Source organism: Leptopilina boulardi, unplaced genomic scaffold (genome assembly GCF_019393585.1).
Source record: "Leptopilina boulardi isolate dan_hultmark-lab unplaced genomic scaffold, ZJU_Lbou_2.1 LbouV2_144, whole genome shotgun sequence".
In the NCBI taxonomy this organism is placed as follows: Eukaryota; Metazoa; Arthropoda; class Insecta; order Hymenoptera; family Figitidae; genus Leptopilina; species Leptopilina boulardi.
In genome coordinates, this window is record NW_026137690.1 from 59,578 (window position 1) to 129,106 (window position 69,529).

Here is a 69,529-nt window from a genome sequence, read left to right on the forward strand (position 1 = left end):
AAATAAAAGTCCTGAAAAGGACTGATTGAAATTAGTTTTAATGTTATTTGGCAAAAGTAAAGTCCTGAAAAGGACAGATTAAAATTGGTTTTAATGCTATTTATCAAAATAAAAGTCCTGAAAAGGACTGATTGAAATTAGTTTTAATGGTATTTGGCAAAAGTAAAGTCCTGAAAAAGACTGATTAAAATTGGTTTTAATGCTATTTATCAAAATAAAAGTCCTAAAAAGGACTGATTGAAATTAATTTAAAAATTTTAGACTCTGCAAAAGTTTTTAAAATTCTTTAGAATATAGAAAAAAATGTATTAAAAGAGAAGACGAAAATGAAATAAAGATATAAGGAAAAATAAATGAATGAAAAGGAATTAAGTAGATTCTACTGTAAGTATATCGGATCTAGACTGTATTTATTAACGTTGAGAAAAAGTATTTTCTAGTATGGTGATAACTGCACAACCGTAGTCGTAGTGAGATAGTAATCGTAAATAGTTTGATATTCTGTCCGTCCTCTGTAGCTCCGTGTGGAGGGGGCAACTGCATGATGGCGTCGATTAGGGGGGTGATTGGCTCAAGCTATCACGTGAGAATCGCGCAGGCGCACAGTGGTAAGAAATGCAAAGTTTTGTACAAAATTCTGCTGACAATAGAAATCTTGACCATTTTCAATTTTTTTCGAAATACTGAAGAAGGATTTTGCTACAAGCATTTTGCAACATAGCCTCATAAAATTAATTTAATATCTTTTTTTCTAGGTCAGAAATTAAAGAGGGCTTAATGCTCTTTAAGATTTTACCATTGTGAATTTTTATTATAAATTTTTAATAACCAGCGTATATACCCGACCGCATCAGAAAACCATATTTTTAAGAAAGTCCGTTAAAATTCCAAATTGGCGATCCCCAACCTACAAGAAAAAATGTTCATTTTTTTAGTCATTTTTTGAAAAAAGTTTCCGCCATATTGGATACACCATTTTGAATTTTTTATTTCTGACCTTTGATTCATATTCAGCGACCCCAAAAACCATTGAGTAGCAATATTCAGTTTATTTAATCGATTTAAAAAAAATCTTCTGCCATATTGGATCCGCCATTTTGAATTCTGACCTTTGATTCGTATTCAGCGACTTTTTTTATTAATATTTTTCTTCTTTTATCTCTGCTGACAAAATCATGATCTACAACTTAAAAAACTCCAGAATAACAAGTTTTAAACATTTCTAATGGTTTTTTTAATTAATCTTACGCCCTATTAGGTCCGCCATTTTGAATTTTTTTAATTCTGACTTCAGATTCGTAATCAGCGATCCCGAAAACCCCCGAGTAACGAATTTCATTTCAATTTAAGTGATTTTTAATTTTTTCGTACGCCATTTTGGATCCGCCATTTTGAATTTTCAAAAATGGATTTCAGATTCGTAATCAGCGACCCCGAAAACCCCCGAGTAACACCATTCAACTGAATTCAGTTGAATTTATTGAATTTTCAAAAATTAATCCGCCATCTTGATTCCGCCATTTTGGATTTTTTAGTTCTCACCATATGTTTGTGTTCTGTCAACTCACAAATATGAAAAGTAGTTGTTTTGAATAATTTTGGTCTTAAAATGTAAAAGTTTCCACATTCCAGCCTGTGGTGGCCGCCATTTTGAAAATTTTAAAATCAGCCACTCGGTATTCGATTCTACATAAAAAATGCTAAATTTTAAGCCCTAAGACTTTGCGATTGCTTTAAACCACGAGTGGACAAATCCATTTGCCTTTTCACGTGGAATGACCCATATATATAATACATTTTTTTTTAAATAATAAATAAAATTTTCAATCGAAATGTTTTCACATATATCATTGTATATATGTGTGTGTTTATTATTATTATTCTTACCATATATCTATATTTCTAGGCATACATATATATATATATATATATAATATGTTTTCCTTTCTTGACATCTTTTTGATGTCTTCCTTTTTTTCTTTTCTTTCATAGACAAGTTTGGATGACCATGGAGATACAACGATATTTATAAATATTTAAGGTTTTAAGTAAAATTCAGGTGGAAAGGGAAAACCAGGTAATTGAGGTACCTGAGTGCAATTCCGGGTTGAAGGATTTTGTCAGTCGTGCTATTATAGTACTGCGGATACGTTAAACTTTGTACGGCTCACTTAAAGAATTCAGTAAAGAATCTATACATTAAAGTCAATTCTATGTTTGTCAAATTAACATTATAATTGTTCAACAAAGTCTTAATTTATCTGTTACAATTTCTTATCTTTCATCTTATACGTGTTTTACTTCCAAATAATCTATCCAATTTCAACACTTTTTTCCAATGTTATTAAAAATTCATAAAAAAATTGAATAAAAAATTTGTAAAATAGCTCTATCTGTGCAAAAATCATACACGAAATATCACTTGTTAAATCTTTTATTTTCTTGTCATTTATTTTTGGATATATTACATTGATTAATTCATCGCAGAAATATCTTCAAAATTAAAATATTCTACCCCTTCTTCTCTCTTTCATTGCCTAAAAAAGAAGAAATTTAAATTACAAATATAATAAATTGTATACAAAACATTAAATATCAACCATATTAAAAATAAAAAAGATTGTGAACAGAAAAAAAATGAAGATTGATTAATTCAGTATGAATGAAAATTGAAACTGGTGACTCACAAGAGGCAAAAATACTTTTTTGTTTCAAAATCATAAAACGCTTGATAGAATTGATCAATTTTAATAAATTTAAAAGGAAGTAGAAGCTTATTTTGTAAAAAAAAATAGAGGAAAAATAAAATTATTAAAAAAAACATTTTTCCTCTACTGTATAGAATAGAGGAAAATGAAAGGGAAGAGAAGATTGAGAAAATGATTAGAATAAGATATAAATTTAAAAATTGGGTAAATGTTAAGGAGGAGAAAGCAAGATGAGAACTGGAAAGGAAATTCTTTGGCGCTGTGGAATAAATATTTTTAAAGTTAGGTTAACAATTACGCATTGTAATTAGAATAGAATATCTAAGAAAACAGATTTGTTAGTTATAATTTTTCACTACGTAATATTTATGTGTGAATAATATTAAAAGTTAATAGAAAATTAATTTCAATTAAAACCAACAAACTATTATTTCATGCACGTTAAAAATAATAATTAATTTTTATCATCTTTTCTGAAGACGTATCCCACATAACAAAAGGATATCCATAGGATATCCATATCAATGGTCGATATCCTAGAATGGTCCCCAGGATATCTTGGGATATCCGGTCTGTGGGACATCAACAGGACATCCATAGGATATCCCTAAGACATCCACAAAATATCTATTGGATATTATATCGCAGGATATCCATGGAATATCCTCAGGATGTCCGTGGGATATTCTTAGGATATTCACAGGATATTTAATATCTCAACATATATATTTAAAGGTTAAAATTGTTAAGCTAATATAATTAATATTAATAATATAATAACAACAAAAATCTTATGAGCTTCCCCTCACAACAAAAGGATATTCAGGATATCCTTGGGACGTCCTGGGGATATCGATTTGTTTTCGGCGGTTTGGATATCCCTGGGATATCTTAGAGATGTCCATGGATATCCAGAGGATATCTTAGGGATATCCGAATCGCCAAAAGCAAATGGATATCCCCAGGACGTCCCAGGGATATCCTGAATATCCTTGTGTTGTGAGGGTCTAATTTATTTTAAATGAAGAATTGAAACGCATTTTTCAAAGTTTTTGAATAAACTCATGCACTTAATGTATAATTAATATTAATAGTTCTCGAAAAATAAGTTGCATTTTATTTTATTTATATAAAATTTAATTAACAAAATATTCTCACTCGTACTCTTATAATGACATTAAAAACAGTATCCTGAGAATATCTTCTTGACATCCAGAAGATATACTGAGAAAATCCTGAAAATATCTGTGGGATATCCTAATGATATCTGTGGGATATCCTGACGATATCTATGGGATATCTGGAGGACATTTATGAAAGTCTATAGAGATATCCAAAGGATAACCAAACCGCCGATTTTTTGGATATCCTTAAGAGATCCTTTTGATATCCATATGACATCCCTAGGATATCTGCGGGATATTATCAATATATCCCAAGATATCTTGTGTTATTAGGGATCACATAAAGCACCCTACGTAGAGTTATTAATTAATTAATTTTAATTAAATTAACAAACTATTATTTTATGTTCATTAAAAATAATAAATAATTTTACCATCTGTTCTGAAGACGCACTTTCTGAAGACGCACTACCTGAAGCACTCTCCATAGAGGACTCTACATCATTTTTTTTCCGTAAAAACGGTTTATAGGCAGTCTGTTTTTTATATAAAAAAATATAAATATATATTAATAATAATTGAAATGATTTATTTATTGAAAAAATTATATATTTCGACATAAGAAACAATAATCCGCGTGCAAGAATATAAGAAATAAAAGGTAATTTCAAAAAAGAAAAAGAATTTATACTCAGTTTTTGGAATTGACCATTTTTTGCATTTAAATCTCTTATATACTTACAACGGTTTCATAATCGACAATGGAATTCCAGTACTTGAATGGAAGATCTAAAAATCCCGAAATAATCTGCAAAAATAAATAATAATTAAAAATAACAATTTTCATTATGCAAAAATGTTATTAAAAAAACATTTATATGTACTTTGTGCAAAGAATCATTATAGCTTTTCAAATGCTCTTTGCCTGGTATTCTATTATCATTGATTTGAATCAAAGTTGGTCCAAATATCGTTCCAATATTTCTCACTACTGTCAGATCGTAATTACTTTTTTTTGCAATTTGTTTTAAATGAATAATTATCAATGCAAGTGTATTTCGTCGTATTTCTGGAAGGTTGTCAATGAAAATTTTAAGTTTTTTTTCTTTATCTAATGCTTTTGAGTGTTCTACAGCAGCTGACAATACATACATCGAATTCGGAGGAATAATAGACTCTTCCAGATTACTGAAATTAAATAATACATTTAAAAGAAAATTCTGAAAAATGTAATAAGAGTTTAGGCTTAAAAGGTGCTCTAGGATTACAAGAATATATACACTAAGAAAAATATTTAGTCAGAGCAACCAAAATTTAGTTGGGCCAACAAAACATTTTTATTGGTATTTAAGCAACCAAACTATTTGTTTGAATCAACCAAATTTTGGTTGGTTTTGTTGAAAACACTAAATTTTTTTTTCAGTGATAAGAAACAATCCAGTGGGAAATTACCAATGCTAACCATTGGGCCATTATACCCTCACAACAAAAGGATATTCAGGATATCCTTGGGACGTCCTGGGGATATCGATTTGTTTTCGGCGGTTTGGATATCCCTGGGATATCTTAGAGATGTCCATGGATATCCAGAGGATATCTTAGGGATATCCGAATCGCCAAAAGCAAATGGATATCCCCAGGACGTCCCAGGGATATCCTGAATATCCTTGTGTTGTGAGGGTAGGACCAATGATTGTCCAATATTGAGCCAATGCTGCCAATATTGAGCTACTCTTTTGCCAATGGTAAATTTCCCACTGGGAATAATCGATTTAGGGGAATCATTTTTCTGGTAATTCCAACAATTCCCTGGAATCTTGCAAAAATACAATATAAACTTCTACGTCTTTCTTTTTTTTCTTCTATCCCAGGAAGTAATAAAGCTTTCATTACGATCACATATTTTTACATTAAAAATTAATTTTTTAACATTATTTATACTTCAAGTAAAAATAATAAATACCCCCACAGCACCGAAATTTTCCTAAAGATTTCCTGAAGATTAAATTTGAAATGTTCGGAATATTTATAATTTCAATATTTAGTGAAAATTGTGTAAAGATTTCAATGTCCCACTTCAATAAATGTTCAGGAATTTTTTAACAAAGTTTCACACTATAAACATTTATTTAATCGGGACATTTAAATCTTTACACAATTTTCACTAAACATTACAATTAAATATTCCGAACATTTCATATATAAATTTTTAGAAAATCTAAAGGAAAAGGAAAGTTTCGGTGCTGTGGTGGTGTATATTCGTAATTTCTATTTAATTCATTATTTTCTCTTATAAATAAAATCTGAATTATGCTTTACGGTAGGAGCGCGTGATTATAATAAAAATCATTGTTTACAATTTTTATTTTAAAGACGTATATTTATTATCATTTTGACAAATTTTTATTTTTCTAATTAGCATTTGACAAAAATTCATTTCGAAACAAATTTTTAATTTACAGAAGTTTTATGTGCTAAATTTTATTTGGTAAAATTTTTCATTACACAACTTTATAATTTAATAGAATTTTAAGTACTTCAAATTTTTACATGCTAGAATTTCTAATTTAACTAATCTTTATTTGTTCAAATTTTTATATGGACAAATTGTTTCTAAATTAATTAGAAATTCGGTTAAATTAGAATTTGTTTTAAATAAAAAGAATTCTGTGAAATAAAATTTCGTTATCTAAAAATTTTTTGTTCAGTAAAAATTCATTTAAAAAGAAATTCTGTTAAAGGTAAAAAATGAAAATTTGTCAAAAAAAAATAATTATGTCATATAAAATTCTTTAAAAAATTAAAATTTCTTTCTAATTATAGGAAAAATTCATGCGCCCCTTACAGTGTCAGCTAATCTTCTTTCTAAGATGTTTTAAAATACATTAATGAAATTAACCTTAGAAAGTATAGGACAGTTTTGGCAATAACTTGTACTGAATATAACGATAGATCCACATTAGTATTTTCATCAAGCAATTTTTCCATCAATTCTTTAGCAGATTCTATACCACCGCCTACTAAATACAGTTGTTCAGTCTGTTCCTTGGATTGTACTCTACTATCTAATTCTCGGAAGCATTCTACCAATATTGAAGGTACATATGGTGGATTTTCAGATTTATATTTTTCGATTGGCCCCTAAATAAACAGTTTTACATAAGTTTTATAATTTTTATACGAACTGTACAAAAATATTTTTATATTTTTCATTTATAATATTATTTTATAAATATAAGTATTTTAAAATATTTGTTTTATTTGAAAATGCAAAAAATTATTAACTTCCTAATAACTTCAACAAATCAAAGTTGAAAAACACTACTACAATATATTTTAATTATTTATTTTAAAAAATTACCAAGTTATCGTCATCTAAATCAACATGGATAACTGATGTTTTTTTTTGTGCCTAAAAAATAATTTTTTATTATATAATCTAATAAACAAATTTCACTTCTTAAGAGTAATTTGTAAATTACTTTCAAATTTGAAATTATTATATATAATAAATCTTACTGGTAACACACACAAACTATCCTTTATCAGGGCAATGATAAATAAAGACAGAAGTAGAACATTTTTTGTAGAGGTCATTTTTTCAAAATCTGAAGACTTGTGAAAATCACAATAATATTTGAACTGATTTTATTTTTATTTATATAATGCTGCAATAATATAATAAAAATATCACTTATTAGTATTTTTCTATTTTTAACCCTTACGTGCCTGAGTTCATGTTTGGACGTGAGTGTCTGAGCTGCGGGTCCAACGTACCCAGCTGCTTAAATTTCATTTAAAAAAAAGATTTAATATCAGGATACTTAATATTTTTTTTCTAAATTATAATTGTAATATTTTACAAATATAATTGCAAAAAATATTTAATCTTTTGATACTCTAGGGTACATAAATAGCCCACAAAAAGTCATGTCGTCGCACACCTTCTTCGACAGGGCGAACTTAAGTGTACAGTACAAAAGAAATATAATTAAATTAATTTGATTATTACTGGGTATTCGCTAAGTTTTTGGGGTCGCTGATTATGAATCCGACGTCAAATTTAGAAAATTCAAAATGGCGGATCCAATATGGTGGACGAATTTTAAAAAAACGTTCGGATTCTCTTGAAAATCGTTACTCGGGGGTTTTTGTGGTCGCTGATTACGAATCCGGTGTTAGTTTTCAAAAATTCAAAATGGCAGATCCAATATGGCGAACAGTAAAATTGAAAATCAATACAATTTACTAATATCAGGTTCGTAATCAGCGACCTTGAAAACCCCTGAATGACCAGTTTCAAGCAAAACCGTCAAATTGAAAAAATATATCTGCCATATTGGTTCCGACATTTTAAATTTTGAAAAACGGACACCGGATTCGTAATCAGCGAACTTGAAAACCCCCCCGAGTAACGATTTTCAAACGAATATGTTGAAGTACATGAAAACAAAGTTGCCTGGGTCAGATGGACCCAGCTTAGGCACGCAAGGTTTAATAAAAAAATATTTCATTGAAAAATAGGAATTTTAACAATTCGAAAAAATAAATTAATATTACCTGATATATGATTTCAACTGTAATTGTAAAACACAAAATTCAACTGTAGGCAGTGGGTTGCAGATTAAGTCTATTTAAAGGCTAGGCGCTTTGCATGAAAAAAATATAAAATACTTATCAGAGCTATAATTTTTTACTATTTTTTTTTACTTTTTTTATTTTTTTATTAAAAAATAATCAATATTTTATCTTTTTAACATTAAAATATCCAAAGAGCTTAAACCAACACATCTCAAAATTTGCCCTGCATTAATAATATTAATTCTAATATTATAAATTGTCCATATATTGGTGGTCGTTGTTATAAAAATGAAATAATAATAATAATAATATTAAGATTCAGTAATACATTTTATCGAAAACTTAAATTAAAAAAAAAATTTCCAATATCATTATAGATTTCTAAGTCACCAAAAAATCACTTATTATAAACGGGTATAATTATAACCGTAACAATGGTGGTAATTACAACTGTAAATTCGACTTAAAATTTACAGGCGTATTTAGTACCGGAATTACAGTCCTCATTAGGGTCTTTATAACGGTCATAATTTTTCCAATAGGGTGATAATTCTGTAAAAAAAAAATTAGTTTGAATAAAAATATTATTTGACAAAAGTTTTGTTAAATAGAAATTTTGTTAAATGGTAATTCAGTTAATGAAAATACTTTTAAGTGAATATTCGGATAAATACAAAAATTTGATAAAAGAACAATTCTGCTAAATAAATCTGCTATATAAGTTCTTATATGTGGGAAATATTCATACGTCCCCCTATTTGCGACGTTGTTTACAAAGTTAAAATTTTAAAGCAGTAAAATTCTATTCAATAAACATAAAAAATGTGTATACTTTAACTTTTGCCCGCGACTTTTTTTGCTTATCTTGATTGTTTACTGCTTTTAATATTTGACCATAAAAAGATGATAAAAATAATAATAACTTTTAGAACATTAAAATCCGAGTTAAAATCTATTTTTTTTATAAGTGAAATTTTGAAAGCAGAAATCCATACCAAATAAAATTTTCTAAATAAAGTTTAGATACCTTAATATTTCATATCTTTTTTTATTACATATTTTTTAACATTGATTATAAAACTTTAATCAAATCTTTTGAAAACATTATTCTATAAAGTTAGATCAGTAATAAATTTCCTAATTTCAAATTTATATTATTATTTTTTTCTTTTTTGGATAAAGATGTGGATAGTTTATTTTATTTTATTATTATTGTTAAAAACAATAATAAACATATACCCTCCCAACAAAGGGATATCCTCAGTATATCCTAAACTAATGTAGGATATCCTGACGATATTCTCAGAATATCCAAACCGCCGTTACGTAGGATATTTTAGGGATATCCTGAGAATATTCTAGGGATATCTCCCTAGTATATCATTATGATTCAAATTTTTACTATTTGAGATAGCGATTTTTTTATACAAATAGTTAGCGCTTAAGGTATCACATCGGTAAAACCGTTTTCTATAAATTTTCTTGAAAATTTTACCATATGTTCTTATTATCATTCTTGACAAATTTGCAAAATATGAAGAATTTTCGCCGTACGAAACCAGAGATATTAGCAATCAAAGTTGCTTATTTTGCATGGGAGACGGGACTAATGTATGGGGGAGAAGTACATTTTCATAAATATCATCAGAAGTTTTCTATAAATTTTTTTAAAAAACTAATGTTGAATTCACGAATAAATTTGGAACTAAAATATACAAAGAAATTTATAATTTACCGTGCCGTTTATTTGTAATTATAAATTAAAAATTCTATTTCATAACGTCATTTGCAATATATAGCACACCCGCCACTTTGATGTGGCAACATCGCAGGATGGTAACATTAGTTAGAGAGAGACAGTAGTCCACAGTAGTCAAAGCGAGACTTATAGCGACGTTGTCAAACCTCCTACTCCTTCCAATCGCTGCTAGTGTTGGGTATACGTGTACGAGTGTATTTGTAGAAGTAGGTACAGTATGGGCTGAGAGTATAGGGAGTTGAGGGCGAAAGTATAGTGCGGGAAGTAGTAATGCGAGCTACAAACTTTTGACTCCGATTAGTGCCGATGTGATACCTTAAGTTGGTTTCAAGAGATTTTTTAAAGAAAAAGTAGAAAAAAGAATTCTTGTAGATAAGGTAAATCATTTTAGATATCTTGGAAATACATTATAAATACATCCAAAAAATATGTTTTCCATTTTTATTTAATTAATTTGTATGTTAGGGTCGTTTTATGGATACCTTAGGGACATTTTTAGAACGACTCAAGGATATTCTAACCCTTAAGATAATATAGACATACTGTGGATATCCTTAGGACGTCCTATAAGGACATCCCTAATTATTCCAGGGATATTCTTAGGACGTCCTGAGGATATCCTAATAATATCCGGGGAAATGATTAGAATATCCTTGGGACGTTCTAGGGACATCCTCAGATATCTCTGGGATATCCCTAAGATATCCTAACCGACGCTACTTTGGATATCCTTAAAGTATCCTTAGGATATCCCTGGGGTGTCCCTAGGATATCCAAGGGATGTTTTTGGAATATCCAAGGATATCTGGTGCTGTGAGGGTAAAGAAGACATTTTTTTCCGTAAAATACAGTATAATTAATAACAAAATATAATATATATGCATTTATTTGATAGTTCTGAAATTTTGTATTTGAAAAGTTTTTTCAAAGTTAAAATTTTAAAATAGTAAAATTGTCTTCGATAATCACAAAAAAATTTACAATTTAATTTGAAGAAGCGACTTTTTTTCCTATCTTTTCGTGTTTACAATAACTTGATAATTGCACAAAAAGAAATAATATAAATTTTAGAATATTAAAATATTTTTTTTTCCTTTAAGTTGAAACCTTAAAAAAATTATTGTCATATAATATTTTAATTAAAATTTTTATTTGCGGACGGATGAATATTCCATAGGAATTTTGGTGGTGACAGATTAAAAATTATTCAATTATCGTTTTAAAATCCACCAATCACAATTTTCTTGATAATATTTGATTGGTGGATTTTAAAACTCCCGATGAAATGTTTCGGCTATAGGTGTATGATCCGATATGTAAAAGTTCTATCAAATATCATTTCAGACAAGTAAAAGTTCAGTCAAATGGAGTTTCGCAGAAATAATAATTCTTTCAGTTAAAAATTTAAATATGATAATTTCTTTTTAAAATGATAATTGTGTTAAACAAAAATTAGTTTAAATAAAAATATTCTTTAATAGGTAAATGTTTTGTAAAATAAGAATTTTTTTAAATAGAAATTTAAAAAATAATTTAATTATTAAATAAATTTCAATAGTTCTTTTGTAAGAGATATTCATTCGTCTCCGTATTTGAGTTATTTTTACAAAGTAAAAATTTTAAAGCAGTTGAATTCTCTTCAATAAATATGAAAAATTTATATTTTAACTTTTGCCAATGACTTCTTTTTAGTTTAATGATTGTTTACTGCTTTTAATATTTGTCTATAAAAAAATGATAAAAATAATAACTTTTAGAACATTAAAATCTACAGTTTTTGTAATTGAAATTTTTAAAGTAGAAATCCATATCAAATAAAATTTTTTAGAAATACTTGGATACATTAATAATTCATATCTCTTTTTAATATATATTTTTTAACATTGATTATATGAATAGAATATTTTATTTTATTATCATTGTTAAAAATAATAATAAGTATTGTAAATAGAACAAAAATGTTTCTTTATTTAATTAATAATTAATAATAAAATATGCATTTATTTGTCAGTTTTGAAATATTGTATTTGGGATGTTTTTTTCAAAGTTAAAATTTTGAAACAGTAAAATTGTCTTGGATAATCACAAAAAAATTTACAATTTAGTTTGTAGAAGCGACTTTTTTTTATTACTATCTTTTCGTGTTTACTGTAATTTGATATTTGCACAAAAGGAAATAATAACTTTTAGAATATTAAAATATTTTTTTTTAACTTTAAGTTGTAAGCTTAAAAATTTATTATTATTATTAAATATAATATAAATTAAAATCAAAAATAGGTTACATTAGAAGACTTGAGAAAAGAAATTTTTTTTGGGCGTCAGTCCTTATTAAAAATTTTCACGTGGGATGCCATATAGGTTTAGGAACATAATTATTTAAAAATGAAATTATTTATGTTAATAATTATTGTTCAAATTTTTGTCGCAGAAACAATAAATGATCGATTAATTCATTTTGCTGTAATTTAATATTATTATGTAATAAAATGTTGAAATTTTAAAGCACTGATAATGTAAAGAACGAAAATTTTTTAAAAAATGTTTGCTATGTAAGTAAATTAATGGAAATAAATGGATATTTTTAACTTTATTAAAATAAAGCAAAAGATATAATTTTATTTTATAACAGTTTTTCATACTTTATTTTTATAATAAACAATAAGAATCTAAAAGCAGCTATATTATACAATACAATATCTACAAGGTTTTTTTTAGATCTGATAGCGGTTTCCAATGTATTTTTGTGCCCTGAACCAGGTCCTTATTTATTTCTAGTTGATAATTTTAAAGGTCAATATTTTTGAAAACAAAATTTTAAAGCAGTAAAAATTCTAATCTCATGTTTTATACATGTACTCAACTTCCTTTTGCCTTACTTAATTATGTATTTTAAATTAGAAGCACATTAATTAAAATATAAATATAATAATTCCAGGTCCACCCCTAATAACACAAGATATCTTGGGATATATTGATAATATCCCGCAGATATCCTGGGGATATCCTATGGATATAAAAAGGATCTGTTAAGGATATCCAAAAAATCGGCGGTTTGGATATACTTTAGATATCCCATGGATATCTGAGGATATCCACAGGATATCTTCTGGATATCTCTATAGACTTTCATAAATGTCCTCCAGATATCCCATAGATATCGTCAGGATATCCCACAGATATTTTCAGGATATTCTCAGTACATCTTCTGGATGTCAAAAAGATATTCTCTGGATACTGTTTTTAAAGTTATTATGAGACTAAGTATGAGAATATTCTGTGAATTAAATTTTATATAAATAAAATAAAATCAAATTTTCATTTAAAATAAATTAGAAGCTCATAAGATTTTTGTTTTTATTATATTATTATTCATTATATTAGCTTAACAATTTTAACCTTTAAAAATATATGTTGAGATATTAAATATCCCGTGAATATCCTAAGAATATCCCATGGATATCCTGCGATATAATATCCAATAGATATTTTGTGGATGTCTTAGGGATATCCTGTTGATATCCTATGGATGTCCTATTGATGTCCCACAGACCGGCGGTTTGGATATCCCAAGATATCCTGGGGCCATTCTGGGATATCGACCATTGATATGGATATCTTAGGGATATCCTTTTGTTATGAGGGTTGAATTAATTAATTTTTATTTTAATCAATTGAAAGATATTTGCTTCGAATATTAATTAATTATTATTTTTATTTGTTAAAGGATTTATAATCCATACAAAGGAGTTTGATTTTACTTTTTTTTTCTTCATAGTGTATGTATAATATATTCCATTAAATGACAGTTTTTATCTTAAAAATATATGTACAATTTAATATTTCTTTGATAAAATTTACTACTTTCCTAATTGATGACGGGCTTCTATCATTCAATGATTTCCACCAAGTATTTCTCATCAATTCTTCATCGTCGACACAATTAAAATATTTTTTCCTAATATCGCTTAAAGATTTACAATTTATAATTAAATGATATTCATCGAAAATTGGTCTCCGTTCCTCACAGTTACATTTGCTTTCTTTCGAGAACTTAAAACATTTGTTTTTAGATATTATTTGGGTTTGGAAAATATTCAACATTCTCATCTGAGCAAAAATCTTGATAATCGGAAGTGGCAATCTCGTATTCAGATACGGTTGGAGACCATCATATAAGGACAAATGCGAATAAAATTTCAGAGAAGAGGAGTTCTGGAGTCTCTCCAAGTCCTGACTGACTAAAAAATTTCCAAATTTTTTCAACAATTTATTTTTATTCATTTTTAAAACGTCACCAGACAAGGAACTCCAGATCTCCTCCGCTCCCATGCTATTAAAAAATATGGTTTTAATTTGGTGAGCCCAATTATATCTCGCATCGACTTTCTTATTACTATCAGCCAAAATTTTAATTCTCTCGAAACATATTCTTGGGTAACGCTTATCGTCCATGTTAAGTAGAGGAAGACAAAAATTACCACCCATTAGTCAACCACAATCACAAAAAAATAGACAAAAAAATTCAATTTTTCTTAGGCAGACTATTGTATTGCAATTTCTTGCACAAAATACACCTAAAAGTGTAGAAAATATTGACAGCCCAATACAAGTAGAGGAAGACAAAAATTACAACAGATTAGTCAACCACAATCAGAAAAAAATTCAATAAAATAGTCTGCCTAAGAAAAATTGAATTTTTTTGTGATTGTGGTTGACTTAGGGGTGATAATTTTTTTCTTCCTCTACATGTATTGGGCTGTCAATTTTTTTCTACACTTTTAGGTGTATTTTGTGCAAGAAATTGCAATAAAATAGTCTGTCAACCACATTCACAAAAAAATTCAATTTTTTTTAGGCAGACTATTTTATTGCAATTTCTTGCACAAAATAAACCTAAAAGTGTAGAATGACTCTACATTTAATATTATATTATAATATTTTCATATAAAAATTATATATAATAATTATATTATTATATAGGATTAATTTTCTTAAAGTTCTTCGACTTTAAGGACAACATTCTCATCATGGAACTCGCGTTTCACGCTCGAATGTATGACGCGAAATTATTAGTGTTTTTGAGTATTTGGATTTTTTAAATATATGAAACATTTGAGCGAACGAATACATTTAAGGGAATAGTATCACATCTCCATTATTTTTTTAAAATAGTTTTTTTAATTAAACAATTTTTAAACAATCTTGTACAAGAGCAGAAAACGAACCTGTAAAAAGAATTGGAACAAAGTACATGAACATGTACAGGTACATGCAAGTGTACTTGTTTGCGACATTGTGTGTGCAAAATTGCAAATCGATTCGTTTCGATTTACAAAAGTTATTGTGTCTATATAAAGACAGACACTTTCGCCTGACCATGATTTTTCGACTCAGGGCACTTCAAAACGTAAAGATTTCATGGAAATAGAAACAGTCAATTTTCGACCAATTATAATACCTTCTCATGTGATGAGAATGTAAAAATTGAATTTCCTTAAAGTTATAATTGAAATTGTTAAATTTTAAAAAATTTTCGATGGAAAATTTTATAAATAATTGAATTATAATTGAAATTTTGGATAATAATTCAATTTTAGTTGAGTTTTGATTGAAAATTTGATAATAATTAATTTTGCATTAAAATTTTTGAGAATAATTGAATTTTAGTTAATTTTGAATTGAAAATTTTGAAAATAATTCAATTTTAGTTGATTTTAAATTGAAAATTTAGAAAATAATTGAATTTTCTTTGATTTTAAATTGAAACTGAATTTTTTTAAAATTATAAACAATTGTTAAATTTCATAAAAATTTTAATTGAAAAATAATTTGAAATAATTTAATTTGTGATGAATTTCATTAAAATTATTAAAAGTAATTAATTTAGTGAAGAATTTTCGTTAAAAATTTGTTATATAATTGAAATAAAGAAGATCTGTATTTTATACTAAAAAAATATATTTTATTTTTTAAAATTTGTTTAAAAAATGTTAAAAAAAAAAAGTCGAAATAGTCGCATTTTATTAAAATAATTCGAAAAAAGTCGTATTTTTGAAAAAAAAAAAAAAAAGTCGGAAATAGTCGAAAAAGTCGTATAATCCGAGGCCTGCGATTCTGAAATATTGGAAATAAATTTTTTTGAATTATTCTTATTGAGGAATTAATAAAATGAATTTAATATCCAATAACAATAGTTATTTGAAATAAAATATTTATTCAAAATAAAAAATTGATTTTTTCGACTTTTCTTGTAATTCTTGTAATTTTAATTCATTTAAAAAAAGGAACTTTGAAAAAGAAAAATACCAAAGAATTAAAACTTCCAAAATTTTTCTTTTCCTTTTTTATTTATAATTATTATACATCCTTCGTTAAATTAAAAGTTTTTCGCGAGGATTCCGTCTGTTTTGCTTAGTCTGCCAATACAGTCATCGGATTCACCCTGAAAATTAAAAAAACAAGTTTTTAATTTTATTTTCTTAAGAAGATTCTTTTTATTCTTTTTATTACTTAAGATTTTTTAATTATTACATTTATTTTTATTTTATTTATTTATTTTAAATTTAAATTACAATAAAAAGCCAATGAAAAAAGATTTCTATATTCAGAAAGAAAATTTCATATCTTTTACGTAAAAATAAATGATTTTTACAAAAAAATTTTGATTTTTCTTTTAATTTGTAGGAAAAATAGATTCTAAGAAAAAAAAATGTAGTTTTCATATTTTATAACATAATTAAGAATTTTTTAATTCTTAATTTTAATTAAAATTTCTATTTAACAAAAATTGTTTAGAATTTTTCAAGATTTTTTTTTTAATTTTGAAAAGAAATTCTAAACAAAATTTTGTCTTAATTTAAAAAAATTTTTCTTTTTTTAAAAAAAACGTACCATTCGCCTGATTTGTCCGCAAATGGCATACATTTTAAAAGTATCGCTCATGCGACCAGTTTCTGGATCAACATCAGCCAAAGTGAGTTGAATTGAAGCATGATCCTTGGCGTGAATGATGCTGTTACTCGCTGAGCTACAAATAAAGAAAAAGAAATTTAATCCTTGAGGAGAAAAGTAAAAATCGTTATTTTAATTTAAAAAATTTTTTTTTTAATTATTTAATTAAATAAAAAAGAAAGTAAATTTTTTTTTTTTACAAAATGATTAATTTTCCTTCCATTTTTTGCATAACTTTAAAAATTTATTTATTTCAATTAAATAAAAAAATTAAAATATTCATTTATTAAAAATATAACAAAATTAAATAAATATTAATATAACAATTAAATTACATTAAAAATTTTAATTTCAATCAATTTGAAAACAAAAAATTTAATAAAATTTCTTGGACAATTCAATTCAAAAAAAAAAAAAATTAATCAAAAATTTTATTTTCAATCAATTAAAAACAATGTAATTAAATTTCTCTGAAAATTCAATTATCAGTTAAATAAATATTAATTAACATTTAATTTTCAATTAATTTTGAAAAAAAAAAGTTTAATTATATTTTTTTAAAAATTCAATTTTTCGCTTAAGAAAAATTAATTAAAATCTAATTTTCCATTAAAATTAAATTAAACAATTATATATTTTAAAATATAAGTCTTATTTTAACGATAATTTATACATTTGTTTTACAGATAAATAATTGCCAATTATTCTTTAGCGGTTACATTTCCAAAAGTATTACGATTATATTTTTGCGGCATATTTAGTCGCAAATCATTAAATTCGTCAAATTTTGTAAAAAAAAAAAACAATAGTAAAAAATTTGAAAATAAAACTTCAAAACTTCACGTTTATTAATAACTAAAGAAAATAATTTACAAATTCAAAATCAAATTAATAATTGTCAAAAATAAAAATAACAATCTGCCAAATGAAATCGAAACATAACCTACAAAAATTCATTGTGAAAATCGCGAATCGTAATTTCCTTTCGTACTCTCTAGTTTCATATTATTTTTTCACAGAAAACAAATTAAAACACTTATTTTTAATATAATTGAATTAATTAATAAAAAAAACATTAATAGAGAAAACATATAGTACAAAACAAAAAAGAAAACCACGTGTGACTTACCATTTTCGTGGACAGTACAAGTCAACAAGTTCACCTGCGTCGTTTTCCATTGTTTAGAGATTAATAAAAATTTGCCGACAAAAATAGCAAAAAAAAAAATCAAACCTTCTCGGTTAATTAATGAAAATTTAATTAAAGAATCTTATTTCCTTTTGACAAACGATGTTACTCGCAGAACTCACAAACGGAGAAAAGAAAGATGGCGACAGAGTTGCCAATGACCCTAACTAAACGCTACTGCGCTTGCGCTACGACAACTCTCTTATAGGTCGATAAAAGCGCGCTTATACAAAATGCTTAATAATAAGAAAACTTTAATAAAGCAATAAAAAAATATTTTTATATTGAATTTTTTTTGTTAATTATATTGCTTCCTAATAAAAAAAATACTAATCTCCTTAATATACTTAAGTATATAATAATAATAATAATTTTATTATATTTATATCATTATTATAATTATTTTTTAAATAAAATATTCATAATCTATTATTATTATTATCAATTTAATATTTATTAATTAATTATGTAATATATTATTTATTTTTCTTATTAACATTAAATTGTTATTTATTAATTGTCTATGATATATGACATATATATTTTTTTAAAACTTTAGCGAAATTTTTTTTTACTTTTTTATGAGAAAAATTTGAATTGGGAAAAAAGTACAAAAAAAAATTCGATTCATTTTTTTTTTTGAAATATATACATGTAATACAGTCATTATAATAATGATATAAATATAATAAAATTATTATTATTATTATTATATACTTAAGTATATTAAGGAAATTAGTATTTTTTTATTAGGAAGCAATATAATTAACAAAAAACAATTCAATAGTAAAAATATTTTTATATTGCTTTATTATTATTTCTTATTATTAAGCATTTTGTATAAGCGCGCTTTTATCGACCTATAAGAGAGTTGTCGTAACGCAAGCGCAGTAGCGTTTAGGTAGGGTCATTGGCAATTCTGAATGGCGACAATTTTTCTCACTTTGCCGTCAAATTGGTACGCATGCGCGAATAATATTTGGACAAATTTTCTAGAGGAAATCTAGTGACATGAAAAAATTTAAGAAAAAGCAATTATACAAAAAAAACACCAAGTAAATTTAAAAGAATTTTTTTTTTTTTTGTAATATATAATCATTTTACAAGATAATTAGTATTTATTTTGGGAAAATATTCGAAAATCCTTCAGTTCACTTGAGATTTTTGTGGCAATAGGGAATATTATGAAAATCAAAAAGTGAAATATTCCTAGAATATATATAGGGAAATACGAGAAAAGTGAAATTTACTATACTTCTGTACGCTAAATTGTTTTTTTTTCGAGAGCTGCAGCTCATTCAGGAAAAGGTGAAAATACTTTTAACTGAAAATTTGCTAAAATATGGCATCGAATTTGGGTCGAGTTGTCGCTCGACGATTTTCGGCTTTACCTGCAGGTGCAAAACCTGGTGATTATGGCGAGAGTGCCGGTAAGTAAAACATTTTTTAAACATATTTAATTACGTTAATTTTAACATTCCATAATATTGTGAGGTTATTTGTCTTCCACAAGAATAATTTTCTTATCTATTTTTTTTTCATTCTATTTTTGTTACGAAATCTCGTATGAATTTTTAGTATTTTTCGTCTTGAATTTTTTTTAAAAACCACTTTTTTTTTCTTTTCTTTTTTGCAATAAAGAAGAAAGGGGTTTTTCTTTTTTTGTTTCTGGTATATAGTTGAGAACATTATATAACATATATTATTAAAATTCGACAATTTTATATTGTGTCTTGTATTTTTTTTTTTATTTCATTTGAAAATAGAAATGAAAATTCTAGAGAAAAATATATTTACGAAAATAATTTTTTTTTTGGAAAAATAAAATATTTGAAAATAATCCCAAATAGTACTTAAACTTGCAGTAATATTTTGCAATATTCTAATATTTACAGCAACATTGCAGAAATAATGGCAAATTTTAGATTTTTTTTCGGAAAATTAGATAATTTATCGAAAAAAAAAAATTTTTAATTTGTTTAAAATAATTTAAAAATAGTAGGTATAAATTAAAATTTTTAAATTAAAAAAAAAATTTAACGTAAATTTTTTTTTGATAATTTTTTAATTAAATACAGTTTTTGTATAAAAAAAATATTTTTTTTAATTATAATTTTAAAAGAAAATTTATTTATTTATTGAAAATGATAAATTTTATAATTTAGTAAATGTGGCATTCTCTGAGAAAAAAAAACCACTTAAAATTTAAAATTATTTAATTTATTTATTACTTTGGTAAATATTGGTTTTATGTGAGAGTAACAAATCACTAAAATATTAGCTCATTTAAAAAAAATATATATTAAAAAATAGGGGTTGAAATTTTGGTATTTTTATTTATACCAAAAAATTAAAATAATTTAATTTAAAAAAAAGTTAATTAACAAAATTAAATAAAAGATAAAAATTTCTAGATGAAAAGAATTTTTTTTTTCTTGCAAAAAGTTATATTTAACAAAAAGATAAAATATTTATTTCTTAATTTGATAAAAATTAAAAATTTTAATATAATTTTTTATTTATTTATTTATATAATTGCGTATTTTTATTTTTTAATGTAAAAAATTTAATTTTCCTTTTAATTTTTTTAATTGTATAATAATAATTCTCAAATGTTAAATTAACTATAAATAATAATTAACAATTTTTTCAGCTAAAGGAGAAAAATTGTGGAAAATGATTTCACTTTTTGTCGCTGTACCTGCAGTTATAGTAACTGGTGCTATTAATTATTATGAGCATGTGAACCATGAGCACCACAGGCCCGAGTTCATTCCCTATGAACATTTGCGAATTCGCAACAAGGTATAAATTTTTAATTTTAATTTTTTTAGTTAATTCATTTTTTATAATATATGTATAAATAATTTTCTTAAAAAAAAAAGAAAAAAATGTTTTGAAATTTGATAGAAAGAATAAGGAAATATAAGAAGAAAAGGGAAAGAGTTAAAATAAGGGAAGAATTGAAAAAACTGTTTAGATTAGGGAGAGGGAATTATCAAAAGGGATGTCCTCTAAGTCCAATGTTGTTTAACTTGTTGATAACAGACCTGGAGGAGAGATTGTAGAAATAGGGGATTGGTATTAAGGAAGGGAAAAGTCTATACGTTGGCATATGTCGATGATGTGGTTTTGATGGCTAATGACGACTTTTATGCAAGTCGCATAATCGCATAATGTTTTGAAATTAAGCATAACTTTTCAGGTCTCGGATTATATGACTTTTTCGACTATTTCCGACTTTTTTTCAAATACGACTTTCTTCGACTTATTTTAATAAAATGCGAATATTTCGACATTTTTTTAAATTTTTAAAAAAATTTTATATATTTTTTTTAGTATAAAAATGCAGATCTTCTTCAGATCTTCTTTATTTCAATTATTTATCAAATTTTTAACTAAATAAATTATTTTTAATAATTTTAATGAAATTCATCACAAATTTAATTATTTCAAATTATTTTTCAATTAAAATTTTTATGAAATTTAACAATTGTTTATCATTTTAAAAAAATATCAAATAAAATTACCTAAAATTTTTAATTCAAAATCATTAATGAAATAAAATTCAATTATTTACAAAAATTTCAATTCAAAATCAACTAAAATTCAAATATTACCAAAAATTTCAATTGAAAATTAATTATTATCAAAATTATCAATTAAAAATCAACTAAAATTAAATCATTAACCAAAATTTCAATTAAAATTCAATTATTTTCTAAAATTTCAATTCAAAATCTTTTAAAATTTAATTATTTTCCAAATTCTCAATTTAAAATCAAATAAAATTCAATAATATTCCAAATTTTTAATTCAATATCAACTAAAATTCAATTATTCTAAAAATTTCAATTAAAAATTAATTATTATTAAAATTTTCAAACAAATATCAACTAAAATTGAATTATTATCCAAAATTACAATTCAAATTCAATTATTTTTCAAAATTTTAATTCAAAATCAACTAAAATTCAATTATTATCGAAAATTTCAATTTAAATTCAATTTTTTTTCAAAATTTCAATTCAAAATCAACTAAAATTCAATTATTACCAAAAATTTCAATTCAAATTCAATTATTTTTCAAAATTTTAGTTCAAAATCAACTAAAATTCAATTATTATCCAAAATTTCAATTGAAAATTAATTATTATCAAAATTTTCAAACAAGTATCAACTAAAATTAAATTATTATCCAAAAATTCAATTAAAAAACAATTAAAATTCAATTATTATCAAAAATTTTAATTAAAAATTAATTATTATAAAAATTTTCAATTAAAAATCAACTAAAATTAAATCATTATCCAAAATTTCAATTAAAATTCAATTATTTTCCAAAATTTCAATTCCAAATCTTTTAAAATTTAATTATTTTCAAAATTCTCAATTTAAAATAAAAAAAAATTCAATTATTTTTCAAATTTTCAATTCAATATCAACTAAAATTCAATTATTCTAAAAATTTTAATTAAAAATTAATTATTATTAAAATTTTTAAACAAATATCAACTAAAATTACATTATTACATTAATATTCTTTGAAAATTTAACTATATGAAACCATTTTTCAATTTAAAATGGTTTTCAAATTATTGTATTTTTGTCCGCAATTTCTAATACATTTTTTAGTGAAATCATCATAAACTTTTAATTAAAAATCACTTGAAATTTAATTAATTTCAAAAATCTCAATTGTAAATCTTTGAAAATTCAATTACATTTAAAAAATGTTATCTAAAATTGTTTGATAAATTATTTTTAGTTCTGTAAAATTTAATTATTGTCTAAAAATTAACAATATCTTTTGAAATTCAATTATTTCTAAAAATTTTAACATTAAACTTTTAAAAATTATTATTATATAAAAAATAATTTTATTTAAAAATCTGTAAAATATCTTTGTTAAAATAAAAAAAAATCGACTTTTTCAACTTTTTTTGAAATATAAATCGACTAAAACGACTTTTTTGTGCCTTTAAGTCGATCCGAGGCCTGCTTTGGTGTTTTATGAATTATTAAAAATACATGCAAAATAAATGTAATTTTCAATCGCATCCAAACGCATAATTATAATTTCAATGCATAATTTTTTTTTTCATTGCATAATTTAATAATATTTGCATAATCATTGCATAATTGTAAATTTTTTGTCTAAAATATTATAAAATTTATTAAATTAAATTGAATTAAATTAAATTTAAAATTAAATTAAATTAATTAATTATTAAATTTTTTTTATTGAAAAGCACCTAAAACATGCTTCAAATTTTCCAATTTGCAAATTAAAATCCATAAAGTTTTGAGATAGTTATGTGGATTTGAAAATTTTAATGTTACTAATAACGTAAAAATATTCACCCCTTACTATTTTCCAGGAAATTTTTTTTTAAATGAGCTAATATTTTAAGAATTTGTTGCTCTCAAATAGGGCAACAATTTACCAAAGTCACAAGTCAGTTCAATAACATCTAAATTTTGACCTGGACAGATCAGAAATTTTACCCCATATATATTATGAATGTAAAAATTATTCAAATACATAATTGATACCAAAGTTAATTGTATTTAAGTTCTGTTATTGCTTATTTCATTTTTTTTTTTAGTTCACAAAATTATTTATTAACTACATTAAAACTATTTAAGCATTATCATGTTTAATTAAAAACTAACTATGAGTCATTGCATAATTTTATTTTCATTGCATAATTTTTAGTTTTTCGTTGCATAATTTCAAAATTTTCATCGACATAAAATCGTGTCTCTATTTATAATATTGAATTGTGAATTTCGAAAATGCTTCAACTCGAAAAAGCTCAAGTGTCATTTTCGCATAACATTGGATAGTGAAAATGACTCTTATGGTTTTCAAAATTGAGCCCTTTTCGAAATTTACGATTCAATTTGAGTCAGGAGCTAAATGTATAACTAGAAAGATTGAGAAAAGAGGAAAAATGATGATGATTTTAAAGAATATATAATAATTTCCATTAAAAAAAAAAAATTTCCACTTATCTGCCATTTTGAATTTATTTTCAAGTCTTGATATCTTGTAGCATAAACATTTTTAACGCTACATTTGCAAAATTTAGAGGTATTTTAATTAGATAAACTCTAGAAAAAATTTGATTTAAATTAAAAATATATTAATTTTTATCTTATTTCGTGCTTTAATTAAAAAATAAAATTTTTTTTTTTATGCAGCCTTTCCCTTGGGGAGATGGTAACCACAGTCTCTTTCACAATAAACACAGGAATCCTCTTCCAACTGGCTACGAGGACTAAAAATCGTAAGAATCAAGATAGATTTATTCCATAAATATTATGTAGTTATTATATTTAAAAGCAAAACAAAAGAAATAATTAGCATTATATCTTAAAATTGTCCAAATAAACTTAAAAAAAAACGAATTTCTTTAAATGCCGTAAAATTGACATTCAAGCCTTTTTTTTCTCGAACCTTCCGTTGTTTTTTGTTTGTCTTTTTTTTTTTTTTTTATTGCAAACCTTAAAACACTGCGATAATTAATTATTAACAATTATTAATAGTTATACTTACCTAATAATTAGAAAATATAATTCCAAAAAATTAAATTATCTTTAAAAAATAAAAAAAATTTCTAAAACATTATTTTGAATTAAAAAAAATTAACGAAAAATTTTACTAAAGTTTTATTTAACAGCGATAAATTTTTTTTTTCCTGTTAATTAATTTCAATACTAATACTAAACAATAATAATAATAATAATTACACTAAAGGAATTTCAGATGGGAAAGAAAAATAATTAAAAAATTCTCCTTTTGTTTCAAAGTACAAGAACAATTTGTATTTATTTTTCTTACTATATTTTTCGTATAAAAATTGAAAATTTCATGGAACGTATAAAAAAAGAGTATAAACTAATAACTTATTGTTTAGGAACTTATTATTTTGGTGTTTTATGAAAAAATTCGCTATCCACATAATCGTATTTACGTTATTTTAAGATTACAAATTTTTTCATTTTTTTCTTTTAACATTATTAATACTTAAGTTTCAACATAAATATAATGAAATATATAATTAAAAAAATGACAATAATAATAATAAAAAAATAGCAATAATAATAATAATAATAATTACAAATTACAAAAATTGTATAGGTAACATTTTATCCTTAACGCAAGTAAATAATATTTTTATAATTCGAAATTTCGTAAAGTTACAAGAAAAAGCGTGTTATTTGTTCGTTAGAATCTAAATACTGGCTCTTTGTTTTTAATTTCTAAACACTAGTAACAATTATGGCACAAATTATAGTGAATGCTCTTATTTTTCTATTTTAGTTTAACAATGACTTTGTTTTCTCACTTATAATAATAATACGTCAAAAGAAACATTGTCTTATTGAAAATGAATTTCTATTTCCTATATTTTTCTTTGTTTTGCATAAATCTCTTATTTATATCGAGTGTTTAAAAAGTTTCTTTTTAAAAAACAAAAAACAGAATTTTATCACTAAACTATAATTTAACGACTTCTATTTATTTATTATTAAACTCTTTTTTTTAAGGAACTTTTTCAACACTATATATAAATATATATATATATATATATAAAATATATTTATATTTTTCTTTATATATATATTTTTTTTGTACTTTTAAAATCTATTTTAATTTAATTTCTTTTCTGCCTTTAACATATTTTAGAGGTTTTTAATTGACAAAAAAAAAACACTTAGACGAAAAAAAATGGAGGGAAAACAATAAGGGCTATTTATCATTTCTTTGCTTTACAAGTTTTATAATGTACTTCTTTCCAATGACGTTCCTGACATTCTTTCGAACAATAAAATGCCTCTTGGCAATTTTCGCAAGCGCAAATTCCATCTTTTTTACATTGAAAACAAAAATACTTTTCTTCGTCATTTGTTGAATCGTCGGATAATTCATTTTTAACATCACTTGACAATGTGTTCGAATTTTGAACCTCATTGACAGGGGAATGTTTAATTGTCTTCATATTCGACTGATTTTCAACTGATAATGATGATGATGATGATGATGATGATGATGATGATGATGATGATGATGATGATGATGATGACGGTTCATTGGTAAAATTTTGTAATTTTCCTCCCAAGTGTTCGACAAAATTTGATGTACGCGATTTAGTTTGTGCGTTTTGTGGCGAAGTCGTTTCTTTTGAAGTACTCTTCCTTGTATGCTCATTCTTTTCTTTATTATCATACGTTATATTTGATTTTGTGATGTTTTTCGGTGACTTTGTCTCTGTTGACGCTGATCTACTCTTCTGCGCATGTCTATCTTTTTGCGCATGCTTCTGCGCAGGAGATTCTGCCTCATTTGACGCTGACCAACGCTTCTGCGCATGTCTATCTTTTTGCGCTTCCTTCTGCGCAGGAGAATTCGTCTCTTTGGATGCTGACCTGTTCTTCTGCGCATGTTTATCTCTTTGCGCATCCTTCTGCGCAAGCGATGTGATGTTTTTCGGCGAATTTGTCTCTTTTGACGTTGATCTACTCCTGTGCTCATGTCTATTTTTTTGCGCATCCTTCTGCACAGGAGATTCCGTCTGTTTTGACACTGACCATCTATTCTGCGCATGCTTATCTCTTTGCGCATCCTTGTGCGCAAGCAATGTGATGTTTTTCGGCGAATTTCTCTCTTTTGGCGTTGACCAATTCTTCTGCGCATGTCTATCTTTTTGCGTATCCTTCTGCGCAGGAGATTCTGTCACATTTGGCACTGACAAAATTTCCCTTACTTGCGCATCACTCTGCACAAGTGATGCTAGCCATTTTTTTCGCAATTGCGCTTCCTTCTCAGAAGCCGTTTCAATTCGTGCGTACTTTGGAGAGTGACCTTCGTCTATTGTGGATGAACGACGTTTTTGCTCCTTTTGATTAGAATGTTTTTGATCATTCCCATCTTTCTGTGGACTCTTCTCAGCAATAGATTGCGTTCTTGGTATTTTTGGATCGTCCACTTTTTCATTTGTTGATGATTGACGTTTGTGCGCTATTCGTTTTCTAGGTCCACGTCTTGGCGTGTAGTCATACATTGATGTTGTTGGCTTAAGAGATTCTTTTTCTCCCTTCTTCTGAGTTTCCTCAGAAGATTGTGCGCTATTTTCTTTTTGCACGTCCTCCAACGATTTTGTCCCAGCGATTATTGGAGAAAATTTCTTGATTTGATGTGGCATTTCGTTGGATTTACTTTTATTTGACACAATCGATAGGGGAACAACTCTTGGAGGGAATGACGATCTTTTACGCATCAATAATTCGTTATTACGGTTTAACGATTGAATGAATTGTCGACTTGATGTGCTTGGTAGTAGTGGAAGATTTTTTTCGGAAATAGGAGAAGTATTGTTTGAGGATGTTTTTTTCTCCGGAGTGATAGCGGTGATTATTGGCATATCGGAAGTTGCTCTGTTGGGAGAGAGATTTCTCGTCTCATTGGAGATTGTCGGCATATCGGAATTTAGAATAGAAAAATTATCCCGATTGGAAGACATTTTGTTGGGAATTTCGTCGATAATTACTGGCATCGAAAGTACATCAGGTGTCTCTGATTGCGATTCAGTGGTGGGTTTTATCTGCGAAATGCCAGAAGACGTTGGATTTGTTTCGGTAGAAATCGCTGGCGATGGATTTTTTTCTGGAACAGTAGAATTTGTACTAAAAACATCGGTTGAAATAGCTAACGAATCTTTTCGCGGTGTAACAGTTGATGAATTTGTAGAAACTTCGGTAGAAGTCGCTGGCGATGGATCTTTTCGCCGTGTAGTAATAGAAGCTGATGAATTTGTTCCCGAAACGTTTGTCAGGTTAGCGTCACTAGATATCGTTGGCATAGAAGTCGTTGACGATTGATTTTTTCCCGAGGTAACGGTAGATATCACTGGAGATGGATTTTTCTCCGAAATAACGGCAGAGACCGTCGAAACTGATGAACTTATCCTCGAGACGCTGGTAATTATTACTGGTGATGTTTTTGTCAATTCGGTAGCTTTAGAAATCGTTGGCGAAAGTCGAAGAGTAATGGTAGAAATCCCTGGTGATGGAATTTTTTGCGGCGTGGCAAAAGAAGTCGCTAAGGAATTTGTCAGCGAAATATTAGGCGACACTGATGATGGATTTATCCTTGGAACTTCGGTAGAAGTTAGTAATGGACTTATTCCTTGAGTCGGAGTGTTATTCACAGTAGAAGTCCCGAACGATAAATTCTCCGGCGGCACCGATGAATTTATCCGCGAGACACTGGTAATCGTTACTGGTGACGATCTTGATAAAGTTGTAGAAATCGTTGATGAGGGATTTTTCCCCGCCGTAGGAATTGTTGCCGATAGATTTTTTCCCAATGAGATAGTAGAATTCGGTGATGATCGCGCCAGTCTAACGATTGGCGGATTTATCCTTGGAACGTAGGTAGGAGACACCGGTGGATGAGTAGATGATACTGGTGGTAAATTTGGACTAACGTTTCGCGTCACTGGTTGCATTAGTATTCGCGGAATAGTTAGTGATGGTCGGCGTCTTGGTGTTATCGATGCGGCACCAATAGTCATCACTGGTGATTGATTTTTCGCTTCAGTAGAAGTCACTAATGGTGAGCTAGAAAGACTTCCTGGTGGTAAATTCGCAACGTTAGTTGTATATCCTGAACTAATGTAGGATTGAGTTATTGATGACACGACTCTTGTGATTGTAGGACCGGAATCAATGATAGGTGCACGTTTTGACATTCCGGGAAGCATTTTTGTAATTGTTACACTGGAATTAGTAAACGCTGGTGGTGGAATTTGTCCAGAATTTATGGTTCTTTCTGTCGGGAAGACAATGGTTCGAAAATTTCGTGACATATTTTGTCGTTCGACAACGACGGGAATTGGTGGTGGTGGTGGTTGAGGTGGGTTCCTAGTGACAACGACCGTTGATACCATTGGCGATGTTAGGCTTGGTCGAACGACAACCGTGGGATTTTGTGTCATGACAGTTGATATCACGGGTGTTTGGTTTGTTGGCACGACAACGGTTGATAATAAAGGCTGATGGTTTTGCATCATCATGGGATTTGACCCGAGGAAGACATTGGATTGCGGATGCGGCGATATGACGACAGTTGACAACGGATTCGGTGGAGGAATTTGCAATGGCGGTTGATCCATTAATGTTAGTGTAATTGGTATCATAACTGGCACGGCGACCGTTGTTTCCACCGGCATAACTTTGGGAATTGTTTCAATTTCTCTTTGAATGACGGAAATTTGATTCGTATCGGTCGTTACTACTTGATTCGAAACTGAGGCTTCCTCTGATTCTGTAGAATTCGAAACCGAAACTGGTCCATCAGTTGAATTTTCAGATTGATTTTGAATCGTAGAATTTTCGACGCTGGATGTATTTTCTCCACTTGGTGTTGTTTCATCGCTAGGTGTATTTTCGACTCTAGATTCCTCTACGACACTAGTTGTTGGATTCTCAACATTCGTTGGGGGTTTTACAACAGTGATAGACTTCTCAACAATCGATTTTAGATTCTCAACCGTTAGTTTCGATTTTTCCAAAATGAAATTCATTTCATCGAGGCTTAAATTAGTTCCAGCGACAATTGACCTCTCGCCAATTATCTTAATTTCTTCTTCCTCTTCTGGTTTTTTTGGTTCATTTTCCTTTTCCTGTCCCTTTTTCTCCATTAACGAAAACATTTGCCTAGTCCATGTTTCATACTTCTCGATAATCTTCCTGTAGTCTTGACATTGATTTTGAAATATTTTATACTGCTCGCTAGTTAGACCAAATTGTTCCCGAACCACCGGTGAATTTGTCAAAGGATTATCAATCACTTGGTTAACAATTCGCTGATTGAAATTTCGTTCGTTGGAAACAATTGGTTCGGTAACAAATTGCTGATTGACATTTCTTTGAATTGGTATTGGATAGGCACTCTGGGAATTGGTGAGAAATTGTTGAAGGAGATTCGATTGCGGTAAACGCAAACAAATAATATAATTCAATTCCTCTTTCTCTAGCATTGGATTACTTGTCATTGCTGAATAGGAATCTAAAATAAATTTCATTTTACGTTCTTCGCAGGGTATCTTGAGGAAATTGGCGACATTTTGTATATTTTTATTTATAAGCAAATTGTGTTGTTTCAAGTCAGGTGAACACATACCCAATGGACGATTATAATATTTTTGACGTAATGCAATTGTATTCAGTGAAATTTCGTGTAATAATTTTGTTAAATCATTGAGAGCTTTTTTGAAACCCTCAGTTGAATATGGTGTAACGAGGGGTTTAACGTATGCCAATAAATCACGTTTAGCTTCTTCGGCACGATGATGTGCAATTGAATTAGTTGCAAATAATGGTCTTAATGTATCGTCCAATGATTTGGCGGAAATTTGCGGTCTCAATGTTGTGGGATTTAGACGATATTGTCTTGAAGATTTTTGCGTTGGTTTACGAGGATTTACAATTCTCGGAGGATTATTAGGTGGATGCCAATAATTTGTTGGTGGTGGTCCATATTGTGGATTATTTAAAGTTAGTGGATGATTCGTTGACATTGGAATTATTCGAGGACTAAAATTTGGAATTTGAAGATTAGGATAAGGTGGAGGTAAACGTTCAGTTATTTGTTGCATATGTGACAATGGATAATTCATTGGTTGTTGGGGGAGAATTTCCTGTCGTGGTAGTGGTTGTTGCTTTTCTGGTTGTAGTGGCGGTTCTTCCGCTTGTACTGGAGTTGGACACCATCGAGGACAACCAAGTTCACTTGGATGTTTGACGCGTAATTTTTGAACGAAAACTGGTGATTCGGTGTTTTCACTGATCGTTGAATTGGGTTCAACAGTTGGTATTGAAGAATTTGGATTTTGGATTTTTGTCGCTGAATCTTCTTTTGTCGAAAGATTTTGAGGATTATTCCTTAATTCTTTGGTATTTTTCTTCGAATCTTCTTTGTTGGTTTCAAATTCTTTAATGCAGTGCGGAATTGGAGAATTTACAGTTTCTTTGGTGTTTTTCCCGAAATCTTCTTTATTAATTACCACTTCAACTTCAGGATTTTGAAGATTTTTCCCCGAATCTTTTTTGTCAATTTCCAATTCTTTTGCTGTGACAGGATTTTGAGGATCCTTTCTAGTTTCTTCGGTATTTTTTTCAAATTCTTCAACTCTGACAGAATTTTGAGGTATTTTGATGAGTTCTTGAGGATTTTTTTTTGATTCTTCAGTATCTTTTTTACCAGTTTCTAATTCTTTTACTGTGAGAGGATTTTGAGGATTCTTTTTAGTTTCTTTGGTGTTTTTCCCCAAATTTTCGTTATCAAATACAAAATTTTCAACTCCGAGAGAATTTTGAGGATTTTTTCTAGAGTTCTCGATATTTTTCGCCAAATCTTCTGTATCAATTTGAAATTCTTCGACCGCGACATCTTCTCTCGTGAGATGTTTCATTAGACTTAAATCCTCATTGGTACGTATTAAATTTTCCATTGTTTTATGAAGATCTTCATCGAATTTTTCTGCTTCTGAATTTTTTATCTCCTCCGATTGTTGATCTGACTTTTCGCGTTTTCTCTTCAAATTTTCGTTATTTTTATCTCTGCTTATATTAATTTTCTCACTATTAGGAAGAATTTCGTGACTTCTAATTCGTAGCTTGTTGGAAATTTTCTTCGATTCTATGGAAATATCGTTATTTTTGTTCGAAAGCAGATTTTTCTCTTTTTCTTCTTCGTCGTTGTCAATTGTAATAACTAAATTTTCAGATTGGATTTTCTTCACCTCCTGTTTAGGAATAATTAAATTCTCGTCAATTATTTCTAATTCACAATCGGAAATATTTGTACTACTATCGGGTAAATGAGATTCTTGATGAGATAATGATTTTTCGTTGATATTTTTGGATTTTTTATTTATAATTTTCCATTGTTCGTTTGAAGTTAATTCGGAATTAATTTCATCAATTGGACATTCAATTTCAGTTGAATCGGGACTTTCGGTATCGCGTAAACATGGCGAATAATCGCTAACATACGCACCTGAATCGTACGAATCACAGGATTTAAATTCACGTCGTTTTGGATAATTTTCAATTGATTCACGTTTTTTCTGATAAATAATTGAATGTTCTTTAGTAAAAATTTTATCAATTTTTTCAAGATGTACGGAATTTTCATTTGAATAAGTTTCATAATTTTTTTTATAATTAACCGAAATATTGTTTTCAAGAATTTCATCAATTTTTCTACGATGAACAGTAATTTTCTTCGCGGAAATTTCATCAATTTTTTGATGATTAACGAAAATTTTCTTTGCTGAAATTTCATCAACTTTTTGTAGATTAACGGAAATTTTTTTTGCGCAAATTTCATCAATTTTTTGATGATGAACGGAAATTTTCTTCGAGGAATTTTCATTAATTTTTTCAAGATGAACGAAATTTTCGTTCATGGAAACTTTATCAATTTTTTGATGATTAATGGAAATTTCATTCACGGAATTTTCATCAATTTTTTGATTATTAACGGAAATTTTTATCGTAGGAATTTCAAGTTTTTGTAGATTAATGGAAATTTCCTTTGCCGAAATTTCATCAATTTTTTCAAGATGAACGGAATTTTCTGTCGCGGTAATATCATCAATTTTTTGTTGATTAACGGAATCTTTCTTCGAGGAAATTTCATCAATTTTTTGTAAATTAACAGAAATTTTTTTCGCTGAATTTTCAACAATTTTTTCAAGATTAACGGAATTTTCGTTCGCGGAAATATCATCTATTTTTTGTTGATTAACGGAAATTTTATTCACGTAATTTTCATCAATTTTTTCAAGAAGAACAGAATTTTCGTTCATGGGAACTTCATCAATTTTTTGATGATTAACGGAAACTTTCTTCATGGGATTTTCATCAATTTTTTGAGAATTAACGGAAATTTTTATCGTAGGAATTTCAAGTTTTTGTAGATTAACGGAAATTTCCTTTGCCGAAATTTCATCAATTTTTTCAAGATGAACGGAATTTTCTGTCGCGGTAATATCATCAATTTTTTGTTGATTAACGGAATCTTTCTTCGAGGAAATTTCATCAATTTTTTGTAAATTAACAGAAATTTTTTTCGCTGAATTTTCATCAATTTTTTCAAGATTAACGGAATTTTCGTTCGCAAAATTATAATCAATTTTTAGAGGATTAACGGAAATTTTTATCGTAGGAATTTCTTCACATTTTTGATGATTAACGGAAATTTTATTCGTTAAAATCTTATCATTATTTTTCTGATCTGGAATTTCAGTCTTTTGATTAGAAATTGAGGAAATTTCACTTTTTTGATGAAATTGATGAAGGGCAATTTCTTTTGGGGGAATTTTAATTTTTTTCACATCAACTGAAATTTTTTCTTTTTTTTGTTCATCTTCTTCGTCTTCTTTTTCTTCTTTGTCTTCTTGTTTCATCGAGGAACTTTGATTTAATTTCAATGAAATTTTATTACCATCATCAGGAGACAATGAATTATTTTCACTATCAATTTTTGGCTTAATTACTAAATTTTGTTCATTACCTTTGGATATCTTCCCAGCAGTCTTTTTAATAATTAAATACTTTTTTCTATGTAATTTTTTCATTTGTAATTTATCAACAATTAACGAATGTTTTGTACTATTTGTCGATTTTGTTTCTTTTGTTAAATTTTCAATTTTTCTTCGTTTTTCACTTTTTGATTTTCTTTTGTCACGTTTTCTTTTTTTCTCATTATCAACATTATCATTATCAGCCTTGTGAATTTTACGCGATTTTTTTTCAATAAAATATTTTTTCTTGTGTAATTTTTTAAAATTACTACTTGTTTTTGCCGTTGGTTCCGCGGATTTTGAAGAAAAGGATTTTTTACATTTTACATCAATGTTGTTATTATTAAGAGACGGATTTTTTTCATTGTTTGAATTTTTTTGAAAATTTAAATTACATGAATTTTTTTCTTCTTTTTTTCTTGTTATATTTTCTCTTTTTGGTAAATTATTTTGATAAATTAATTTTTCTTTTATTTCAATTTCACTTTTCGTTAAATCAATGTTAGTTTGTGTAACAATTTTTCTTACCGGTAAATTGTTATTTGCAAAATTTGTTTCTTCTTTCGCGTCCTTTTCATTTGTGGTTAAATCGATGAAATTATTGTAACTCGATGTTGTTGGTAAAGACGTCAATGAATTGATTGACGTCTTTTCTAATGATGATAAATTGACATCCATTTTAGAATCGTTGACATTTTCCTTGACTTTTGATTTCGAATGATTCGATATCCTCTTTAAATATCTATAAAATAGAATAATTTTTTTTTTTTTTAAATGAAAAGAAAAAGTGAAACAATGGTTAAATCAAAAAATTAACTTTTCAATTTAAAATTAAAATTACAAAATAATAAAACAACAATAAATAAATTTATTTTAAAACACAGAGAAAAATTAAAATTGAATCGAAAATTTTTAAATATTGAAATTAAAAATTAAATAATTTTTATTAAAATTCAAATTTTAGATAAAGATAAATTTTTAAAATAAAATAAAACTAGAAAAGGGAAAATTAATTTTTGTTTAAAACATTTGGAATGTAATAAAAATTTTTAGTTTAAAAAAAAGTAATAAATATTTAATATTTGTTAAATTTAATTGAAAAAACGTAATTTATTTATTTAGAAAAATACACATGAAATTAGAATGAAATAATTTTCATTATTGAATTTTTATTGTTAAATTTTAATTATAAAATTTTTATTATTAAATTTTAATGATTAAATTTTAATTAAAATTAAAAATTGCATAAATAAAAAAAAAACATGAAAATTAAATTAATAAGAAAATTTTAATTGAAAATAAGAGAAAAGAATTTCAATATTTTTTTTTTAAATATAGCAAAATTTTATTTTCAGGACAAACTATTATTTTATTTTATTTTATAAATAATTCTTATAATTAATTATTTTATCATTGTTTTTTTTTCGAATTTCACAATATTATTTCTTACGTATTCTCATAATTTTTGTGAAGTCGTTCCATTGACACTGAACATCTTGACATCAATTGAATCAAAGCGCCACAAACTTCGCTTTTTGATAATCCAATCAATTCGAGATCTTTTTTCACCTAATAACCAAAAAAAATTAAAAATATTATTAAATTATCTTCCCCCTTTTTGTTTATTTAAAAATAATATTTAATTTTATTTCTTCAAATTTTTTACAAAATATAAATAAATAAAAAAATGTTCATATTAAAATTAATAATAAAAAAGTGAAATATTAAAAATAATTAATTTACTCGATTAAAAGTTATTCAATAATAATACCTACCTAAATAATAAAATTTAAAAAAAAAATTAATATTTATAATTTATGTAGAAAATTATAAAATTACAATTATTAAAGATTATTAAAAAAAACTAATATTTTACTAAAATTAGTTAATTAATTAATTATTCAATTTCTGTACAAAAGAGAAAATTTTCAATTCTTTTTTTTTTTTAACTGTTTGAAATATAATTGAATATTTTTTAAAAAATAAAATTTTAAATTCGTAAAATTTTGAAAAATTGAAATATTTTTTTATTAACAATTTTTTTTTTAATACAAAATTTTTATTTTTTTGTAAAAATTTGTAAACTTGTAAAAAATTTTTTGTGAAAGGAAATTTTTTTTTTACAATATTAAATAATAATTAGAAAAAAATTATAGTGTATTAAATTTTTTTTTGTTTTATAAAAAAAAAAGTGAAATAAAAATTTTTTACAGAAAAAAAGAAATTTTACTTTCACTAAAAGTTTCGTGTTTATTTATTTATTTTTTTTTTGGAAATAAGTAGAATGCAATCTTATATAAATATAGATGTATAGATTAAAATAAGAATAGAATTTTAGGTCGCCATTCTACTACAAATTTTTTTCTTCAAGAAACTAAAAATAATCTGAATTTTTTTTTTCTCCGAAATTGAAATTTTTTTTTTTTTTTTTAAATAATACATCTACAATTTATTGAAAGAAAACACGTGTAACTTGAGCATTTATCTCTTTGTTTTTAGTAATGGAATATATACACATAGAAAAATTATCAAACACGTAAATTATGTGAATCAAGCGAAAAATATACATAGAGTAAAAAAGCACAATTAAAGAGAGAAAAAAATTAATAGTATAGTATATGGAGAAAATAAATTTTTTTGTTTTGCCAAAAAAATAAATTTGACAAATATTTACAAAATGGAAAGAAAATGTAAACAAATTTTTGTTAATATTAAACAAAAAAAAAATTTCGATATACATAACCTAAAAATTCTTACCTTTTGTAGAAATTTCTGCCTTCGTTGTGGTCCCATTTCTTTAAGCCATTGTTTTAAAATAAAATTATCCAATTTTCTAGCTAAATTTGTATTATTGCTAGTGGACATATTTTTTATTTTATGTTTTCCTAAAATTGAAAACAAAAACGCCAATAAATGCCGCTAAAAAATTATTTTTAACTCGCATTTAACACTATTAATAACAACACGTTATTAAACACAAAAACTGTTTTTTCAACACTCTCTTTTTCTTCAAATTTTTATGCGGAAGACATTTCACATTTTTTTTCTATTTAATAAAAAAAAAAAAAAAAAACAGATCGAAAATAATATTTATTTTTTTAATAAAACATTTTTATCCCTACACTTTCCCTCTCTCTCTCTCTCTCTCTCTTTGATGTTTGCTATATAAAGGCTTTTTATTTGTGTCGCCATTTTGTTTTCCTCTATGTGCGTACGCAACTATTTTCTCTAGGGGAAATTTTTTTTGAATTTTTTTTTTTTTGTAAATAAAAGAAAAACACTTAAAAATTATTTATGAAAGTTTATTTAAAAAAAAGATTTTTTCTACTAATTTTTCTTTAGACAATAATTAATTGAACTTTTTTTTTTTAATTCGAATTTTCCCACGTTCTCTCGGTGGTTGAATTTGGAACTAGTTCTATACCCAGAATTCATTGCGCTTCTTGTTTAATGGCCGCCTAAGTTAGTGTTAGAAGAAAATTCGGGGAGTATATTATCCAAACAGCCGGGGGTGTAAATTATAATATTTCTTTTATTGTGAACATATTTTTAATTTAAAAAAAAACAACTAAATAATGTTAAAAAGACTTTATTGTTAATTACTTTTAAATTATTTGAATTTAAAATTTAGTTCGTTGGAAAAAAAAACTCTACGATCAGAAGAGTTTGTTTTCTCATTCTCACGGAAGTGTTCGCGTTTTTATTCTCAAAATTAAAAGTTTTCTTTAAATTTTCATTTTGCTTAAAAAAAAAAAAAGAAAGAAAAAACTCAATTTCTCCTTGAAACGGAGAAAAGAAAATAGAAAAATGAGTTCAAATAATGTTCAGGCATTGTTTGCCTGTTCGAGATGTTTTTCACGACATCCCTTCGAGGAATTATCACCAGGACAACAACTTTGTAAGGTAAGTGATTTTTTTTCTCTATAGTAATTTTCTTATTTTAGAAATAATTTTTGTTTTTGGCTTTATATGAATAAGAAATTCAAAATTTGAGCATTTTTTTTCTTTTCTTTTTTTTTGAGGTTAGGTAGCGCGTGATGTACAATTTTCACACACTTATATATATCTTTTTGATCAATATTGACAGTTTTTATTTTTGGAACAATGACGTGGTTTTTGAGATGCTTTAAACAAAATATTGTTTTTACGAATTAAAGAACGTCATTTCATGATTGCGCGTTTAAAATTTAACGTTATAGACAAAAAAAAAAAATAATAATAATAATAATAGCAAATTTATAATAATTAAGGCCATTCAAATTTAATGAAAAATATATTTTAATTACTGAAAAATGTATTTTTAAAATTATGAATTATGCTTCCGTATTAAGTAATAATTTTGAATAAAATTTAAAAAAAAAGGAACGAATTATTTTATAATATAATAAATTAATAATTGTGATAATAATTTTATTGAAAAAATAAAATATTTTATTACGTAGAATTATTTTTAAGTTATTGATTTTTTTTTACCGATTTTAATTATAAAATATTTATTTGCAGCAAGAAAATGGGTTTTAATATTAATAATTATTAAGTAATAATTATACTAAATAGTAATAATTATAGGCCTTGGATTGTACGACTTTTTCGACTATTTCCGACTTTTTTTTCAAAAATACGACTTTTTTTACATTTATAAAAATTTTATTTAAATAAAATACGTTTTTTTTTTAGTCTAAAACTCAATTCTTTTCAAAATTTTCAATTCAAAATCAACTAAAATTAAATAATTATCCTAAATTTCAATTTAAAATTAATTATTATAAAAATTTTCAATCAAAAATCAACTAAAATTCAATTATTTTCTAAAATTTTAATTAAAATTTAATTATTTTCCAAAATTTCAATTCAAAGCAACTAAAATTTAATTGTTACCCAAAATTTGAATTAAAAAACAATTAAAATTCAATTATTATCAAAAATTTCAATTTAAAATCAGGGTGTCTAACGGTCAGGGAAAGTCAGGGAAATGTCAGGGAATTTCAGAAAATTTCATTCAAAGTCAGGCAATTTCTGTAAATTTTTACAAAAATTAAAATTTTTTGTGAATTTAAAAATTTTTTAATCTAAAAAAACTTGAATGGTTTTTATTACCATTTGTTACTATTATTAGAAATTAATTTATTGTTAAATATGTCAGTAACGATATTTTTGTCCAAAGAAAGCAGAAATAAGGTTATTAAAAAGTCAGGGAAAAATTAAAAAATGTCAGGGAGAAGTCATGGAAAAGTCAGGGAATTTTTTTCTCAATCCTTGTTAGACACCCTGAAAATTAATTATTATCAAAATTTTCAATTAAAAATCAACTAAAATTAAATCATTATCCAAAATTTCAATTAAAATTCAATTATTTTCCAAAATTTCAATTCAAAATCTTTTAAAATTTAATTATTTTACAAATTCTCAATTTAAAATTAAATAAAATTCAATTATTTTCCAAATTTTCAATTCAATATCAACTAAAATTCAATTATTCTAAAAATTTAAATTAAAAATTAATTATTATCAAAATTTTCATTCAAAAATCAAATAAAATTTAATTATTTTTCAAAATTTCTATTCAAAATTAAAGAAAATTCAATTATTTTTAAAATTTCAATTCAAAATCAAAGAAAATTCAATTATTTTAAAAAATTTTCAATTCAAAATCTTTTAAAATTTAATTATTTTCCAAATTTTCAATTAAAAATCAACTAAAATTGAATTATTGTCTAAAATTTCAATTGAAATTCAATTATTTTCAAAACTATGAATTTAAAAGCTTCTAAAATTTTCTATTCAAAAAGTTTTTGAAATTTAATAATTTCAATTATAACTCTATGGAAATTCAATTATTTTTAAGTATTTTTATAATATTCTTTAAAAATTTAACTATCTTGAAACCATTTTTAAATTAAAAATGGTTTTTAAATTATTGTATTTTTGTCCGTAATTTCTAATAAATTTTTTTAGTGAAATCATCAAAAAAAATTTTAATTAAAAATTACTTGAAGTTCAAAATTAATTTCAAACATCTCAATTGTAAATCTTTGAAAATTCAATTACATTTCAAAAATGTTATCTAAAATTATTTGACAAATTATTTTTAGTTCTGTAAAATTTAATTATTGTCTGAAAATTAACAAAATCTTTTCAAATTTAATTATTTCTAAAAATTTTCAACTTTAACCTTTCCAAAATTATTATTATTTTAATAAAAAATTTTATTTAAAAATCTGTAAAATATTTTTGTTAAAATAAAAAAAAATAGACTTTTTCGATTTTTTTTGAAATATAAATCGACTATAACGACTTTGGGGTGCATGAGTATCTCATAAAAATTATTAGTGAGAATTTTCATTTTCAACAATTTCGTTACATATAATTATTTTTTACACGAATTTTCATTTTTCAAACTAATATTTGTCAGAATTTTTTTTTTTTAAAGAATTTTTAATTAACAGAATTCTTATGGAAATTTTATTTGGCAGAATTCTTAAAACGCCGAATTTTCATTTGTCCGAAATTGCAAATGGCCGAACAAACAATCGATTTTGGCGCGATTTTTAAAATAAATCATATTTTAAAAATCGCGCCAAAATCGATTGTTTGTTCGGACATTTGCAATTTCGGACAAATGAAAATTCGGCGTTTTAATAATTATGTACCATAAAAATTCGATATATAAAAATTATGTTAAGTAAAAATTTGTTTAAAAAGTAATTTTGTCAAATGTTAATTGAAAAAAGAAAAATTCGTCTAAAAAATAATTATATCTACTAAAATTTTTAAAAATGAAAATTTTAACAAATGATTTTTATGGGATAATCATGCGCCCCACGACTTTTTTTTGTGCCTTTAAGTCGATGCGAGGCCTGTAATTATTAAATATTAATAATAACTAATTAGTAATAATTATTAAATAACAATAATTACTAAATACTAATAATTATTATATTATTATATATTTTTTTTTTTATTTTTTTGTAGGAAAATTTATTTGAAAATTGATAATCGCAAATGAGATAGTATTAATAAAAAAAAAAAAAATATATCTGTTCGTATAATTATTTTTAATTTCACAATCAAGAAAGAGAGAAAGAGAGAGAATCAAATGTCAATTGATTGAAAGACGCCAAGTTTCTTCTGAAAGCTTTTATTATTTCTTAGGAATGTCGAGGAACATTTCCGGTAGTCAAATGTACCTATTGTCGATCGGAATTCCAGCAGACAGTGTAAGTTCAAAATTTTTATATTAAAACAAATCCTTTAGGATCATCATTTTTTTTTGAATTATTATTAATTTTTTTTTCTATTTCATTTATTTTTCTACCAATTTTATTTATTTTTCAATTAAATTTTTTTCCCCTCTCTAAATTTGAATTATTGGGGATTTTTTAATTATAATTTTTAATAAAATATTACTATTTAATTTTTTGTAATTTTTTTTTTCACTGAAATTTTAGGGGAAAATTACTGAAAATTAGAAATTTTTAATAAAAAAAAAAAAAAAAACTAAAAAAAAATTAGTAGAAATTTAAGAATTCTCTCTTATTTCAAATTTTTGTTTAATTTTGAAAAGATAATCTTTTTTGATGACTGTTTTGATGTTTTTTTTTTTTTTTTGTTTTTGCAGAAAAGGAAACACGAGCACAATTTGTAAAAAATGCGAGCAAAATGTGAAATCTTATGGAAAACCATCGGCTTGCGAATATTGTAATACAATTGCGGCCTTTATTGGCAGTAAATGTCAGCGTTGCACAAATTCTGAAAAACGATATGGACCGCCAGTGACTTGCGAGCAATGCAAGCAAAAATGTGCCTTCGACCGACAAGACGAAGACAAAAAGGTAAAAATAGAAAAAAAAATGGACTAAATTTTTGAAAAATTCAACAAAAATTTTGAAAAAAGTCAATTCTAGATAACAAAAAAAAAATGTTTAAATTTAAATTCATTTAATAATAAGAATAATAATTGTATGTAAATAATTATAGTAATTGTAATAATAGAGAAAATATATAGTAAATAATAATAGTAAGAATGATGGTAATTTAGATTATAAGGCTAAATAATAATAAATATTTAAAAAAAAAAAAAAATAAATTATAGGTGGATGGAAAACTTCTCTGCTGGCTTTGTACGCTATCATATAAACGAGCGCTGGCAAAAACGAAGCAAACGGAATCGGAGAGAAGAGCACACTTGAAATTGGCTCAACAACGAGCCGCTAAGCACAAAGAACAAAAGTAATTTTTTTTTACCTACAAATTTTCTATTCTAATGATATATATATTTGTTTTTTAATTACAGGTAAATAGAAACAAATATAAAATGAACATTCCACCATAGGTGGAATAAATAAAGCTACAAATGTTAATTTTTTAGAGATGCATTAAATTCGCACACAAAAATGTTGTTATAATTTTTAAAGCGTCGATTTTGAAATAATAAAAACTCAATTTATTTGAATTTTATAGAAAAAAAATTTTGAAACTGAATTTTAAAAAACGAAGAATTTTTATTTAATAGAATTTCTATTTATACGAACTTTTATATAATAAATTGTGTAAGTTCATTGAATTTTCATTCAATACAATTTTCAATTTAACAGAATTTATATTTTACAAAATTATTTATAAAGAAAATAATTTTAATGTAACAGAATTGTTCATTAAGTAAAATTTTTTACTTAATCAAATATTCACTTAATAAATATTTTGATGTAACTAAATTCAAAATTTCAGATTCAACATAAGTAATTTATATTTAACAAAACTTTTTTTTATTTAAATTTTAATTAAACAACTTTTATTTAAACGATTCTCTATTTTGCACAATTCTTATATAATATATATATATATATATATATATATATATATATATATATATATATATATATATATAAATAAATAAAAAAAATAAATAAATAATATAAATTTCTAGTTTAGAGAATTTTTATATGAAAGAATTTTCATTTAATCGAATATTCATTTGATATCACTTTTATTTCCTCGAATTGTAATTTTGTAAAATTTAAATTCTATTAAATTGGAAATAGTTTTGAACAAAAATTCGATAAACTACACAATTTATCATATAAAAGTTGGAATAAATAGAAATTCCATTAAATAAAAATAGGACACATGATTATGTTCTAAAAATCATTAGTTAGAATTTTCATTTTATGGAATTTCATTTAATATAATTATTTTTCAGCCAAATTTTTATTTATTCAAATTGGTATTTTGCAGAATTTTCATCAAAACGATTTTCTATATTACAACATTTTTATATAATCGAAAATTCACTTCAAAGAATTTTTATTTACTCGAATTTTCATTTGACATAACAGGCATTTCAAAGAATTTTTATTGTGTAGAATTTTCATTTTATTCTTTCAGATGAATTTTCATTTGTTCGAATTATTATATGATATAATTTCCATATAATCGATTTTTCACACTAGAGAATTTTTAACTTAACCGAAAAATCATTTAACAGAATTTATAATTAAATAGAATTTTCATTTGTCCGAAATTACAAATGGCCGAAACAACAATCGATTTCGGCGCGATTTTTAAAATCAACAAATGAAAATTCATCTGAAAAAATAAAATGAAAATTCTATGCAATAAAATTTTATCCAATAAAAATTCTTTAAAATGCCTATTATGTTAAATGAAAATTCGAGCAAATAAAAATTCTGACAAATAAAAATTCTGTGAAGAAAATTTTTGGTTATACAAAATTTCTGTAATATAAAAAATCGTTTTGATGAAAATAATATTATGACCAACGAAATTCCAAACAAGGAAAATTCTATCTAATGATTTTTAGAACATAATCATGTGTTCCATAAGAATTCATTTCATTTAATTCTTCGATATCAAAATTCAGTTTCAAATTAAAGTTTTTTTTTTTTATAAAATTCCAATAAATTTATATTATTTCAAAATCAACGCTGCAAAAATTATAATCTGGAAATTATTTTTAACCGAATTTTAATGTTATTTTTCAATTATTATTTAACAGAAATTCCATTTAACTGAATTTTTATATTACCGAATTGTTACTTTAATGAATTTTCATATTTACTGAATTTTTATGTCATTGAATTTTTCATAAAGACAGAATAGTAATTTAAAAGAATTTTTTTAATTTACAAAAATGAAATGAATATTAAGAAAAAATTCTTTTCTTGACGAATTCTTCTTTTTTTTCGAATTTACATTTGACAGAATTTTCTTAAAACGCTCGAATTTTTATTTTATCGAACTATTATTTGTCCGAATAAAAATAAGTCGAAAAATATTGGCGCTAATTTCAAAATTTAATCATTCAAAAATTTTCGTTGATAACTTCTGATCGGTTAATTTTAAAAATTAGAGCCTAAATTTTTCTTCCCGAAATTTATTTGGACTAATTGAAAGTTCTGGTAAAATACAAATTCCAGCGTTTTAAGAATTCTGTAAAATTTTGTAAATTCAAACAAAAAATGAAAAGGATACAAAAAAATTATTATTCTGTGAAATTCAAATTCGATGGAATAAAAAATCGGTAAAATGAAAATTTTAAATAAAAATTCTGTAATTAATTTATTTATTTATTCAAGTAATATAAAAATTAATTAAAATTGTTATGTTAAATAAAAATTCGGTTAAATTGAAATTAAATAAAAAAAAATGTTTGCTTACATAAAAAAAATCTATGATACAGAAAATCGGTTTAATCGAAATTTTTAGACAAATTTTCATTTTTTGAATTATTTGACAGATATATATATATATATTTTTTTTTGTTAACAAATTTTTATTTTTGCAAAATATTTTGTTACCGTATTTTCAATTAGCAGAATTCTTATTTTACAAAGAAAAAACTGATTCACCGACAGAAATTATATACGAAAGAATAGTCACATCGCGACAACGAGAATACGAAAAAACAACTGATATCATTTTTATTTTTTCTCGCTTTTATATTCAAAATTTCATAGGGTCCTCTATAGGTAGTGAATAGAGTCATCGGGTTGCAGTCTACCCGATGACTCTACCCACTTAACTTAATTGCCTTTTTGATCTATTTCTTCGATTTCCCTAACAACACGCGTTTACTTTATATATATTCTTTCAATTTTTCTTCATTATAATAAATTTATCAAAAATATGTGACATATAGTTTTTTTCAATTTTGATGCATTATAATAGAAATTTGTCAAAAAAAAAGATGTGACATAAAATTTGAATTTTATTTATCATAAATTGAGGGTTTACATGCAATAAGAGGGGATACGCATGAAAGTGAAAGTCCCCGCGTAAAGCGATTCTGTGGCTGCACGAAGTGTTAACGAAAATCCTGCGCATCCTCTTATTGTATTTGAACCCTCAATAGTCAATTTACAAAAATGGGACGCATAATTATTCAACAAAAATAATTAATTAGAATTTTCATTTTAAAGAATTTTTTAAGAAATAATAATTTTTTTTTTTAGACAAATTTTCATTTTTCTAATTTAGCATTTGATAGATTTTCTTTTTATACAAATTTTTACTTAACAAAAATTTTTAGCTATCGAATTTTTGTCAGAATTTTTATTTTACAGATATTTTCTTTAAATGACTTTTTATTTAAAAGAATTTTAATTTAACAGAATTCTCATTCAAATTGAATTTTATTGTGATTCGAATTTTTAAATTGACAAAAATTCCAATTTTCCGAATTTTAAATTTGTTGGAATTTTTATTTTTGTACGAATTTTTAATTGATAGAAAAATTTAAGATGCCAAATTTTTCATTTGTCCGAAATTACAAATAGCCGAAAGAAATAATCGATAGAAAGATTTCTGTTCAATTTTTCGAAAAATTGATCAATTAGAAATTATCAAGAAAAATTGTCACTTAAAAAGATCTAATGAGAAATGTGTATATTAAAGGCTATAAAGAAATAAATAATTTATTTTAACTATTTTTTTCTAATAGATCTTGATACAATATTCTTATGAAGAAGTCTGTCTGTTAGAAAAAATTTACTTACGAAAAATCGTATTTTCCTTTTTTTTTTTGTATACAATAATCCTTTTTCAATTTACAATGATTTCCTTTCAACAATAATAATCTTTTCTCTAAATTGTCAATAATTTTCTTGAACAATAATAATCCTTTTTTTCTAAATTCACATTTTTATCACTTTTGTATAAAAATGCTTATTACTTTCAATACTTTTAATTAAATTTAAAAAGATAATAAACTAAATTATTCTTTGTTTTATTCTTTTTTTTTTGTCACTTATAAATTGTATTCAAATTATGTTTGAACGAAAATCAATCTAATAGACTGATTGTCTCGCCTCGAGACTCACGAAACTAAAAAGACTTCTCCTGTCGATCTGTTTTATTGAATGACAATTTAGTGGGGAAAATCCACGTTATGAGTTTATGAATTTTGTTACCAAGTTGATTTTTTTTTTGTCAACTTGCAATTTGAAAAAGGTGGTGTGTCTCCGAGTTGGATAACTCGAGTCCACCACACCTAGAGTTGGGCAATCTTAAACCCAACAAGCTCATAAGAGTGAACGAACTTGATTTCATCATTCGTTTAATATTAATCGAGGCTTCTTTTTTTAATTGGAAATCATTTCATTTTTTTTTTTTATTTTTATATTTTTATTAAATATTAAATATTAATTATTAAGAAACAAAGAATAAAAGAGATTTTAATAATATTAAAAATACAAAAGCGTTTAAAAGAGAGAAAATATGTGTGATGTATGTCTATGAGATGGTATAATGCAGGCCTCGGATTATACGACTTTTTCGACTTATTTTAATAAAATGCGACTATTTAGACTTTTTTTTACATTTTTTAAACAAATTTTTAAATAAAATATATTTTTTAGTATAAAATGCAGATCTTCTTCAGATCTTCTTTATTTCAATTATTTAACAAATTTTTAACTAAAATTAATAAAATAAATAAAAACAAACACAATCGGGAAGAAAGTCAGGATATATTTTAAGAAATTGTCACTCCTTTATAATATTATTATACATAGTTTTTCGACAAGTATAAAACACGGTCGACAAGCTTCTGCCCATCTCCTCTTATCGCTTTCCTTTAATCGGATATAATCGTCTAAATTCGTATTTCTCTTCGTCAAGTCATTCGTCATTTACCATCTAGCATTCGCATACATTACACATATTACAAATTCTTCACTAAATTAATTATTTTTAATAATTTTAATAAAAATTCATCACAAATTCAATTATTTCAAATTATTTTTCAATTAAAATTTTTATGAAATTTAACAATTATTTATAATTTTTAAAAAATATCAAATAAAAATATCAAAAATTTTTAATTCAAAATCATAAATCAATTAAAAATCAAATAAAGTTCAAATATTTTCAAAAATTTCAATTCAAAATCAACTAAAATTCAATTATTACACAAAATTTTACTTTAAAATCAAAGAAAATTCAATTACTTTCAAAATGTTTCAAAATTCAATTATTTTCAAAATTTTCAATTTAAAATCAAATAAAATTCAATTATTACCCAAAAATTTAAATTCAAAATCAATTAAAATTCAATAATTATCCAAAATTTCAATTAAAAATTAATTATGATCAAAATTTTCAATCAAAAATCAACTTACATTAAATTATTATCCAAAATTTCAATTAAAATTCAATTATTTCTTAAAATTTCAATTAAAAATTAATTATCAAAATTTTCAATCAAAAATCAACTTAAATTATATTATTATTCAAAATTTCAATTAAAATTCAATTATTTTCCAAATTTTTAATTTCAAATCAAAGAAAATTCAATTATTTTCAAAATTTTCAATTCAAAATCAACTAAAATTCAATTATTCTCAAAAATTTTAATGCAAAATTAATTATTATCAAAATTTTCAATCAAAAATCAACTAAAATTGAATTATTATCCAAAATTTCAATTATTATTCAATTATTTTCAAAAATTTGAATTTAAAAACTTCTAAAATTTAATTATTTCTAAAATTTTCCATCGAAAATTTTTTAAAATTTAACAATTTCAATTATAACTCTAAGGAAATTCAATTTTTTTAAACTATTTTTATAATATTTATTGAAAATTCAACTATCTGAAACCATTTTTCAATTAAAAATGGTTTTCAAATTATTGTATTTTTGTCCGCAATTTCTAATAAATTTTTTAGTGAAATGATCAAAAATTGTTAATTAAAAATCACTTGAACTTCAATTAATTTTAAAAATCTCAATTCTAAATCTTTGAAAATTCAATTACATTTAAAAAATGTTATCTGAAATTATTATTTGATAAATTATTTTTAGTTTTATAAAATTTAATTATTGTTTGAAAATTAACAAAGTCTTTTAAAATTCAATTATTTCTAAAAATTTCCACTTAAAACCCTTCCAAAAGTTTTATTATTTAAAAAAAAATTTTATTTAAAAATCTGTAAATTATTTTTGTTAAAATAAAAAAAAATCTACTTTTTCGACTTTTTTTAGCATATAAATCGGCTAAAACGACTTTTTTTTGTGCCTGTAAGTCGATCCGAGGCCTGCATAATAGAATTTTTGAATTAAAATAATTAACCTAATAATAATTAAAGAAATAACAATTTTTTTTTACTGAATATAAAATAAATTATGATCAGCTGATTCTTGCAGTTAATTTTTAAAAATTGCGCCGAAATCTTTCTGACGATTGTTTGTTCGGTTATTTATAATTTCGGACAAATAAATGTTCGGCGTCTTAAAAAATTCTATTAATTGAAAATTCGTACAATTCGAAAATTCGGACAAATTAAAATTCGATGAATTGGAATTTCTGTCGCTTAAAAATTCGAATCACATTAAATTCAAATGAATGAGAATTATGTTAAAATAAAATTCGATTAAATTAGAATTCTTTTTTTAAAAAAAAGTTGGATAAAAATAAAATTTTGCGAAATAAAAAGTTGGATAAATAGAAATTTTGTGAAATAAATATTTTGCCAATTATAAATTCGTTGAAAAAAAAAGAAATTCTATTGAAATGCTAATTCGAAAAATAAAAATTCGTAGAGTAGCCACCGAATCTTGAAACCTTGAAAACCGAAAAAACGACGTGAATTTAGTTACGATTTGAAAAAACCATGAATTCGCCTTGAATTTTGAATTCAACATTGAAAAATTTTGTTTTAAACCAGAAAAGAACTGTGAAAAAGCCTTGAATTTTGTTTGCAAATTTTTAAATGGCCACAGCTAATTCCAGTAAAATTATAAAACTTTAAAATATTAAAATTAAATAATACTTAACCGATTTTATAGTTTGAAAGTATATTTATGAATTTCTGCATAGAAGAAAAAAGAAATTATTTTATGCAGTAACTTCAGTATCATATTTTGAATCATAAAAAATATAATACATACAAAAATATATATTCCATCACTAACAAATGATTTTTATCTGATGCACTTTCAAATTTATTATTTGACAAAGCAAATGAAAGTGAAAAAGTACAAATTTTTGATAGAAATACAATTATTATTGAAAGAAATAAAATTATAAAAAGAAGATTTACAAAAAAAAAATTACATTCGATAAATGGTACTTACAATTACCTCTTACGAGGAAAGAAAACACATTTTTTTTCTTAATTTCAACACTTGAAATTTTAGCGGTGTTCTCGCAACAAAATCGTTGTTTCACAAGCACTGCTTTTTTAATAGTTTCTTTCGAAATTCCGAAATTTAGTTCCAAAATCGTTCAAAAATTTCACAAAGTCACAATTGAATCCAATGGCGATGATTAGATGCAAATTTTTATTAATGTTTCACAATTCAAGTATTTTAGAGAACTTATTCTTCTAAACACGAGTTTACAGTTTTTTTAGAAATTTATTATCAACATTCGAATTTACATCACAAATTTTAGCCTCTTGTGTTAAAATTTTGAAATTTTTAATATCAAAAATTCCAACGAATAAGTTAAAAGATTTAAAAAATTTTAACTGTACCAAAACTTGTGATGCAAATTCGAGTGCATGTGCTTTTAGATGTTTTCGGCAGATGCTCCGGATTGACTGGATCCAATTAAATAAATAGGTGATTAGAGCAAAAAATGCTCTGGAGCATCTACCGAAAACGCCTTTTAAGACCCGGAGCTGTTGAATAATTGCAAATACCGATTTTAAAATTGTTGACTAATATGTAAAAATATCAATTTTAGCTTGACGCGAAGTATGCTTATATAGAAATGGAGAACTGACAATGTCCCATGCAAATTACAGGGTTTATATACCAGTAAAAATCGTCCTTCAGTGGGAGAAAATGAGCAAAGATCACGTTCAGATCGAATTACCATTTTAAAAATAACGAATACAAATTCTTAGAACTAATACAGTAATTAATTGACATAGGCATATTTCATATCTTTACATAAATAATATTATATTACAAAGCAAAGCAAAAACTATTCTATTGTCACGTAGCTCATAAACTTGTGCTTACACTTTCCGATGCACTACGTGAGTCATAAATTGAGTTCAAAAGCGCGGATGCTATAGATTTCTTTATCGTTAATATATGTTTTGAAAATTATAATATCAAACGAAATAGTTTAAGAAGACTAAACATTGAGATCTCATTATTTCTGAGAATATTATTAAGTTGACCTGATTTGATATTATAGTGTAAATTCATCATTGGAACTTGATACCTTATGCAGCTGCAAAAGATCTGCTATGTGAGAACAAAATTTAACAAAGAATCTTTTTGTAATTTTAATTTTATGTAGCTCTCAGGATGCTTCAAAACAATTCGTAGAAATATATAATGCGATTGCTTGCAAAATATTAACAAAAGGACTGTATGTGTGTATTTTTACGGGACGCATGATTTATACACGACTTTTATGCAAGTCGCATAATATTTTGAAACTAAGCATAACTTTGGTATTTTATGAATTATTAAAAATTTTTCATGCAAAATAAATGTCATTTTTAATTGCATCCAAATGCATAATTATATTTTTCAATGCATATAATTTAACACTATCTGGATATGCATAATCATTTAAAAGCGAAGTTGAAAAAACAATAGATTTGCGAGAAAATGTAAAAAGAAATTCAATTTTTTACTTTTTTTTTTGATACCAAAGTTAATATTTAAGTTCTGTTATTCTTCATTTCATTTTTTTTTTTTTTGTTCACAAAATTATTTATTAACTACATTAAAATTACTCAAGAATTATCATATTTAATTAAAAACTAATTTTGAATTTTTGCATAATTTTATTTTCATCGCATAATTTTTGCGATAATATTTAGTTTTTCGTTGCATAATTTAAAAAATTTTCATCAACATAAAATCGTGTCCCTAATAATTTATCTCATAAAAATAATTAGAATTTTATTTGCAAATCTCGGGTTATATGACTTTTGGGATTTTTTTTTTTGAAAATAAGACTTTCTTTGACTTATTTGAATAAGATGCAACTTCTTTTTACATTTTTTACAAAAAATTTTAAACAAAATACGTCATTTTTTGGTATACAATGCAGATTTTTTTTCAATTCAAGTAATTAACAAAGTTTTAACTAAATTCTTCTCTGAATTAATTATTTTCAATAATTTTAATGAAATTCTTCACTTGTTCAATTATTTTAAACTAATTTAAAATTTTAAATTTTCAAATTCAGTAATTGTTTAAAATTATAAAAATAAAAAAAAATTACTAAAAATTTTCATTCAAAATCATTTGAAATTCAATTATCAAAATCAACAAAAATCACTTAAAATTTCAATTAAAAATCCCTTGAAATTCAATTATTTTAAAAAAATTTTAACTGCAACTTTTCCAAAATTCAATTATCTAAATGAATTTTTCAATTAAAATCTTTTGAAATTCAATTACTTCTAAAAATTTCAACTATATTTCTTCCAAAGTTTAATTATTTTCAATAATTTTAATGAAATTCTTTATAAATTCAATTATTTTACAATTAAACTATTTTTTCATTAAAAAACACTTCAAATTCAATTATATTCAAAAAATTCTATTTAAATTCTTCTAAAAATTTCTGAAATTTTATAATTTCAAATATAACTTTTCCGAAATTTAATTATTTTTAATTGATTTTTATAATATTCTTCGAAAATGCAATTATGTGAAAGAATTTTTCAAGTAAAAAATATTTAATTTCAATTTTTTTCTGTAATTTCAAATAAATTCTTCACCAACAGAAATCACCTCAAAATTCAATAAAAAATCCCTTAAAGTTCAATTATTTTCAAAAATCTAAATTGTAAATATTTGAAAATTTAATTACTTTTAAAAAATGTTTTTAATAAATTTAAACTTATTTAATAAATTATTTTCAGTTCTGTATAATTTAATTATTTTCTGAAATTTGAAAAAAAAACTTTTGAAATTCAATTATTATTTTCAAAAATTTCAATTTAAAATCTACTAAAATTTAATTATTTCTCAAATTTTGCATCGAAAATTTTCTAAAATTAATAATTTTAATAATTAATAATTTTATAATTTTAACTATAATTCTTATTCCGAAATTCAATTATTTTAAATAATTTTTATAATATTTTTCGAAAATTCAATTATTTGACAGAATTTGTCAATTAAAAACTTTTAAAGTTCAATTTTTGTTAGCATTTTGTCATAAAATCTTCTGCAACAGAATTTATGAAAAATTTCAATTAAAAATTCAATTATTTTCAAAAATCTAAATTGTAAATCATCGAAAATTGAACTGTCTGAAAAGAATATTGTATCTAAAATTATTCGAAAAATTAATTTCAATTCTGAAATATTTAATTATTGTCTGAAATTTAAAAAAAATCTTTTGAAATTCATTTATTTCTAAAAAAAAATTCAACTGCAACTTTTCCAAAATTCAATTATCTATTAGCATTTTTTTTCAATTAAATTTTTTTTGAAAACCAATTAATTTTAAAATTTCAACTATAATTCTTCCTAAATTCAATTATTTTCCATAATTTTAATGAAATTCTTTACAAATTCAATTATTTTACAATTAAACTATTTTTTCAATTCAAAATCACTTGAAATTCAATTATTTTAAAAAATTGAAATTAATTTAATTAATTTTTCAAATTATACCTTCACACGTGTATATGACGGGTCTTCTTATTGCACCGGGTCTCATATTATCCAATTTTCAATGGTAATTTTACGATATCTCGTAAAAGTTTTTATTACTAGAGAAACACACACGAAAATTTAAACTTTTGAAACTGCCTTCGATGTATATTTTAAAAGTGCGTACGTATAATTTGGAACTGCCTTCGATGTGAAAGGTTTCCCTTTATATATAGAAAGATTTTCGTATATGAATCTCTCGGCTGTACCAGCTCGCCTCTATAGGTTTGATTCAAAATCGGTACCTCACACACGTGAAAAATGCTCATGGCCCTCTTCTTGGTAGTAGTGGATTACGTATTTTAATTTCCTTATTTACATATTGTTTTTCACAATACCAATGATCAAGAACATAAAATTATTATAAAAATTCAGAAAATTATCTATTTTAACGTATATTGATCATAATTCGTTTACATTATTTATATTAAATAATTATTTATTTTCATGTTTAATATTTACAAATTTACAAATTATTTACAAGTGTTTGTTTTATTTGTAAACATTTGTTTATTTGTAAACAATTATTTGTTTATAAACAATTGTTTATTTACAAATATTTGTTTACAAATATCAATTATTTGTTTACAAATAACAATTATTTATTTATAAATATATTTATTTATTTATTTAAAAAATTAATTTCACAAAAAATATTATATTTATAAAATTGTTACGGTGATGTGACAATTTTTAAAATTTTCCTTTTAAAACTTTCTGAAATTTATTAATTTCAAATAGGGTCAGTCGGGGTAAATCCGAACGGGAGGTAAATCCGAACGCTAATTATTTCAGCTTAATTAAAATTTTTAAAAATAAGTTCGATATGAGAATTTTTACCTCAGATCCTCTTGAAGAGATTCTAAGTATTATCCCATTTTTTGTTTGTTAATTAGCAACAGCATAAACAAAGATAACAAGTATTGCAAAAAAGATTGAAAATCAAAGATGACACTCTTTCAGTATTTTGTCTCGTATTTAAAGAAAAAGAAGCTAAAAATTCATTTTATTATTTATAATTGTTTGTTATGAATACTAGAACAGAAACTATATTTGATTTTTGCCTTCTGTAAAATTTTATTAATAATATCAGACCGTTCGTATTTACCCAAGAAAATTGGAAAACTGGGGTAAATCCGAACGGTATTTTTAATAATTTTTTTTTACATCAGAGCCACACAAAATTGTTTTTATTTCATTACACTATTATTTTAACATTATAAAAGTACATAGAAAAAAGTTTTTCTTTCTATACGTATCCTCGTTAGTAATTAATAAGCAGAAACTTAATCTCTGTTCTCTCGAATGAGTGTTTCAATTTTTTTGCCAAATAATTTGTTAAAAAAAGTTTTTCAGGATCTTAATAAAATTTGGTGTTCTACGGTTTTTTGGGGTCGCTAATTACCAATTTGAAGTCAGTTTTTCAAAATTCAAAATGGCGGACGAGAATTAAAAAAATTATTTGGATTCGCTCGAAAATTGTTACTCGGGGGGTTTCAGGGTTAGCAAATTTGGTCATTTTTAAAAATAAGTTTTAGGAAAGTTCGCCATTTTGAATTTAAAAAATTTCACTTTTATTTTTGTATTTACATTCAATCACTCCAAAATACTTTCTGTACCAAGTTTTGCAAAAATCCGTTATGATTTGATAAAGTTATTGAAGGTTTTAATTGTGTAATGCATTTTAATTTTTAACCTGTTTGATTTTTGTATTTATATATGATGCATTATTACATAATAGGTTTATTATCGTATTTTTTTGAGTTTTTATATAAGTTTAACAATTGCAATACTTTAAATTTATTTTCCCTAAGATTTTTCTGAAATACAGTGGCGTTCGTATTTACCCCCATATTTTAGGAAAGTTGCAAAGTATCGAGGTAAATACGAACGCTAAGTTTCCTGCGATTGTAATTTATCAAAAAAAATTTCTACCCCATAAAATTGTTCTATGGAAGTAAAGTAACAACTTCATGCACCAGAATACCGGAAGTATTTTTTTTTTAAAGAAAAAACTTATGTTATTGTTGAAACTTACTAAAACCGTTCGGATTTACCCCGGTTGACCCTATAACTTTTCCGAAATTCAAGTATTTTTAATGATTTTCAAAATATTCTCTAAAAATTCAATTATCTGAAAACATTTTTCAATTAAAAACTTGAAATTCAATTTTTGTCTATTATTTCTAAAAAAGTACGTCAGCAACAGAAATAACCAAAAATTGCAATTAAAAATCACTTGACGTTAAAATTATTTTCAAAAATCAAAATTGTAATTCTTCGAAAATTCAATTTTTTTTTTTAAAGTTTAGGTATTTATTTATTTATTTATTTAATAATAAACGAGTTAAATCATACATAATTTAAAACATTTTATAATTACCTAAAAATTCTCTAAAATTCAATTATTGTCTAAAGTTTGTAAAAAAATAAATTATCATTTCAATTTAAATCATAATTTATGAAAATTTCAATTTAAAATCTGAAAATTAATTATTTTTAAAAATTTTAACTCACTCTTTGAAAATTAAGTTTTTTTCTAATATTTTCTCTTGGCTAAATTTATTATTTCGAATATCTTTCATGGAAATTTTTTGAAAATTTTATTATTAATAATACTTTCTCAATACATTCTAAAATTTAGTTATTCTCTAAATCTTTGAAAAAAAATATTCATCGCAATTTAATTTTACGAAAATTTTGATTAAAACTGAAATTTAATTGTTTTTTATAATTGTAACTGCAACTATTTTAAAATTTAATAATTTTTCAAATTTTTAACTTAAATTCTTTGTTGAATTAATTATTTCTGATAACTTATATCAAAGTCTTTAAAAATTCTATTAATTAACAAAATTCTCAATTAAACATTTTTTCAAAATTGAATTATCTTCTGAACTTTGTAAGAAATCTTACTGAATTTTAATTTTACCAAAATTCTTTTTGTATATCTCCTAAAATTCTAATTATTTTTGAAAAACTTAAATATATTTCCAAAATTCCATTACATTCAAAATTTGTATCTAAAATTCTTCGCTAAATTAATTATTTCATTCATTTTTATTCAATTTTTCAAAAATTTAAATTTCTTTTATTAAAAATTCTTTAAAATTTAATTATTGTTAAAAATTTTATCAATAATTTTCAGCAATTCAAATTTACAACAATTTCAATTAATAAATTAATTTTTTTTCAATAATATTTTAATCAAGTTCTTTGAAAATTTAATTATTTAAAGTATTTGCCAAAATTCTGAATTCTAATAATTTGTACAATATGACTTGGAATTTTTTCTTCTTTTAACTTTAAATTATTTATTTATTTATTTATTTATTTATTTAATAAACCAACGGGCTTATTATTTTTCTAAATTTGTCCTACTGAATTGAAATCTTGAAAATTTGTCAATATTTTAATTCTGAAGTTTAAAAAAAAAGTTGATGGAAATGATTCTGTGAAACATTCTTATAGAATTCGAAAAAATTTATTTATTTTCTAATAATTAATTTTAATAATAATGAAATATTTATTAACTAATAAAATTTTTAAAAATAAAAAATATCGACTTTTTCGATTTTTGTTGTAATGAAAATTGACTAAAATGACTTCTTTCTCTTTCTATAGTCAATCTGAGGCCTGAATTAGGAAAATTGGAATTTTTTTTAATCAGAAAATGAATTAAATTTTTTTTTAAATTTAATTTATTATTTTATCATTTATTTGTTACATACATTATTTTAATTGTTTGTTATTTTTTAACATTTATTTATTTTTTTTTAAATACATTTAAATATTTAATTTACACCGAAATTTTATTTTATTTATTATTATTTTATTTATTTTATTGAGAATTATTGAAAATATTATCGAAACGTATTGTAAATTTTGACAAACAGTATTATAAATATTATTGAAAAGTTTTGTAATTTATGCCAAACATGTAAATATTACCGTAAACGTATTGTAAATTTTATCGAATTTTTTTAAAATTATAATTTTTTTTTTGTTTTTTTTTTTTGTTTTTAGATTAAAGGGTCATAATAAGAGACCGCAACGTGTTGATGTCACGAAACTACCACCTCAAACTGAGCCAGAGTCTAATGGACCAACGCCGGTGAAAATTGCCCGATTGGCCGGAGTTCACGATCCTCACGATCCAAATATTTCCGATCATGTCGTTGCTGTCACTCAACTCAAAGAAACAATAGCTAATTTACAAAAGCAAATTACTATACGCGACAGTCAATTACTAACCAAGGATAAAATGGTAAATTATTTCTTTCTTTTTTTCAAAAATTCTTTCTTTATCGCATTTTTGTATTTTTTTCTTTTTTTGATTTTCCAGTTTTTATTCCGTATCTTTTTTTCTATTTCTAGTTTTTTTAATATATTTTTTTTTTGTATTCTATGAAAAATAATCCTTGATTCTTTTTCGAATTTTTTTATTTTTTGAAAATTTTCTTTTCTTTTTTTGAATGCTGATAACTTTTTTAAAAATCAAATAATTATTATTTGAGTCAATTAAATTTTATTTGTTTCAAATACAGAAATTATTAATTCAAATACAGTTTTTTTGATACAAATAAAAATTATCTGATTCAAGTAAATATTTATTTGATAATATAGTCAAGTAATCGATTATTTGAATCAAATAAATTTTTTTTTTTTGCAGTATAGAATAAAAAATAAGAATTAATTTAAAAAACAAATTTTGAATAGGGTTCTTTTTTTACAAAAGAATTTTTCATCTAAATTTTAGCGCCAAAAAAAAGTTTTTCCAGAAAAAAAATGTCTAACCATTTAATTTTTAATTTTAATTAATTTAATTGATTTCTAATTTTTTTTTTTTTTTTTTTTTGAAAATTAACCGTTATTTTCCATTTCTGGTCCATTTAAAAATTTGTTGTTTGCGTTTGGTTTATATTTTTACATTTTATAAAAATGTATATTTCGGTAAAATATAACAAAAGAATTTGAAAAAGAAAATAGACGAATTAGATAAATTTAAAAAAAGAATTTTAATTAGATAAAAAAAAATAATCCTTAAAAAAAAAAATGGTTTTTTCCACAGATTCATGAATTGAAGGCGAAAAATTTCACCGCCGAAAATGAATTACGCAATAAAATGAAATCAACGGAAAAAGAATACGAGGCAAAAATATCATCGATGCAATTGAAAATATCAAATTTGCTCAAAGAAGTGGCAACATTGTCAAAAAGTACAAAACGTGATAGAATTGCAGCGACAAAAAATGAGGCAAAAAGTGAAAACAGTGGAAGTGGTACCGACAGTCCTGTACCATGAGACAACAACATCATAGAACAATAATAATTGATTTTTCTTCTTCTTCTTCTACTCTTCTTCTTATTTTGACAAAAAAAATAAAAACATACACAAAAAACATATTACAATAAAACAAAAAAAAAAACAATGACAAAAAAACACCATATTCTCAACGGCTATTCAAATTTGGAACTCTGCGAATTTATGAAGAAGGTTTAGTAACATTTTTTTTACTTTGTAAGAACAATAATTAATTAATTTTTTTTTTTTAGTGATAATTACCTTTTTTTAGCCTATTTAAACAAATTTCTTTTTTTTGTTTAATTTCTCGTCTCTAGTTATTGACTAATTAATATTTGATTTTATGTCTCGCTGGCATTTAGATAATTATTTGTACTTAGGTTGCAATTTTTTTTTGTTCTCGAAAAAAAAAAATTCTCTTTTTAAATAAGAAAATTTTATCTTTCAACATTTCATTGTTATTTATTGCTTCCGTCGATGATACATATATATATAAAGAAAAAAAAAAAGGTTGTATTATTTTTCTAATTAGTTTAGAAATATCGATGGACAAAAATGATATGTTGGATGATTGTTTTTCTTTTTTTAATATTTGGCTTACGTTTAATTTCTTTTTTTTTCTGATAATTATTGAATCAGCGAATTTAACAATAATGAAAATGAAAAGAAAAAAAAAAGATTAACGATGAATTTAAGAAAAGAAAATCTATGTCTTCTCCCAAGGTTTATCCTTGATTAGAAGTACGATAACTACGATATTTTACTATTTATAAGTACTGTAAACCACGAAAAAAAAACCTGATTAAAACCTTAAAAAAAAAAAAATTACGGTGATTGTAGGAACAATTTTCAATAAAATTATCAAAAACTTTGAATTTTTCATTGTTTTGTTTGGATTATAAATAATAGAGTATAGATAATAATTATAGATTTCGTTTATAATTTAAAAAGAAAATTAGCAAATAAAATTACCAAAAATTTTTAATTCAAAATCACTTGAAATTTAATTACTTGCAAAAATTTCAATTACTTTTTAATGATTCTTATAATTTTCTTCGCAAATTCAATTATCTGAAAGCATTTTTCAATTAAAAACTTTTGGAATTCAATTTTTTTATGTAAATTCTTCATCAACAGAAATCAGTAAAAAAATTCTCTTATTATAATTATTGTCCGAAATTTAACACAATCTTTTGAAATTCAATTATTTTCAAAAATTTCAATTTAAAAGCTTTTAAAATTTAATTATTTCTAAAAAATTTGCATTTAAAATTTTTTGAAATTTAATAATTTCAATTATATGTAACTTTTCTGAAATTTAATTATTTTTAATGATTTTTTTTAATATTCTTCGAAAATTCATCTATTTGAAACCATTTTTTATTTAATAAGTTTTCAAATTATTGTTTTTTTTATCTGCAATTTTTAATAGATTTTTTAGTTAAAACATCAAAAATTTTAAATGAAAAATCACTTGAAGTTGGAATTAATTTTAAAAATCTAAATTGTAAATCTTTGAAAATTCAATTACTTTTAAAAGAATGTTATCTAAAATTATTTGATAAATTATTTTTCATTCTGTAAAATTTAATTATTTTATGAAATTTTAAAATATCTTTTGAAATTTTAATTATTTATAAAAAATTTCAACTGTAACTTTTCCAAAATTCAATTATCTGCTAGAATTTTTCAATTAAAATCTTTTGAAATTTAATTACTTCCGAAAATTTTCAACTATAATTCTTTCTAAATTCAATTATTTTCAATAATTTTAATGAAATTCTTTACAAATTCAATTATCTAACAATTAAATTATTTTTTCATTAAAAATCACTTCAAATTCAATTATTTTCAAAAATTTAACCTCTTAAAATTTAATTATTTCTAAAATTTTCCATCTAAAACTTTCTGAAATTTTATAATTTCAAATGTGACTTTTCCGAAATTCAAGTATTTCTAATGATTTTTATAATATTCTTCAAAAATTCAATTATTTGAAAGAATTTTTCAATTAAAAAGTTTTTAATTTCAAATTTTTGTCTGTAATTTCAAATAAATTCTTCAGCAACAGAAATCACCTAAAAATCTAAAAATTTCAATTAAAATTCCTTTGAAATTCAATTACTTTCAAAAAAGTGTTATCTAAAATTTTTTGAATAATTAATTTGAATTCTGTAAAATTTAATTATTTTCTGAAATTTAAAAAAAAAATTTGAAAATCAATTATTTCTGAAAATTTTAACTGTAGCTCTTCCAAAATTCAATTATCTGATAGCATTTTTCAATTAATATTTTTTTGAAATTCAATTACTTCTAAAAATTTCAACTACAATTCCTTCAAATTAAATTAAAGAAGAAAAAATTAAAATTTACAAAATTTAAAATTTTTATAAAATTCAATAATTGTTTAAAATTTCTAAAACAGCAGCAAATAAAATCACCAAGAATTTAAAATTTAAAAATCCCTTGAAATTAAATTATTTTCAAAAATCTAAATTATAAAATTTTTGAAAATTCAATTAGTTTTAAAAAATTTGATAAATTATTTTCAATTCTGTAAAATTTATAATTATTATTGTCTGAAATTTAAAAATATCTTTTGAAATTGATTTATTTATTTATTGCAAAATTATGTTTTAGGTAGTTTTCAAAAGTAATGAAAGAAAGCAAAAAAATTAAACAAGTATTCAATAAAATATAAAAATATTTTAAATATTTTTAAAAATTCGTAATTTTACATGAAAATTTTGTATTATAAGAATTGTTTTTTGAAAAAAAAATTTTTTTTTTGGTTGAAAATTATTTGAGTAATATTTGAAAATTTTTAAAGGTTCTGTTCGCAAAACTAATTTCAAAAAATTGATTCTTTTTAACATATTTTGAAATTAAATAATTTTTATAATTTCAAAAATAGAAATTTTTGAAAAATATTGTATACGTATTTTATTTACTATTTTTGGATGTAATTAAGGCTTAAATATCAATAATTTATATTGAGAGTTGATCCTGTTTGTGTATATTCCTTTCAAAACATAACCTATAATTTTTTGCTTCTTAGGACCCTTTCTTCAGAGCAAGTCCAATATTTTAATATAATTAATAGAATTTTAATACTATTAATTTTACTTTTTTTTTTACTTTTACTTTAATTAAAATAAGTTTCTAAAAATATTATACCCTAAATTTTTTTTTCTTTGCTAAAGAATTAAGCAATTAAAATTTTTAACTGTTTTAATAAATAAAAAATTTCTCTATTTACTTTTTTTATCAACGGCTTTATATTCATAAATGTATGCGAAATATAAAAAAAAAATTTAATTTTACATAGGACATGACGAACACATTTTCTACACATTTTACAAAAATATAATTTTTAAAAATACTATTAAAAATAACAAATTTTTTGAAAAAAAATATTATTTTTAAATTCTATGTTCCACGACGAGAAAACCATAAAAAAAAACTATCAATTATTATAAATAAAAATTTTTTGTTTTTAACTTTTTCAACTAGATTTTGAGAAAATTGTTTTTTTTTTACATATTTTCAGAAACTTGTTTTGATCACAGTAGGAGTAAAAAAACAATTTAATTTAGAAAATTAAATTTGTTAATTTAGAAAATTAAGTTTGTTTATTTTGGATGATTTGTTTGAAAAATAGAAAAAATGCTAAATCAAAGACTCAATAAGTTGCAGGATCTGGATTTTAGTAAAATTGAGATTTTCCCTTGAATTCGATGACAATATTTCTATATGGGAATTGGTTTAAATTTATTACAATCAATGAATAATAATAAAATTAAAATTAATTTGAAATTAAATTTGAAAATTAACCTTAAAATTATTTTGAAAATCAATGAAAATATTGCTATCTAAAATCTAATTGGAAATTAAATTTAAAACTTGTTTTGGAAATCAATGTAATTATTATTTACTGAAATAATTGAAAAATTAATTGAAAAAAAATGGTAAATTAAAAGGAAATTAATTGAAAATTAATGTCAAAGTTTATTTTGGAAATTAATTGAAAATTAATGTCAGAGTTTATTTTAGAAATTAATTGAAAATTAATATTAAAAAAAAAATTTTTTTTTGGGAATTCAAAAGGAAATTAATTGATAATTAATAACAATTTTTTTTTAATCAATTTGAAATTAATTGAAAATATTAATGTCAAATTTATTGAAAATCAATAGTCAATTAATGGGAAATTATTTGCCGATTTTCTTATAGAAATATTAAACGAAAGTAATTGCTAAACTATATATTCGAAATTGATGTGAAATTTAAAATAAAATGGAAAAAAATTTATTCGAAATTAATGGAATATTTATTGAAAAATATTGAAATTATTGGGAATTTAAATGGAAAAACAAATGAGTAAATAATTTAAAAATCAAAGGAGAAAAATAATTAAATTCAATCAGCAAAATATTTGAATATAAATAGATAATTAATTAGAAAATAATTGGACTGTTTTTATTATTAGATTATAATTATATCGCTGGGTTATTGGAAAAAAAGGACACGTCATAGTTAAATCAAACGGACGTATCCTTTTTTTCCACTAACCCAGCGATATTATTATTATTTATAATTAATAATATTTTACAATAATTTTAATAATTTACAATAATAATTATTATTAATATTAAATTCAATAAAAAGTTGTTATTAATATTAATTATTAATTAATTTATTTTATTTTCTTTTTTATTTTTTAATTATTTATATTAATTTAAAAGCAGTGGGAAATTAATAGAAATCAAGGAGCAATAATCAATTGTGAAAATTAAGGATAAATTAAATTGTAAATCAGTTCTAAAAATAATGAAAATCAATGAGTCATTAATTGAAAATTAAAAATGAAAATAATTTCAAATCTCTGTATATTAATATTGAAAATTTATTGAAATATTAAATGAAATGGAAAATTTAATAATTAAAAAATATAAATAATTGAAATTTTGGAAATTAATTTGGAAAAAATTGAAATTTTGAAATTAATTAGAAATAATTAAAATTTTGAAATTAATTTAAAAAAATTGAAATTTTCGAAATTAATTAGAAATAATTGAAGTTTTGCAATTAGATAATTAGAAATAATTAAATTTAAAAAAATTAATCTATAATATTAATTTTAGTCAATGGAAAACAGTACAAAAAAAAAAATTCGGAAACAATTGCAAATTTAGAAGGAAATCAAGTGGATAATTATGAAATGAAAATTATTGCAATTAATAATTATAAATAATTGAAAATTTGGAAATTAATTAAAAACAATTGATTTTTTGAAATTAATTAGAAAAAAAATGATTTATTGAAATTAATTAGAAAAAAATTGAAATTTTGGAAAGTAATTAGAAGTAATTGATTTTTTGAAATTAATTAGAAAAAAATTGAAATTTTGGAAATAAATTAGAAATAATTGAATTTTTGAAATTAATTAGAAAAAAATTGAAATTTTGGAAATCAATGAAAAGTAATTGAAATTTTGGAAATTAATTAGAAATAATTGAATTTTTGAAATTAATTAGAAAAAAATTGAAATTTTGAAAATAAATTAGAAATAATTGAATTTTCGAAATTAATTAGAAAAAAATTGAAATTTTGGAAATCAATGAAAAATAATTGAAATTTTGAAATTAATTAGAAATAATTAAATTTAAAAAGAAAATTTAACCTGATATTAATTTTACTAAATAGAAAACAAAAAAAAAATTCTGAAACAATTGCAAAAAAAGGAAATCAAGTGGATAATTAATAATATTTAAATTTGGAAATAAAAATAAGAGACTCAAGTAAATATCCAACAGCCATATATTTATTCTTTATTTTTAAGAAACAAATGCTAATTGAGCATTATCTATATCAATAATCATAATGATAATAAATGCGTAACAATTTACTATTTACGAAGTATAAGGATAATTAACATTTAATTTATAAGTTTAAATACGAAGGTGCGTTTTCGCGCGTGTACAGTACAGCGGTAGGGTTTTTTTTTTTCATTTTGAAATTTTAATGGTATTTCATTATTTTTTTTCACTTGTTCAATTTTTTTTTCTCTTTTTCATATCATTATTATTGAAAAGTAAAAACTAAATATTGCATGTCTTTTATTTTTTTGCCTCAGGCGTTCTGTTTTTTTATTATTATTCACTTTGACATTTTTTTTTTCTCTAAAACTTTCAGCATATTTACACTATTCTTGTCTCTCTCTCTCTCTTTTTATTTTTAATTACGCGCAAATTACACAACTATTCGCAAGCACCTACATTGTTTTTTTTTCTCCTTAATTTCTTTTTTACTTTTATTATTTTATTATTATTATTATTATTATTATAATAATTATTATTATTACTATTATTATAATAATTATTATTTTTATTACTATTATTATATATTTATTATTATGATTTTTATTATTATTATTATTTAGTAGCAATAATAATAATAATGATGATAATAATAATAATATAGTGCGTTTCATATACAGGCAAAGCTTTGAAAAATCGGATCAATTTACAGAATGATGTTATTTATAGGCGCGTTTGAAAAATAAAACAGAAACGATTTATTTATAATATTAATAATTAATTGACCGCATATTGAGATCTTTTGTGTTCTAAAAAATAAGGAAATTATTTTCGTTTCCTTTTGTTTTGCGCGCGGTAAAAAAAAAAAATCAGAGAATTTCAAAATTTCTGTTTTTTATTTTTGTGCTATTTTTTTTTTTTTTTTTTCTTTCACTTGGGAATTTTTTTTTTTTGTTGCTTTTTCTCTCAAAACTCAAAAACTAAATTTTTTTTGTTTTCAAATTTTTGTAACTGAAAATTATTTTTTTTTAGTTTTTTCATTTTTTTGTGAAAATAAAATAATTATTAAATATTGAGCATTTAATTTTGATTAACGATTTTTTTTTTTTTTTTTTTTTTTTTTTTTTAATTTGATATTCTCTGATTTTCTTTTTTTTCATTTTGAATATTTATATTTATAATCGCTACTATAGCGTACGATAATTTTTTTTTTTTTCATTTTCATTCCGTATATAAATGCCGGAAATTTCAATTTTTGCTGTGCCTGTCACGTATTTTCAGATTGACAAGATGCCAATAAATTGTTTCTTGAAAATTAATTCATTATAAATACATAATTCATAAAAAATTCATATAATACATATTTTCATTTCTATATATATACGAGAAATTTACAAAAACAAAAAATTTACAGCCTAAAAATTCTTTTACTCCACGAGACATATAATTTTTTTTGAGTAAAAAGAAAAAGAAACGAGATCCGAAATTAAAAAATTTTTCATTTTTGATTCACATGAGTATTTTTTTTTTTTTTTTTAAAAAAAAAACTCTCAGTCTTTATAAATAGGAAAATAAATTTCCTTCTTTTTAAAAAAAAAATTTTTTTTTAAATTTTTTGATCGATTTTTTTTTTATTTTCCGATAATATCACATTTTTTTTTGTCGAATAATTTCAAGAAGATATTTTTTTTTTTTTTTTAGAAAACTTAATTTATAATTTTTGCCTTTATTTTTTTGAAAAAATTGAATTTTAATTTTTTTTCTTTAACATGTGTTTTAGGTTTGCTGACCAAATAAAAAAAAAAAAAATTAAAACCATTTTATCGGTCCCGTGAATCTGTTTATACGTGAGTATATATAATATATACAATATTTTAGAGAATAATGATCCCAAAATATAATAATTTACTTTTTTTTTCTTGTTCTATTTTTGGAATCAAATTTATTTTTTTTTTATCTCTTCTCATTACTATCCGTTGTATTGCGTTTATTTATTTGCAGTTTTATTTTATTTTGGCGGCAGGCTGCGCTCAAAGTTTTTCATCGTCGTTTTTACAGTCTAACGCTTAAAAAATAATTGTATTTTTTTTCCCTATACTTTTTTTTTAGTGGAAGTACAAGTCTTTATAGAGGGGGTTGGTGGTGGTGGTGGGTGTGAAGAGCAAAACAGGAAGTAGAAAAATTGGTCACTGGACGAACCTGGGACGAGCTGTGATTATTATTTTTTTTTTTTTACTGTATCTTATAAAACTAATATTTACATTGAGGAAATTGTTACGAGAGAGGAATTTTTTTTTGTTACAGACAAAAAATTCATTTCTGCACAAGAAAAAAAAATTATTTTTACAGAAAAAAATATTTATTAATAAGAAAAATAAAAAATTAAAAAAAAAATTTTTTTTGTTAAATTATTTTCCCAAATAAAACCGTTTAATTTTTTTTAAACAATAAAATTAGCTACGAAACAGGTTTAAAACAAGTTTAAAGTGGTTTCGAACATGTACAAAAAATTTTTTAAACTGATGCAAAACAGTTAAAATAGATTTTAAATATGTTCCGGACAAGTACAGAACATGTTTTGAACCGGTTTGGGACATGTTTCGGACACGTTACAAATATGTGGAAAAACATGCTTCGAACCGGTTTGGAATAGGTTTTCATTTGTTTTAAAACTGTTTTGGACATGTGCAGAACATGTTCTGAACCAGTTTGGAATAGGTTTTTATTCATTTTAAAAACCAGTTTCGCACAAGTACATAACTATTAATGGACTGGTTCGGAATACGTTTTGGACATGTTTTCAACAAGTTCAGAATAAATTTAAAGTTCCTTTAAAAACCAGTTTTCAAATATGTTTTGAACCGGTTAATAATAGGTTTAAAATAAGTTTAGAACTGGTTCAAAACATGTTCTTAACCATTTGGAACATGTTACGTACATTTTTTGAACTTGTTTCGAATATGTTTTGTGCTGGTTTATGAAATGTCTAAAAATTGGTTTCGAATTCGTTTAAAACCGGTTTTGAATCCATTTGCAATAAGTTTTTTTTTAATAAATTCAAAACTGATTTCAATCAAGTTTTGAACCAATTCAAAATATGTTTTGCAACTGTTTTGAATTGATTTAGAAAAGGTTTCGAATTCGTTGAAAAACAGTTTCGAATCAGTTTCGAATAGGTTTGGAATAAGGTTTCAAGTTCAATCAGAACTGGTTTCGAACAACTTTTGAACTGGTTCGGAACAAGATTCAAATAGATTCAAAAAAAGTTTGGGACAAGTAGAAAACAAGTTATGACATGGTTCCGCTTAAGTTTCGAGTAGATTCCGAACATATTGCAAAGATGTAGACAACAAGTTTGAAACAAGTTCGGAATAAGTTAAAACCATTTACGAAGTGGTTTCGAACCGATTTGGAATATGTGTCAGACTAGTTTTGAATTGGTTGGGAATAAGTTTTTATTCTGTTTCAAATAAGTTTCGGACAGGTATAAATTAGGTTTCAAACTTGTTTATAATAAGTTTAAAATATATTCCGAATAAGTTTGGAACACGTACAAAACAGGTTTTGATCTAGTTTAGAAGAAGCTTGCAATATATTCCGAATAAGTTTGGAACACGTACAAAACAGGTTTTGAACTAGTTTAGACCAAGTTTGAAATAGATTCAAAATAAGTGTTTGGGACATGTACAGAACAAATTTGAACTACTTTAGAACAAGTTTGAAATAGATTCCGAATAAGTTTGAGACATGTACAAAACAGGTTTGAACTAGTTTAGAACAAGTTTGATAGATATTCAGAATAAGTTTAGAACATGTACAAAGCAGGTTTTGAACTAGTTTAGAACAAGTTTGAAATAGATTCAAAATAAGTGTTTGGGACATGTACAGAACAAATTTGAACTAGTTTAGAATAAGTTTGAAATATATTTAAAAATAAGTTTGGAACATATATGAAATAAGTTTTGAACTGGTTTGGAGCAAGTTTAAAATCAATTTATAATAAGTTTTGGACATGTTCAAAATAAATTTGGACTAGTTTAAAACAAGTTTTGAAAATAGATTCGGAATAAGTTTGGGACATGTACAAAACAGGTTTGAACTGGTTTGGAATAAGTTTTTGAATAGATTCAGAATAAGTTTAGGACTAGTATCAAAGATGTTTTGGACTAAATTTGGAATATGTTCCGAATAAGTTTAGAACACGTTCCAAACCGGTTTTAAACCGGTTTTGGACTAAATTTGAAATATGTTCAGAATAAATTGAGAACATGTTTGAAACAGGTTTTGAACCGATTTTAAAATATGTTTTAAAATGGATTGAAAATATATTTTAATTATCAAAAAAAAAAAAAAAAAAAAAAAAATGTTTCTATGTGCAAAAATAAATTTTCCCAGTTTCGTGCAAGTGCCAAGAATAATAAATTATTATTTTTTTTATGAGAGAGAGTCTGCCTGAGAATACTGTTTGAGTCTTATGTGTTAATATTTCTTTTTTTTTTTTTTTTTTTTTGTTTTTCTTTCATAGAATCAAAGTTTCGTTGATTCAATTTTTTTTTTAACTTTGAATTCCAAGTGCGTCCCAGTTAAAATTTGTGCACAAGTGATGAGCAAAGAGCAAGGCATTCCAGGCAAAAAGGATCCTTTGGTTCTTCTTGAATTATCAAATAAATCAAGTATTTTTTTATATATATATATATAATATATATGTATATGAAGTACTTGCAGTCGTTTATATAATATATATAATATATATATATAATATAATATAATATATTTATGAGAAAAAGCTATCGCGATAAATTATTTCATAAATGTTTTTTGAAACGCTTACAATTATTTATATTTAAAAAAAAAATTTGATTGCACTGAGAAAAAGAGATTTACAAAAGTTAAGTATAAAAATAAATAAGTTAGCCATTCTCTAATAGTCAGCCTTAAGTGATGCTTAAAAGTTATTAAAAGTGAAAGAATGGTTTTTTTTAGTGAAAATCGTTATTTTTTTTTTTTTTTTTGGTAACGGTTTTCAATTTATAAAACCAAACTTTCTACTTTACATGGAAATATATATATATATTATATCAAAGAAAATTGTGCAAACGGCGTTGGCCAGATTTACTGATGTGTGTTCAAAAAAAAAATTATTTCACTGATCAAATTTTTTTTTTTTGATCTTTTGATGGAATATGAAATATTTTTTTTTTTGCAATCGTTGATAGTATCGTTTTCTTAAAAATTCTACTTCGTATAAATAGAGTTTTTAGAGTCTATTATTATTACTATTACTATTATTATTATTATTATTATTATTATTATTTTATGAATAAATTATG

General features: G+C 23.8%; 5 protein-coding genes across 5 annotated transcripts; 2 read left to right on the forward strand and 3 right to left on the reverse strand.

The window, feature by feature from the left end:
- Nucleotides 1–2,418: 2,418 nt before the first annotated feature.
- LOC127291608 (oligophrenin-1-like) lies at nucleotides 2,419–8,545 on the reverse strand. The gene is made up of 8 exons (XM_051320810.1): nucleotides 8,393–8,545; nucleotides 7,352–7,500; nucleotides 7,194–7,244; nucleotides 6,732–6,973; nucleotides 4,717–5,020; nucleotides 4,575–4,640; nucleotides 4,267–4,368; nucleotides 2,419–2,537 (listed from the first exon to the last, which is right to left on the reverse strand). The coding sequence occupies exons 2-8, from the start codon at nucleotides 7,427–7,429 to the stop codon at nucleotides 2,502–2,504; spliced, it is 879 nt and encodes a 292-aa protein (XP_051176767.1). The 5' UTR covers nucleotides 7,430–7,500; nucleotides 8,393–8,545; the 3' UTR covers nucleotides 2,419–2,501.
- A 7,943-nt stretch (nucleotides 8,546–16,488) lies between these two features.
- LOC127291611 (40S ribosomal protein S21) lies at nucleotides 16,489–18,463 on the reverse strand. The gene is made up of 3 exons (XM_051320814.1): nucleotides 18,256–18,463; nucleotides 17,067–17,202; nucleotides 16,489–16,617 (listed from the first exon to the last, which is right to left on the reverse strand). Exons 1-3 carry the CDS (start codon nucleotides 18,303–18,305, stop codon nucleotides 16,552–16,554), a joined length of 252 nt encoding a protein of 83 aa, XP_051176771.1. The 5' UTR covers nucleotides 18,306–18,463; the 3' UTR covers nucleotides 16,489–16,551.
- A 1,114-nt stretch (nucleotides 18,464–19,577) lies between these two features.
- LOC127291610 (cytochrome c oxidase subunit 6A2, mitochondrial-like) lies at nucleotides 19,578–24,753 on the forward strand. Its single transcript, XM_051320813.1, has 3 exons — nucleotides 19,578–19,745; nucleotides 20,969–21,120; nucleotides 24,523–24,753. Exons 1-3 carry the CDS (start codon nucleotides 19,658–19,660, stop codon nucleotides 24,601–24,603), a joined length of 321 nt encoding a protein of 106 aa, XP_051176770.1. The 5' UTR covers nucleotides 19,578–19,657; the 3' UTR covers nucleotides 24,604–24,753.
- A 365-nt stretch (nucleotides 24,754–25,118) lies between these two features.
- Nucleotides 25,119–37,082, reverse strand: LOC127291604 (uncharacterized). Its single transcript, XM_051320805.1, has 3 exons — nucleotides 36,675–37,082; nucleotides 35,368–35,486; nucleotides 25,119–34,659 (listed from the first exon to the last, which is right to left on the reverse strand). Exons 1-3 carry the CDS (start codon nucleotides 36,780–36,782, stop codon nucleotides 26,082–26,084), a joined length of 8,805 nt encoding a protein of 2,934 aa, XP_051176762.1. The 5' UTR covers nucleotides 36,783–37,082; the 3' UTR covers nucleotides 25,119–26,081.
- Nucleotides 37,083–37,354: 272 nt separating this feature from the next.
- On the forward strand, nucleotides 37,355–59,255 carry LOC127291607 (protein FAM76A). Its single transcript, XM_051320808.1, has 6 exons — nucleotides 37,355–37,820; nucleotides 41,070–41,134; nucleotides 41,536–41,749; nucleotides 42,010–42,146; nucleotides 57,102–57,342; nucleotides 58,147–59,255. The coding sequence occupies exons 1-6, from the start codon at nucleotides 37,725–37,727 to the stop codon at nucleotides 58,378–58,380; spliced, it is 987 nt and encodes a 328-aa protein (XP_051176765.1). The 5' UTR covers nucleotides 37,355–37,724; the 3' UTR covers nucleotides 58,381–59,255.
- The last annotated feature ends 10,274 nt before the right edge of the window (nucleotides 59,256–69,529 follow it).

Coding starts and splice junctions, on each gene's coding strand:
- LOC127291608 (XM_051320810.1), bottom strand. CDS start 7,429: ATGACCTCTACAAAAAATGTTCTACTTCTGTCTTTATTTATCATTGCC. Junction 4,641..4,716: donor ATAATGATTCTTTGCACAAA/GTACATATAAAT, acceptor TTATTTTTGCAG/ATTATTTCGGGATTTTTAGA. Junction 2,538..4,266: donor GTGCGTCTTCAGAACAGATG/GTAAAATTATTT, acceptor CTTCTTTTTTAG/GCAATGAAAGAGAGAAGAAG.
- LOC127291607 (XM_051320808.1), top strand. CDS start 37,725: ATGAGTTCAAATAATGTTCAGGCATTGTTTGCCTGTTCGAGATGTTTT. Junction 41,135..41,535: donor TCGGAATTCCAGCAGACAGT/GTAAGTTCAAAA, acceptor TTGTTTTTGCAG/AAAAGGAAACACGAGCACAA. Junction 41,750..42,009: donor GACAAGACGAAGACAAAAAG/GTAAAAATAGAA, acceptor AATAAATTATAG/GTGGATGGAAAACTTCTCTG.
- LOC127291611 (XM_051320814.1), bottom strand. CDS start 18,305: ATGGAAAACGACGCAGGTGAACTTGTTGACTTGTACTGTCCACGAAAA. Junction 17,203..18,255: donor TTGTACTGTCCACGAAAATG/GTAAGTCACACG, acceptor CTTTATTTGTAG/CTCAGCGAGTAACAGCATCA. Junction 16,618..17,066: donor GCGGACAAATCAGGCGAATG/GTACGTTTTTTT, acceptor TTTAATTTTCAG/GGTGAATCCGATGACTGTAT.
- LOC127291604 (XM_051320805.1), bottom strand. CDS start 36,782: ATGTCCACTAGCAATAATACAAATTTAGCTAGAAAATTGGATAATTTT. Junction 35,487..36,674: donor GGCAGAAATTTCTACAAAAG/GTAAGAATTTTT, acceptor TTTGGTTATTAG/GTGAAAAAAGATCTCGAATT. Junction 34,660..35,367: donor CACAAAAATTATGAGAATAC/GTAAGAAATAAT, acceptor TCTATTTTATAG/ATATTTAAAGAGGATATCGA.
- LOC127291610 (XM_051320813.1), top strand. CDS start 19,658: ATGGCATCGAATTTGGGTCGAGTTGTCGCTCGACGATTTTCGGCTTTA. Junction 19,746..20,968: donor TGATTATGGCGAGAGTGCCG/GTAAGTAAAACA, acceptor CAATTTTTTCAG/CTAAAGGAGAAAAATTGTGG. Junction 21,121..24,522: donor ATTTGCGAATTCGCAACAAG/GTATAAATTTTT, acceptor TTTTTTATGCAG/CCTTTCCCTTGGGGAGATGG.